The sequence below is a fragment of the Cibotium barometz genome, chromosome 26, assembly GCF_041138505.1.
Source record: "Cibotium barometz isolate CiBa-2024 chromosome 26, ASM4113850v1, whole genome shotgun sequence".
NCBI classification, from domain to species: domain Eukaryota; kingdom Viridiplantae; phylum Streptophyta; class Polypodiopsida; order Cyatheales; family Cibotiaceae; genus Cibotium; species Cibotium barometz.
The window spans coordinates 24,130,595-24,202,683 of NC_141071.1; the positions used below are offsets into that span (position 1 = coordinate 24,130,595).

General features: G+C 42.5%; 1 protein-coding gene across 2 annotated transcripts; it reads right to left on the bottom strand.

Moving 5' to 3' along the window:
* Positions 1-29,656: 29,656 nt before the first annotated feature.
* LOC147623799 (transcription factor TGA2.2-like) lies at positions 29,657-57,438 on the bottom strand. 2 transcript variants are annotated; one of them, XM_086820419.1, is made up of 4 exons: positions 56,860-57,438; positions 55,932-56,770; positions 55,271-55,524; positions 29,657-30,494 (listed from the first exon to the last, which is right to left on the bottom strand). In XM_086820419.1, exons 2-4 carry the CDS (start codon positions 56,119-56,121, stop codon positions 30,201-30,203), a joined length of 738 nt encoding a protein of 245 aa, XP_086676545.1. In that variant the 5' UTR covers positions 56,122-56,770; positions 56,860-57,438; the 3' UTR covers positions 29,657-30,200. The 2 variants fall into 2 exon arrangements, with proteins under 2 accessions (XP_086676545.1, XP_086676546.1); XM_086820420.1 differs by having other exon boundaries at positions 29,657-30,479; positions 56,860-57,426.
* Between the last annotated feature and the right edge of the window lie 14,651 nt (positions 57,439-72,089).

Sequence of the window (72,089 nt, forward strand, 5' to 3'; positions counted from 1 at the left end):
CGAAACAGTTGAGGAGCAGGTTGAGGAGCACGATGACGACGATGAATGAGAAGCTGGTGCCAACTTGCACAGAGAGCCACAGATGAAACTTGCACAAACATAGAGCCACATGTTAATTCAAAGAGATCTAGAGAGAGAGAGAGAGAGAGAGAGAGAGAGAGAGAGAGAGAGAGAGAGAGAGAGAGAGAGAGAGAGAGAAACCTATCAGCGAGCCGAAACGGGTGAGGAGCACGATAGCGACGATGAATGAGAAATGGTTGAGGAATAGGTTGGAGCACGAATGAAGAGAGCTGGAGAAGACGAAGGAGGAAACCTTCATTGCTGATGGCGGGCTGCGATTGCACGCAGGAGGATGACTCACCAACTTCGTCGCGCCTGCTGAAAACAAAATCCTTCATTATTGACGTCTTGCGTAGGAGGACAACTCACCAACTTTCCCACGCCTGCTGAAAACGAAATCCTTCATTGTTGACGCTCGATGCGGCAACTTGTGGTGTCTTTTGGCAGTTGCATAGGAGGGGTGTCTCTCAACACGTGGACGGAGGACACAAATTCTTTTGTGACACGTGCCACAGAGCAAATCCTGCCGTTATATTATATATAGAAGAGTTGGGTTATCTTTCCTACTGGTATATTTGAGGGGTTGAACTGCCGGGAGTTTGTGTGGTATACTAAGTTATATATATATATGTATGTATGTATGTATATATTCGAAAACAAAAGAATGTGTGTTCAAGGGATAATTAAAAGAAGTCCTACCTACGAATTTCTTTTAAAAAAAATTAAAAAAATGGGCGACTACTAGAAGGGAGCAACATACTCCGTGAGGATCCCTTATATCCTCTACAATGTAAAGGCAAAGTAACTATGGGGTGTCTAGTGGGGGTGGTACCTCCGAATTTCTGTAATCTAGATTTCAAGTTTGTAAGCATTGTTCATGAAAATTAAATGCAAGAATTGTAACGTTAAGCCTAGTTTCTCTAGTTAATTAAAACCCTAGTCAGAACCTGCAAGTCTTTTAGACGTTCAAGTACATTGATGATTGATTGAGTCCAACTGCGCGCAGGCAACGAAAAGCCCCCTATTAACTAATTAATAACGGCTCTGCATTTAATTCATTTTCAAAATTTGAAAAATAAATCATGGATCATGCAGAATTCAAAAAAATACACGAAATTTGAAAAATAAATCAATCATGGATCATGCAGAATTCAAAAAAATACACGAAATTGCGGTTCGTCGAGTTCGTCCGCCCTCCAGGGGGGCCCACACTGGAAAGCATCTCACGTAGCGACGTTTGGTTGGACAGAGAAAATCACCATATTTGGGAGTAATAGTGTGGGTGTGCACTGTGGGTGGGGTGTGTAAATAGGGGATGGCATTTACCAAAAAAAAAAGTAAATAGGGGATGGCCCTGTGGGCTTAGGGTATGGCCCTTGGAAGACCATTTTGCAAGGAATGTGGGTATCGGTGTGGAGTGTGGGCGCCCTTCAGACCATTTTCCAATGAATGTGGGTATGGTTTGTGGAGTGTGGGTGCGGAGAAAAGATGCTTTTTGACGGGTTGGGTCACCCTTCAAAATGACGGGATTAGTAGAAGCACTGCTCATTATTCTACATTTTATCTTATTTTTTGATGACCACTCAAAATAAATGACTATATTTTATAGCCAAAACTACCCAACCCAAAAAAAAAAGGCATGATGCTCATCAACCACCACCTTAGTGGGAGTGTGAGTACGGGATAGCCCTTGGGAGACCATTTTCCAAGGAACGGTGAATGGCGATCTCGACAGTCTTTTCCCAAAAATGCACATGCATGTGGAGATGCCCTGAAAAGCCATTTTCAAACCAATGGCAGCAGTCGGAAAGCCGTTCCTTTTGGAAATGGTAGACCAAAGGCCATTTCGAGATGTCATGGATGACATGTCACCAGCTAGAAAGCAACCAATTGCGGTATGCGAGCTAGTTCTAGCACGTGCAACTAGAAAAGTCAGATAGCGGTGATGGTAATATAGTTAACTATGGCATATGACGTCCATGACAGGCGGGGAAACTCCGTGAGAAGTTAAGAGGAGGTTGACATGGACATGGTGAGGATGAGGATGAGGGGAAAAGAGGGAGCAAAAAACATGGCAAAAAGGAGGTTGGCATGGCCATGGTGAGGGCCAGGGGGGAGGGGGAGCAAAAAACATGCCAAAAGTGGAGGATAAATGTGGAAGTGGAAGCGAAGCTTGATATTCCTTGTTTAAATTGAAGCCTTTTCATGATAAGGCTATAACATTTCTATCATTCATAATCCCAAAATTGTCAAATATTTTGTTCCCTAAACCAAACCTTCAAGTAAAAATCCTTTGCACATGTTGAACAAAAGATGCCACTCATTTTAAAATTGTAATGAGGCAAAGCTTATTTGTTAGTTATGATGCCTAATTCATGGGCTTTTAGTGCATTATTTGAATGTTTCTTTGCAAACTCCAATAATAGTGATATAGATTTCTTTTTACTAGGATTTTGATATTTCAAAACCTATGTCAAAATGTTTTCTCTTTCATTATGTTTGCAAATACAAGCATATATACTTGTTTTTGTTGCACTATTGATAAAGGGGTGGCATAAGGTGACTCGAAAATATTGACGTGGTTTTCCAAACACAAAAACGTAGATTTGGGAACCATGTATATAATGATGGGAAATGGTCATATTGCAACATTGAGTTTAGCTTGCTTTGTTTGATTCCTATGATGAGGCTCACAAACATGAGCATAAAAAAGCTTAGATGAATATATAGAGATGGCATTCAAGAGGTAAGAAAGGAATGTATTCTCTCTCTCTCTCTCTCTCTCTCTCTCTCTCTCTCTCTCTCTCTCTCTCTCTCTCTCTCTCTCTCTCTTTGATAATGTGAATTAAACATGATGGATTATGCCTCAAGGCAATCCATTCTAGGTAAACATAATTAGAGTGTGTACGTGCCTTTCGGTTCATTAACATGATCAATGGCAATTTGCGACTATATGCAATTAAAGAACATAAGCAAATATCATGCTCTTATAGAGACACTCTTTCTATCCATGAGTGAGATTAGCGTAAGGATTAGGTCAAGAAGTTGTAATAGTTGCTCACATTGATGTTTCACTCTTTTCTCATTTGTGGAAGAAAATAAGATGATAATGAGCAAAGTGATTGCATGTTCATATCTTTATAAAGGGTTAAGTTGTGATTATCTAGAGAACTAGAGATTATAGGCCCTCTATGCTTTCTAATGGCCGTTTGTGCTAGAGTGCTTCTTGGAAAGTGTTAAGGGAGCCTTATTACTTATAGTGGCACCACTAAATAGCCACAAATTTGATGAGTTTGAAAGGGTGTATTATCATTAACTAGTGTTTTATAATAGCAATGAATCCATGTTTTTTTTAAAGTATCTGCATTTTGATTTTTTGCCCTTTTATGTGAGCACTTTCCTTATGCATTTATAGATTTGACTCTTTTTATAATGTTGACATATAATACACAATGAGATACCATGAAAGTTATGAATATACCATTTGTCATTGTCTATTTGATAGCATGTCTTGCCATATACCCATGCATATTTGATTCCATAATAAGACATCTTGTCTTAGAAAATTGAGGCATAACAGAAGACATCTAGGTACATATGGGTTCCCATTCTTTATGACAATCAAAGAGATCTGATGAGTTTCTATTACAATCACTATTTGGTTCTTTGACACATCCTGCGAGGCCCTTTTCTTTATAGTAATGCAATGTACAAGTGATGTGATGCCCCTGCCCACTTCTACCCACTTCTCCTTTTTAATTTTGCACCCTAGCTTTATGCATTCATGATAATTAATGGTGGGGAAAATAAGGATTTTTTAATACACATGTGAAATGAAGTGGTTATTGTGTGATTTTACGTGTGTTTGAATAGGTATTCATCTTTCTTCTTACTGTTTACATTCACACACACACACACACACACACATTCTCTCTCTCTCTCTCTCTCTCTCTCTCTCTCTCTCTCTCTCTCTCTCTCTCTCTCTCTCTCTCTCTCTCTCTCTCTGTGCATGTATGTGTGTATGTATACATATCTACAAAATTCTTCATGGAACCATGTAGATCCAATAACATGTGGTGAGTGGGAAAATCTAGAGGCCTTTTCCATCAAAAGCCCTTAGAAACTCTATTTAGGCCATACATGAGCATGCTAGGATTGGTAAATCATGTATGATGATATTGGTTGCACCAAGAGTTCCAATGTAATCTTTTTAATGTCTACTCTAACCACTTTTTAAAAATGTTAACAAGAAAAATAAGTGATATGGAGTTGAGAGAGAGAGAGAGAGAGAGAGAGAGAGAGAGAGAAACCTAAAAAATCAAAGGAAGTTCAAGAATTTTGGAAGTACATTTATTTGAATAAAGCTCTCTTTATTTGATATGCGTGGGAAAAAAAATCAAGAATTTTGGAAGGATGTATATTTCGATAAAGCTCTCTCTAATTAAGATGTGTGAAGAAAAAGTGCATACTTACACTTTTTCAATAAATCTCTCTTTAAAAAGTGAATACTTGCACTTTTTGCATACTTTCACCATAATATTTTTTCATTTATTTATGACGAAGGATTGGTTCTAAATGTAAGGCATAAGTGATAGGATTGGCAACACATCTAATTCACATGGTTGTATCTATATATCGAAAAGTGCCTTATGAATGACCAAAGACCTTACTACTTGAGTACAATAGATACTAGCAACACCCTCCTAGTGTTAAGGTGAGGGGGGCCCACAAAAACAAAGGTAGTTAGAATGTAGTCCCATATACAATTTATGTTGATTACTTTCATATAGCAAACTTACTGTTGTCATGAGATTTCCCCAATGGGATATCTGAACTTCCCACCAGCTCAACCATATATCTAAAGAGGGCATGTTTTCCTTTGGCACGTTCCCTTCATCGGCGCCACAATTTTCTAATGCCTTGCTTAGTTGTATCCTCCTTGTTCTTGCATAATCTCCATTGCTCACACATGGCAATATGCTCATTCCTATGCTTGTGGGCCACAAGTTTCTTGGTGTGCTTCTGTAGGCTTTTCTCCCAATGGAAAAGACAAGAGCGTTCCTAGCCCACCAACACACTCACGCATACACGTCAATTTGACTAGGGTCACGACTACAGCTCAACCATGGCAAGATACTGTCACCACAAGAAAGGAATCCCTAGAACAATAAGCAAGGCATTCCACTCCAAGTAGTACACACACACCAACCCCTTTGTGGTTTTCCATACAAGGAGGAGCCTTAAGAAATCGATAGCTATAGCCCACAGGCATGTAGGCGAGTTGGTAGAACGGGTTCAATGCCATTGAGTTGTGTGACGGGGTATTGTGTTGTGAGCCGATGGATATAGTACACCTTCCCACAAACACAAAAATCGATAGCTAAAAACTTAATCACATGGCTCACACACACATAAGAACTCTCAAACTAGCATGTTTTCTAGAAAGCAATAAAAGAAAGAAGAAGCAACAAAGAAATGCTAGCAAGCCAACCCAAGTGCCTCTAACACACAAAATAAGCTCAAACTAAGCATGGCTCAAACACCCTAAACTATACACACACTCAAGACGCACACATGAGCTCACAAGACTAGATTCCACAGCTAGGTCTAGAGGGGAATGAGTCCTCCTCCCCCCACTATGTTATTATATAGCAAAGGGAGGCTATCCCCTATGCCATGTCAGATGTAGGAGATTGACACAATTTACAACCAATGAGAGGTGGCTAATGCCCATCATCCCTCTTTCCTAAGGTTAAACTGTTATGTCCACACTCTCGATACCTAACCTTGGGAGGGTGAATTCCAAGTTAGAGGGGTGCTTGGACGGTTCACACTAAGTGAAGGAAGGCTTTGGATAGGATGCATAGTTATTAAAAAAAACTATGGAAAAGCACTTATAATAAAAGTTTAGGGACGAGGCTCCTATAGAAGTGAACCCAATGCACAGTTCTAGGACAGCTAAGGCCCAATAGGATTGTTCACCGTAAGGACACCTGCAGGGTATGGCTTGGTGGTATGGGACGCTAGGTCTTATCGCTAGGCCTCCAGCTTAGGGGGTGAGTTTGGATGGACTCTATGGCTGGGAGGTGAGCGTAAAACCTTACTTCTAGGTGTGTCCCATGTTAGATGGTCCTTGGTGGGCTTATATATATGTGCATTTATTATGGGTAGGCTATTTTATTGTGCAGAATCAAAGGACATTTTGTATCACAGTGCCTATGCTTGTGTGGCCAAAACTATAAATGAAGAAGATAAAATTCGACAATCTCGTGGTTACATTAGTTGTTTAGCTATTAGGTCACCAATAATGAAATCATTTTAATATGCATTTTCTTTATCAAGAAATCAATCAAATTGCTAGTACCTCTTTTTTTAAGAGAAGGGATTTTGCAAGCAAAAATGGAGATATATTTGTACAACGTTTTAGAGTTAGCATTAAAACGTATTTCAATGAAGCATTGTAACTTGAATGCATTCTCACCTTCCACAAACGTGATTTTTACATAGTGCCAACATGATTTTTACACATAGCCAAGTGCTTAAAGGAATTGGTTCTTGGTGTTGGCAAAAATGCACGCTTGCAAGTCAACGAAAACTATTAAACACTTGTGTTTGTATGTAGATTCTAATGTGGTTGAGGCATAAATAATCATGTAGTTAAAGTGGAAATTTATAAATGAGTTCTTGGTATGGTGGGTAGAAGTGAGAGGTGAGATCACTAGTTTAAAATCTATTTGTGGTATTAGAAACTAAATTTCAATTTATCATGAGCAAATGGGAATAAAGAGTTGTATGGATATGGGATTTATGCGAGATAGGGAAGCGATGATGTGGAGTTGGAAGGGTGGTTCTTTTGACATGACATAATACAATGTGTTGTAAGGGTGTTTCTCTTGACATGACTACATGTGAGTACCCCAACTAATTGAACTTGTTAGATGGCGTGATTCATCAGTTCACATGATACGAAATGGTACTTATTTCAATGAACCATTGTAACTTGAATGCATTCACACCTTCCATTGTAACATGATATGAAATGGTACTTCATTAGTTTGCATGATATGAAAATGGTACTTATTTCAATGAACCATTGTAACTTGAATGCATTCACACCTTCCACAATGTGATTTTTAACACATAGCCAAGCACTTATATAGGTGCTTTCTTCTAAGGCTCTTCTTCTTCTCCTCCTCCTCCTCTAAGGAAGAAGAAGAGGAGGAGGAGGAGGAATTTCTTCTTAGTGTAGGTGAAAATGCACGCTTACAAATCAACTAAACTAGGTGGCATTAAGCAACTTGAGTTTCTATGTAGATTCTAATGTGGTGGAGATGCGTAGATAACCATGTAGGTATAATTTGTAAATGAGTTCTATGGTACGGTGGGTAGAAGTGAGTGGTGAGATTACTAGTTTAAACTCTATTTGTGGTATTTGATTTTAAAGTTCAATTCATTATGAGCGAGCGGGGACAAAGGGTTGTTGGAGAGATCGAAGATTTGTGTGAGTTAGGGAGAGGTGATGTGAAGTTGGAAGGGTGGTTCTCTTGACATGACCACATTTGGAGTTGGAAGAATGCTTCTCTTGACATGACCACATGTGAGTTGGAGAGGTGATGTGAAGTTGGAAGGGTGGTTCTCTTGACATGACCACATTTGGAGTTGGAAGAATGCTTCTCTTGACATGACCACATGTGAATTGGACATTTATGTGACTTTTTAAATGGTGTGATTCATTGGTTCACATGATATGAAATTGTACTACCATCCTAATGGATACAAAAAACATGATGTCTTGGTAGTCACTCACCCATGTGTAGATTCTTAAGGTTTATATCCCTTATCAAATGCAACTTTAGGATAGCCAATCATTCATAAAAAGGGGAATCGACTAAGTAATGTTCAAAAAAGCTTTTAAGTGTTAAAAATTAGGTGTGCATTGTGTTGGCATTTTTGTGTGTGCATTGTGTTAAAAATTAGGTGTGCATTATGTTGGCATTTTTGTGTGTGTGTGTGTGTGTGTGTGTGTGTGTGTGTGTGTGTGTGAGAGAGAGAGAGAGAGAGAGAGAGAGAGAGAGAGAGAGAAAGAGAGAGAGGAGGTGTGAGAGGGTGTATGCATACATGCGTGCGTGCATGCGCATGCACGTCGTACACATAGATGCACGCAAGCGCGCGCGCACACACACACACACACATGCATGCCCAAGTGTGCGCCTCAGGTCACCTTTGAGGTTTATGTCCTTCTTTATTGGGGGAGATGTGATTGGGTATTCTTTCACTCTAGGTCCTATGATAGGCTTCCCCTACAAATCTTGTGCTAGTACTCTTTTAGGTGGGGGAAGCTAATCCCATCCTGCCTAGTGGTAGAGGATTTTGGTTAGGATTACACTTTCTCCAAGATTTGCATGTGGGTTGGTTTATACTTCTACTAGTATGGGTGGAGATATAGTAATAACTGGAGACAAAGGGGTAGATAAGAACCCTATGTAGGTAGACCCAAATAGGTAGAGAGTGGTTAGCCCTCCTAGGGAGGCCAATGTGCTCCATGTGTGGTGAAGCATCTGCACTAGCCCTCCTAGGCCAAGGTGTTCCATCTATGGTAAAATTTTTGGCTTACGAGTCAAGTCATAACACTTCTCTATGTGGTAGGTGATCTTATTCACAACCATTGAGGCAATCTTCATCATCCTGGAGTGTGTCATGCTTCCTTGCACCTATTTGAAGAGGTTAGAACCAAATGGAGAGATATCTATATGTGTAAAATTGTATAATTAACATTCATGCCTTATTATGTTCCTTCCTCTTTTTGCTCAGTGAGGGTGTGGATAATGGTCTTGGGTCTTCCCTAATGTCTTTAGTCTCAGCTCTCTCTTCTTTTTAATTCTATTTCTTCTCCCTACACTCTCCCTTTGCTAACTTTCTCTCTCTTACCTCCTTTTTTTAATTTTCTTTCTCTTTTTTTCCTTGTTTTTCTTCTTTCTTACTCTTGTGCTCTCTTTTGGGTTTCTCTTTTTTTATTTCTAATTTTCTTCTTCTTTTTTCTTTCTTTTTTTTAATCTCCTCCCGGTTGTTTTCTCTTTTTTTTTGGTTTCTTTCTTTCTCCCTTCTCTCTTCTTCTACTTCTTCTTCTTTCACTCTCTCTTGTTTTTCTCTTCTGTCTTCTCTCTCTCCTCTCCCTCTTTCTTCACATTTCACACTTTCTCTCATGTCTTTCCTTCTCTAACTTTCTATCCTTTATTTGCCTCCCCTCTTTTACCTTATTCTCCTTCTTTCTCCTATTATGAACCTTTTGGCTTTCCACACTAGGGAACAACTGGCAATAATATACATATATATATATATATATATATATATATATATATATATATATATATATATATATATATATATAAATATGATGTATATGTATTTTGATAGGCGTTCCTTATATGAACACCTGACAATATACATATACATTATATATATATATTGTTTATGTATATTGCCAGGCATTCACTATGTGGTGTGGAAAGCAAAAAAGTTTAAAGGTTATACAACATAGGGGTGGGACTATATATATATATATATATATATACATATATACATATACATATATATACATATATACATATACATATATATACATATATATATATATACACACACACACACGTGTGTGTAGAGGAGAAGATAGATATGTATATATGTATGTGTGTGTGTGTGTGTGTGTGTGTGTGTGTGTATTTTGGGGGACGATAATGTGGCGTCTTGAGGGTGGTGAGACGGCGGTTAGGAGGGCACAATGATCACCGTGGTGGCGATGACCAAAGGGAGAAGAGAGAGGTAATCAACGCAATGGAGAATTTGGTTGACAAGGGTGGCAGCACGGCGACTAGTTGGGAGGTGTAGATAGGAAGCCCTTCAAATAAGGGGACATAAAATTTTACCCATAAAAAGAAAAGCTCAATTTTGTAAAATCCTTTTACAGGGATAACGCCCACCCTCCATGTGGTAGAAATTTTTGAGACTTCAATGGCCATGCAATCCCTCTATCACTCGTAGGTTGCAGAGCCGCCTCCTCCTTCAACCCCTCTCGCGCTCCTCTGTGAGTCGCAGGTTGCAGGGTGGGCACTACATGGAGCCACCTCCTCCTTCAATGTGGGGTATTTCAAATTGGTAATGGAGCTGTGTGATGCCCTGTTCGTGCTCCCATTTGGACGTTGCCTCCCCTCGGTTTGCACGCCCCCTCCGCGACGGTCTATGTCATCGACCTGCCCTAGCTTGCCTCTCCTCCTTTTTATCGAGGTAAGCCCGCCTCCCCTCCTCCTTGCATTATATTGCATGCAGCCGTCCCCATCCCCATTCTTCCCCTCCTTGACGGTTTTCTGTGCCTTGCGCTGTATTGTGTGCAGCAGTCATCCCCATCCCCGCCTCCCCTCCTTGCATTGTATTGCCTGCAGCCTTGGTCTTCGATTGCCTCCCCTCCTTGCACTATATTGCATGCAGGCATGTAGCCGATTGGTCTGTGCCCGCCTCCCCTCGATGGTGTCCTAGTCTTGGCCATCGCCTCCCATCCCCGTCACCTCCCTCCCCTCCTCGTCGATAGGTCATGCACTGTCTTGCAACATAGGGTTGTAGCCATGTTGGTCTATGCTCACCTCCCCTCCTTGCACTGTATTGCATGCAGTGCCGATTATTCTTGGCTATCGCCTCCTATCCCCGTAACCTTCCTCCCCTCCTCGACATGTCATGCACTGTCTTGCAATGGGGCTGTAACTGCATTAGTCCGCGCCCACCTCCCCTCCTTGCACTGTATTGCATGCAGCCGCGTTGGAGAGAGATTGTGTGTTTTATAAATATGTTGAAAGTTTTTTTTTAAAGTTTTGTCAATATTATTTCTCTTTTGTTTTAAGAGTGTGTGTGTGTGTGTGTGTGTTTGAGAGAGAGAGAGAGAGAGAGAGAGAGAGAGAGAGAGAGAGAGAGAGAGAGATCTATTTCACTTTGTGGGTGTGTGTGTGGGTTTTTAAATATGTTGAAAGTTTTTTTAAAAGTTTTATTAATTTTAATAGCAAGTGTGTGGGTGTTTGTGTGTGTGAGAGAGTGCAACCCTTTAATACCATTTCTCTTTTGTTTTAAAGTGTGTGTGTGTGTGTGTGTGTGTTTGAGAGAGAGAGAGAGAGAGAGATATTTATTTCACTTTGTGGGTGTGAAGATTTAGAGAGTTTTTCAAATATGTTGAAGGTTTTTTAAAAAGTTTTATTAATTTTAATAGCACGTGTGTGTGTGTGGGGGGGGGGGTTTGTGAGAGAGAGAGAGAGAGAGTGAGAGTGAGAGAGTGCAGAGTGCAACCCTTTAATATTATTTCTCTTTTGTTTTAAAGTGTGTGTGTGTGTGATTGAGAGAGAGAGAGAGAGAGAGAGAGAGAGAGAGAGAGAGAGAGAGAGAGAGAGAGAGAGATCGATTTCATTTTGTGTGTGTGTGTGTGTGTGAAGATTTAGAGAGTTTTTTAAATATGTTAAAAGTTTTTTTAATTTTAATAGCAAGTGTGTGTGTGTGTGTGTGTGTGTGTGTGTGAGAGAGAGAGAGAGAGAGAGAGAGTGAAACCCTTTGATATTATTTCTCTTTTGTTTTAAAGTGTGTGTGTGTGTGTGTGTGTGTGTGTGAAGATTTAGAGAGTTTTTTAAATATGTTGAAAGTTTTTTTACAAATTTTATTAATTTTAATAGCAAGTGTGTGTGTGGGTTGAGAGAGAGAGAGTGCAACCCTTTAATATCATCTCTTTAGTTTTAAAGTGTGTGTGTGTGTGTGTTTGAGAGAGAGAGAGAGAGAGAGAGAGAGAGAGAGAGAGAGAGAGAGAGAGAGAGAGAGAGAGAGAGAGATCACTTTGTGGGTGGGTGTGTGTTGTGTGTGTGAAGATTTAGAGAGTTTTTTTAAATATGTTGAAAGTTTTTTTAAAAGTTTTATTAATTTTAATAGCAAGTGTGTGTGTGTGTGTGTGTGGGTTTGTGTGTAAAGAGAGAGAGAGAGTGAGAAAGAGAGTGCAACCCTTCACTATTATTTCTCTTTTGTTTTAAAGTGTGTGTGTGTTTGAGAGAGAGAGAGAGAGAGAGAGAGAGAGAGAGAGAGAGAGAGAGAGATCGATTTCACTTTGTGTGTGTGTGTGTGTGTGTGTGAAGATTTAGAGATTTTTTTAAATATGTTAAAAGTTTTTTAATTTTTTCAATTAATTTTAATAGCAAGTGTGTGTGTGTGTGTGTGTGGGTTTGTGTGTGAGAGACAGTAAGAGAGAGAAAGAGTGCAACCCTTTTTTTATTTCTCTTTTGTTTTAAAGTGTGTGTATTTGAGAGGGAGAGAGAGATCGATTTCACTTTGTGGGGGGTGTGTGTGTGTGTGTGTGTGTGCGTGTGCGTGTGAAGATTTAGAGAGTTTTTTAAATATGTTGAAAGTTTTCTAAAAGTTTTATTAATTTTAATAGCAAGTGTGTGTGTGTGGGAGAAAGAGAGAGAATTATGTGCGTGTCTTAAGTGGCATGTGTTAGTTGAGAGCTTTGGAACAACATGTGTGTGTGCTTTGGACGGGTCATGCTTTGCAATGCCCCTTCCAAAAAGCACAAACAATGCGGTCTAATCTACAGATGAGATTGTGGCCATTTGCAAGCTACATGCTTACATGTTGGTTGAGAGATTTTTTTTAAAATGTTGAAAGTTTTTTGTGCCAAATTTTTTATTTGAATAGCACGTGTGTGTGTGGGTGTGCGTGCGTGTGTGTGTGTGTGTGGGATTTTTAAAAATGTTAAAAGTTTTTAAAAATATTTATTAATTTTGAAAAGCAAGTGTTTGTGTGTGTGTGTGTGTGGGTGTGTATGTGAGAGAGAAAGAGAGAATTATTTACATGTCTTAAGTTTTTGTGTTGAGAGGTTTTTTAAAAACGTGTTCTTTAAAAAATAAAAATAAATGTGTACTTTTTAAAAAAATGTTTTATTATTTTCAAATAGCATGTGTGTGTGTTTGCATGTGTATGTGTGTGTGGGATTTTTAAAAATGTTGATTATTTTTTAAAATTTTTATTAATTCGAAAAGCAAGTGTGTGTGTGTGTGTGTGTGTGGGTGTGGGTGTGTATGTGAGAGAATTATTTGTGTGTTAGTTGAGAGTTTTTTTTATGTGTACTTTTTTAAATTTTTCTTTAAATGTGTACTTTTTAAAAAAAATATTTTATTATTTTGAAACACCATGTGTGTGTGTGTGTGTGTGTGTGTGTGTGTGTTTGCATGTGTGTGTGTGTGTGGGGGGGGGGATTTTTAAAAATGAGAATTATTTGCGTGTCTTAAGTTTGTGTGTTAGTTGAGAGTTTTTTTAAATGCATATTTTTTTGAATTTTTCTTTAAATGTGTCCTTTTAAAAATTTTATTATTTTGAAACATGTGTGTGTGTGTGTGTGTGTGAGAGAGAGAGAGAGAGAGAGAGAGAGAGAGAGAGAGAGAGAAAGTGTGTGTGTGTGTGTGTGTGTGTGTGTGTGAGAGAGAGAGAGAGAGAGAGAGAGAGAGAGAGAGAAACATTTTAGTTTTCGGAATAGGAAATGTCTGTGTGGGGGGGGGTGTATGTGTGTGGTTGTGTGTGTGTGTGTGTGTGTGTGTGTGTGTGTGTGTGTGAGTGAGAGAGAGGTAGGGTTATTTTTCGAGTGTCTTAAGTTTTTGTGTTCATTGAGAGAATTTTTCAAAAAAGGTTATGTAGGGATGTGATTTGAATGGCATGTATTTTGTATGTGCGTTAACTTTGTAGAATATATTATGCCATATGTTTTGTATAGTAGGTTCATAAGAATCCAAGTTGCACTTACACTTAGGGGGAGTGAATTAGTAAGAGCAACTTCTTACACATACACGCGCGCGCGCGCACCGAGAAAAGTGTGTGTACTTATGTGTCTTTAATTAAACACACATGTACACACACAAAGAGTAAGCATGTAAATGTGCAATTCCAAACACCCATGTACACACGGAATGTAATTGCATTATTATTTTTGACACCCATACGATGCATATAATAGTAGTTACAATTATGATTAAAACACACACACACACTTAGTATTCATGCATCTACTTACTTATATAATTGTATGTATGATTGACATAGATGGAAGAGGTGACTTACATTTTTTTTAAAGCACATGAGGAGCACTCTTTCCTTTGAGAAAAGAATGAATTTGGTTGCAGAGTTTGAGGAACGTTTTTTTTCATAGTCCAAGTTGGTTTGGCGGTTTATGCTATCAATTGGAACGATGTTTATCAAATTACTATACGATTAGATGTAGAAAAATTAGATGAAAATATTACGCTCATTGATTATTCAAGAAAGCCTAGGCTTGATTGATCGTTATAAAATAGACTATAATGTCCATGGTGATAGAGATCAAGCACGACAAGTATTTGATGAGGTTATTAAATGTATCCCAAAGCATAAGCTCCTTCAAAAATAAATATGGTTATGTTCTTCTTCAGTGACCATTGGTGCTAGATTGCTTTTGGTATTTTTCATTCTTTCTTCTTGTCTCTAAATATAAAAAAGATCATGATTCTTATTAATTTATAGTTTGATTATGTGCAGAGACATGTCATTAAATATCTTGAAGTTGACCTATGATAATAATAAATTGTTGGGTACGATCTTCTTTGAGGAGATGCCACAATTGGGCTTTTTTGGATACCAGCATAGCCCAAAATGGGAAGTTCTTGGGCTTGATGGGTGGGATGATATTAATCCTCGATATATTTATATAGTCTTAGACTCTTATAAGCTCGATGACAATCTCAAGCTCCTCTTAATCAAAGAGGCATTGGTATTACTAGATGGCTTTTACATTATGGGTAGTAGATGTAGGAGCTCCGAGGAAAAGCACTTCATTTTTAGGGAAATATTGAAGTGCATTCCGTTAAGGAAGTTGGTAAAGATAATGTAACAAGCTTTAAGATTATTGATGGATGGCTCTTCTCTCTCTCTCTCTCTCTCTCTCTCTCTCTCTCTCTCTCTCTCACACACACACACACACACACACACATGAAATACACCAATAGTTATTCTTGCCCTTTATTTTGTATTTGGTGTGAAATGTAGCTAGCACTAGGTGACAAAAATAGAGAGATCATAAGTTTGTTATTTTTTTGGGCCTCTGTGTGTGATTGTGTAGAAGCAAGCACAAGGGCGATAGAATCAAAGTTGGTGCTTTCGAGTATAATTCTCTCTTCAACTTGAGGTTAGTTTTTTTAATGCCCTGTTTGTCTCTATCTATTTTTGTCTTTGTTTTGTCAATATGGGATGCATAGATAAAGAGAGAGAGAGAGAGAGAGAGAGAGAGAGAGAGAGAGAGGAGTGTCCATATCAAAATACTCTTTTTATCTCTTTCTATCTTATGAGTGTTGTATTATTGATAATTTGTATTCCAAATGTCAGTATAATATTGACATGCTTGGCTACCCAAGCTAGAAACATTTCATGTTTTAGACTATTTCCTTTGAGATTGTACAGAGTATATGGGTCTTAGAGAATATACAAACTATAGTAGCCTTGGAGAATATATGCATGTAGTAGTCTTATATTAACTGAGACACGTTCTTAAAAAAGAAAAAGCCCTTTTTATAGACAATTATATGTATCATTGTGTACTTTTCTTATCAAGGAGACAATTATATGTATCATTGTGTACTTTTCTTATCAAGGAGACAATTTCATGGATATAGTGTTGGTATATATGTAGATTACTAGGGTTAGTTATATGTTAGCAAAGATACATAGAGATATTTGTAGATCCTTAAGATATTAATTTTTGATTTCAACAAATGGAGATTCAAAATGATAACAACCGCTCCAAATCTCTAGTGGTTGTGAATGATTCTTCCAAATGAAGAAGTAGCTTTGTCTACCCCGCTTGAGTTCATGAATGTTCGAGCTGCAAAACACCTTGCTCGGTTAAGGTCTTCATCTGGATAACCAAGCTCTAAACATCTACAAACTGTTTCGGATATGTGTGAGTGCACCGAGAAAAATTCGGTTGCTTGCAAGGACTACTTAGATGCCCTTGTGGATGAGATCCATGAAAGTGGCAGCCAAAGGGGAGATACGTTAAGAGATGAGTTGATTCATCATCTCCATCGCGTCCTTGACAGTAGTGGTCGCATGGAGGCCAACCAACTAGACATGATTTTTTTCATGGAGAACATGCATATTGAAATTGGGGAACGTCTAGGTGGATGTAATGGGCCATGTAAAGAATAAGTCGATTCTCTAAAAGAGCAAGTACGTACATTAGGCTTGGAGGTATTGAGTCTAAAGATATCTGTAATTGACTCAATGCTACTATAAAAAAGATGAGCCGTATGTTGGAAGGCCAGGGTAGTTTCCTAGAGATTATGTGAAAGCAATGATGTTTTTGCTCAAGGTGAACAGTGGCATCTTCATTGACACTGTCAATGTTGGACCCTCATACATTGAGAGTGGGTTTGGAAATTAATGCTCCACCCTCATCACTCACATGCATGTGATGGGTTTCTCTATTTTGTAAGGCCCCTTATATGAGGAGTAGTCACTGGATGTTTGGCCATGTGTGGCTAGATGGTAACTTAGGAGATAGCTTATATAGACTTAGAACCATGCCAAGTAGGATGCATGCAAGTGTGGATCAACAAACCACACTCTTGGTTAGAATAAGATCTTCTTGTTGGGACACCTTGTCCTTGGGTTGTGGTTTTGGTCCATGTACCCATGTACACATCTACTCACGTACCCATATACCCATGTACTCCCGCGCTCTTTTTTTTTGTCCATGTACCCATGTACACATCTACTCACGTACCCATATACCCATATACCCATGTACCCAAGTACCCATATACCCAAGTACTCCCACGCTCTTTTTTTTTGGTCTCTGAACATGTTTTGTATTTTTGTTCTTTATCTCTTTTCATCTCTCTCTCTCTCTCTCTCTCTCTCTCTCTCTCTCTCTCTCTCTCTCTCTCTCTCTCTCTCTCTCTTACTATCTATTTATCTCTCTCTCCTTCTCTCTGCTCGCTCTTTGGAGACGGATTGTATATGTTATACTCACTTATCTATGTGAAGATGGATTGTATATGTTACACCCACTGATCTATTATAAACTTCTCTAAGAATTACATTGTTGTTATATGAGCTGAGTCTATCCAGAGTAGGGTCACATGTGATAATGGCTGTTGAAGTAGGATCACATGTGATAATGGCTGTTGAAGTAGGGTCACATGTGATAATGCGCTCTTTTTTTCTGTCTCTGAACATGTTTTGTATTTTTGTTTTTTATCTCTTTTCATCTCTCTCTCTCTCTCTCTCTCTCTCTCTCTCTCTCTCTCTCTCTCTTACTATCTGTTTCTCCTTCTCTCTACTCTCTCTTTGGAGACGGATTGTATATGTTATACTCACTTATCTATGTGAAGATGGATTGTATATGTTACACCCACTTATCTATTATAAACTTCTCTAAGAATTACATTGTTGTTATGAGCTGTCTATCCGGAGTAGGGTCACATGTGATAATGGCTGTTGAAGTAGGATCACATGTGATAATGCGCTCTTTTTTTTGTCTCTAAACATGTTTTGTATTTTTGTTCTTTATCTCTTTTCATTTCTCTCTCTCTCTCTCTCTCTCTCTCTCTCTCTCTCTCTCTCTCTCTCTCTCTCTCTCTCTCTCTCTCTCTCTCTATCTGTTTATCTCTATCATTATCTCTCTCTCCTTCTCTCTGCTCTCTCTTTGGAGAGGGATTGTATATGTTATACTCACTTATCTATGTGAAGATGGATTGTATATGTTACACCCACTTATCTATTATAAACTTCTCTAAGAATTACATTGTTATGAGAGCTGAGTCTATCCGGAGTAGAGTCACATGTGATAATGGCTGTTGAAGTAGAATAAATGTAATAAGGTAGTATTATGTTGTTGTTTGAAGTTAAGAAAAATAGTATTTGTTATTTTGTATTTCGAAGGAGATTGAAGATGGTTAGGAGCTATACATACTTGAGTTGTTCAAACCAAGTTCGTCGGCTTTGAATTTTGAATACAACACACGTGACTCGCCGTAATCGTTCACACGAACAAGGGCTTGCATTAGAAAACAAAACGTTGCTAATCTAACGGATTGCTTTAACATAAGTGGAATTGAAACATTTGGAAGGGTTGAAAATAAGGAGGAGCATAGAGAATTCCATGGCAGAATCCACTTAGATTCAAGTAACGGAGCAATCGCCAATGCTACGGTACTTCAAGAACCTATCAATGAACATCAGAATGCTCAAGCACATAGAGATATGACACGAAGCCCTTTTTCATTTGATTTAAATGAGCTGCCTATGGATGATAATTTTCATTCTATAAATGAGCTGCCTATGGATGATTTAAATGAGCTGCCTATGGATGATAATTTTCATTCTATAACTTGTGTCATTGGTGATGTGAAAGATATTAAATCTGAATGTCACTCTATAAGGTGGGTGTTTTCATCTCCTCGGATAGAAATATAAAAATTATGTAGATTAAGAAAAGCTAAACATGTACTTGGTTGTTGCAAATAATTTTTGCAATAGTCCAATTGAGAGCACCCTCTATATAAAGAGGAGTAAAGATTATTTTTTGGTCAATCATTTTTTATACATTGATGATAGCAACTCATAGGCCCTAAATGAGGAGAATCTTTCAATATTTAAGACTGACATATTTAGGCTCATTGCATTATTATTTGGGCATATAATTTATACAGCATGATGATGGTATTGTGATATTACAGTTAAAGTACATAAAGAGGTTGCTTACACAGTTTTTTCTTAAAGACTGTAAGTCTTTTGCTACACCAATAGAGATAGGTGCTACGCTTAGTCTTCAAAATGTAGGTAAACCAGTTGATACATCACTTTATCAGTAGATTGTTGGATACCTCATCTATATGAGGCTAGACATTCAGTTTGGGGTCTCCCGATTGAGCAAGGTTATGCACAGTCGCAGAAGAAACCATCGCCAGGCTGCCAAGTGGTTATTTGGATACTTACAGAGGGCACTCAGCCCCTTGGCTTATTCTATGCTAAGGGGGGTGATGTTCAACTACATGCTTTCAATGATTCCGACTGGTCTTGACACGCAAGTGTCGACTAGTGGCTTTTACTTTTACCTTGGTGATTCATGCATATCATGGCTCAACAAAGCAGCCAACAATGTCCACTTAGCTATGAAGCTAATTTGGTACAAGGTAGCTTTTAGCAGATCTTGGTGTGGACAATAGTCTCACCTCCATCTTCACTAATAGCTAGAGTGCATTAGCCATTTGCAAAGGAACCTAGTGTTTCATGCTCATACAAAGCACATTAAGTTGCATTATCATTATGTCAGGGAGAGGCTCATTTCATTAGCCTGGCTTATGTCTCTACAACACGACAATGTGTCAGATATGTTCACAAAGGTGCTCCCATGAGAGAAGTTCTAAGCTTTTGAACTTATTGCCATTTGGGGATTAATAAGCCACATGATCCTTGTATGTGTTCACATTATCACTACTGGGGGAATTTGTAGCCTTTATATGGTTGTGACGTGTGGACGTAGGCTAATAATGGGCCACGACACTTTTTCTCCCTAAGGGAGGTTTTTCCCTCGAGCATATATACACTCTTATGAGCATGTGAGTGACCTTATCATGTCGCTTTACTTCTATCTCATCAATCTACTTTGAAGATTGTGCTATCTCTCCTTGCTTGTTGCATCTATGTGTGTGTTGGTACATTGATCTCAACTCCAACAAAGTCTCCCTAGTAAATTACATTAATATCCATACACATGTAAGGACACTAATTTAACTAGATGAACCAAGGTAATTTTTCTAAGTTCTAGAACACTGGTGGAATCGACTTGTTCAAAGTTTTGACTAGAGAGTTGTGATGTCTCGTCGAGGTTTCAATGGTTTACTCTACTTCAACATGAAATTATGATGTATTTTGGTTATAATGGTGCTTATTTATTTGGAATACTATATTTATGTATTGCACATGTTTGTTTGTATGTAGCTTGTGAAGGTACTACACAGGTTTATGGATTTATGTGAAGGTACCACACAGGTTTATGTATTTATGTGAAGGTACCACACAGGTTTATGGATTATTATCATGTGGGTGACATCCAAGAGGTGTATCACACGAAGGCGGTCCATCTGAGACCTTGACTCCTCTTGGTTAAATGTGGGTGTGCTCCTGGCATGATTGGATTGAGGACAGGAAGCAACTCTAGAATGAAATGGGTAGGGTAGTGACTACTAGTTGAGTATGCATGTTGGTACTAGACATCGTAGGACTTTTGACCTCAGTACTTAGAGTGTTCATGCTTTAGGGGGGATAGGTGATGATTGATAAAAGCAACTCCTAGGACTTATTAACATTTGTGTTAAGGCAGATGTGAGGCATTATAGGGCTCCTCCACCAGTCATCACAGTGTTTCAAGAGTGATCGAGCTCATTCGTACATAATGTCTTGGTCTAAGGATCATGGTTGTGATGCGAGGAGATTTATTATGATGAGGTGACACTCATGTTACCTAGATATTTGTTATGTGATGTGGACATATGATATATACATGGTTTAAAAATAATTGTTTGATGGATGTTTACTTTTGAAAGGGCTGATTTTATAAAGGAGTGCGTGTGTGAACTCTTGCTTTTGTAAGTGTAGTATGCGAGTAAAGTGGAAATTTAAAATATAGCTGTGTGAGTTCATGCCACTCCAAAAGTCCAATGGAATGAAGAAGGCTAGACCCATGGGATTGGACAAGGTTGGGCTGAGCTTATGGAGGTTACATCCAAAGGGACTCAATGACAAATGTGTGGAACCAAACTACATCATGAAAGCTATTTGGGCCTTGTCTATAGTAGGGTAATTTATGCACATAGATGACACTAGGGTATGCTTGATAATGTGCCTTAGGCTTTACAACTTGTCCCTTCACTTGTGATAAATAAGGTATTGACTTCCTATGGATTACCATGAATTCATGCAATAAGAAGGCCACTACCTCATTTAGGAAGTGTGTGCCTCGATCATTGATAATCTCCAACTTACAACCAAATCTGCTGATGTTAAAAATGGGATCTCTCATGACTTCATTCTGGTACTACACTCAAGTGAAATAAACAGGCATCAGGTAGGTCATCTTCCACACTTGTGAGAGGTCCACTATTAGGAACTCGGGACAAATGGTCAGCCAAAACATGCTGAGAATCCCTCCTAACCATGAACATAAAGCCAAATTCCAATAAGATCAACAACCATCAAGTGACATGGCCAGTGGCGCAAGGTTTGATCACCAAATATAAGAAGGCTTGGTGATCCACAAAGAACGTAAATTGGTTGCGTAAATTGGTTGGTGAGAAGGTAGTGTCTGAATTTCTTCACTTTGCAGACCATAGCTAAACCTTCTCTTTCCATGGTCATGTAATTCTTCTCGGCATCATTGAGTTGTCTGCTGCATAGCATACAAGAGAATCCATATTACTCTCACCTATGGTGGTTGTGCTAGGATACAGCCAATGGCAAATGCACAGACGTCAATGTTTCATGAAAAATCACATCCCATCTTCATGGCCTGAGAATGGGAGCTAACGCTAATGCTTTCTTTAGTTTTTTAAATGATTCCTCGCATACGTGCATTTTGTTGATTCGCTGCTCCTTCACTTATCACATGTGAAGATTGAATTTTCTCTCTTTGGGAAAACGAGTGGGGCCTAGTAAATGAAAGGATATCGTGATTCCATGATTGCACTTGTAGTGAATGGCAAATTTATTCACCACATTGAGTCTCCATCTTCATCGCAAAAAAAAAGGCTTAGGAATCACTTTAAAACATTATTTGGGGCAAAAGCAAATCACTCCAAAATAATTACAATTTGGGCTAAAAATAACCCTTTAAGGAGTCAAATGATAGACACATAGGGACTTTTAAAAGCCCAAAACAACAACTTGATAGTATCGAAGCGCCAAAAGATCCTAATGATTCTATCACCATTCATCTACTCAAAAGTATGCCAAAGGAATTTGACACTTTTGCATCAACTTTAGAGAGCATGCCTAACCCCATACATGATGTGCACATATTGTGGAAAAATAGACCATTTATTAAAACATTGTTGGAAGGAAAGCATGAGAACATGATGCAAAACTTGCAATTAAAAAGACCTCTCTCCACCCATCACAACGAGAGCGAATACCATGTGTAGCATCTAACTTTGGTATAACATCTCTTCTAGCTACTACAGGAAACGAGAGTGAGCTTGGTCCAGCAAGGGTTTGGACGATGCATGTGGCTCCAAACCAAACTATCTTAAGCAAGCTATGCCCGAGAGAGAGGACCTTGGAGATAGTGAAGCTTAGGATGCATCCACAAAAGGGAGGTGTTGAAAAATTGGGCTTGCATCAATATTTTGTGAGTGGAGAGAGGCAAGTTCTTCCCAAATTTGTTGTTTAAAAAACAATATGTGTATGCACTTGGTGTGGTCTATTTGCTATTTGGTTAAAAATCTACTAGAGTTTAATAAATGGAAGTTGATGAAAGGTGGAAAAGGGTTAAAATCCTTGATGTAAGCAATTATGCAAAATTGATGAAGTAATACCCACGTGGTGTGTCACATGGGTTGGTCAAGAGCTTCTAGGGTTGATTGAGAGAACCAACGAGTAGATTAAGAATCAAGATTCATCCCCCCTAGAGAGCTGTATATTAATTTAATCTCTTGGTCTTATTTTGCATAATGTCCAATGACTTATTGAATGCAACAATCATGATACCATACGCTTGATTAATCTCAGTTTTACATTACCATGACATCTTTAAAATATTTTAGTAAGGCTGTAGTGCAAGGTTCACCGCGCTCGGCTTTGCTGTAGTGCATGTGTTCTTGCCCTTGCTCCACATCAAAGTTTGCAAGAGCTCTTCACACACACAGAGCTCCCCCCCTTCCCTCTCCTTCCCCCTTCCTTGCCACATCGGTGTTTGCAAGCCCTACTGGAGGAGCTCACTTTTGTAGCCTTCAGCACACACCTACATGCTCCGCCAACAAGCGTGCCTAGTTTCACACACCTCCTTTGAGAGGAGTAACTAAGGTTGAACACCCATTTTCTGGTTTGTTAATTGGTAGCCTATTTCCACAATGCTCACGAGGTATTAATTAAACAGCTAATCCACAACACCAAGGATGAAGCCTTACAAAGTTTGCATGATTCAAGTCATCTTCTTTACACATCTTCTTGAACAAGCCAAAGGATGTTCTCATCCCCTCATCCATGTCACATTTCCCACCATGCCATCTCTTTCTAGCCCAGTGTAGGCTCTATCTCTTCCACCACAAGAATGACCTCTCCCTTTCTCCCTCGCTCGTAACTGTCTACACATCAAGCTCCCAATTGAGAGATCTCAGGTTCAAGTTCGGTGCAATCATGTTGCCTGCCGGCTTGGCTATGACACTAAAACTGCTCCTGCTACTCTCTCTCTCTCTCTCTCTCTCTCTCTCTCTCTCTCTCTCTCTCTCTCTCTCTCTCTCTCTCTCTCTCTCTCTCTCTCTCTCTCTCTCTCTCTCTCTCTCTCTCTCGCCGCTCGCTGTTCGCTACTGTTCATAGACGTTCGCCTCGCTACTGTTGCCCGCTGTTCGCCACCCCTGTTCGCGTCGCTATTGTCGCTGCCTTCTGTTTGCTTCGCTACTGTTCGCCATCGTTCGCACCCCTGCTCGCTGCCGCCTTCTCTCCCACTATGCTATTCTGTTCGCCTCGCTGCCCTGCTCGCGCTATGCTAGCCCGTCTGCCCCTCCGCTAGCCCCTCTGCTTCTCCATTCTCACCTACCCTTCCTCAGGCCCCCAAGGCAACAACATAACTCTCTCTCTCTCTCTCTCTCTCCTCCCTGCCTGTGGGAAGGGCTGCAGAGTAATCTCGAGGAATGGTCCCAAGTCTCCAAGAGAAGCTCGAGGCCCTCGAGACGGCAATGAAGGCACTAATCAAGGAGAACAAGAAGACATCCGATTCCAACCTCAATGAGGTGGAGAACAAACTACACCACCACATCATGGCCCTCGAAGCACGGGTCACGGACCTTGAACAAGAGAACATAGCACTCAACGAGGAGGTGAGTGCATTGAAAGTGGAACTGGTAGCCATTAGGAACTCAATGGAGTCTTCTTGGGCCCTTTAATTTGCCATGAGGTTATGGAAACGTTTAACTTTTTGACAAATAGGAGCCCGCCATGTAAGCAAAAACCATTGGTTTGTAAGAGAGGTGTAAGAGTGGTCAAAGGGTGCACTTTTTTCCCCAAAAAGGGGGGGGGGGGGGGGGCAATTTTACAATTTTCGGACCTCCATAACTTCTACATACAAGCTCCGATCTGAGCGGAGATTACAAATCCGTGATCTACGCATCAAGAGCTTTCCATAGATATGTTACATGATATGGTTTTATCCGCTAGATTTTAAATTCCATTTTCCCCCCCAAATTCAAATTCGAATAAAGTAGCCGTTTTGAAGCTTCAAATTAGAAAACGTTTCTTCTTAAGAGAAAAGGTTTGACTCCCTTAAACTGCCAAATAAAAGGGCCCAAAAAGACTCCATTGAGTTCCTAATGCGTCAAGAACACCGGACATGGAGGGAAAACTCAAAGCCAAGTAGTCAGGATGGGTTGAGGTGGTGAAGAAGAACATCCGTAAAAAAGTGAGGGAGGAGACTCAAAGGGACGAACACCAAATCATTCACACCACCATTGAGGAGGAGAAGATGAGGCATGCTCGCTGCCTCAACATTCGAGTCACAGGTATAGCGGAGACACCCGACTCCACTCCCGAGAAATATGGACAGCTTCTATGCATGAAGCTCGGCTACAGGGGAAAGAGGACCCTCTCCCCTTCAACAAAGCATGGAGAGCCGGGAAAGACTCAACACGCAAGCGAGCCCTCATCCTACAATTTGCAGGAGAGAGACGGAGAGGGTCACCTTCATTGAGGAAGAGAGTGGTTCTACGAGGATTACAGGGAGATCCCATCTATTTGGATGACGACCTTACAAGGATGCAGATAGAACACGGGAAAACATGCGTGCCGAGTCCTACAAGCCCAGAAAGAGGGCAAGAGAGCATTCTATCGCGATGGCCGTGTCATCATCGATGGCAAGGCCACTGATTAGCGCCAGGCGGCGGCCTATGGGACATCGGCTATGGAGGATCCAGATTCACAGATACACATAGCAGTTTGGAACTGCAGTGGAGCACTTTGGACACATCCTGGGAGGATGGAGGAGGTCATGGAGGGACAGGACATCATACTACTTACAAAGACGCACCAGAGCCCAGAGAGGGGGCTACCCAAAGTAAAGGGCTATCAGTGGGAGTTTACATACAAGGGGACCACATGGCACAACACATCGAGAGGATTTGGAGGTATAGCGGTACTCTTCAAGCGAGAGCTACAGGAGCGCCTACAGGTGGTAGCACATGACCAGGAGGCTAGATACATGTGGATTAGACTACAACTCTCAGCAGACAGGGTGTTATACATTGCTCTATGCTACTTCTCTCCTAGAGGATCGAGATATGCCATAACAGCAGAGGATGAGAGTAGAGGCAAGGAGGAGGACACAGGGCCATTGGGAGAGTCACCATATGCAGTCCTTTCAGATGAGATCATACACTACTCCAACTTGGGGGAAGTCCTCCTTATGGGGGACTTCAATGCATGGACACAGAGCCGACAATGTGACATTTATGATTTCGAGCACCCCGAGGTGATGCACACACTAGAGGTGGAGGACACGGGAGCTTGCAGGGTGTCAAAGGACATGGGGCCGGATAACACCAGATATGGTCATCACTTACTTGAGCTGGGAGCGCGACACCATCTCATTATTTATAACGGGATGAGACAGTGGCAGGATTCAAGAGCACTGACATGCTTTCCACGATCGGGGGGGGGGGGGTAGCACAGTGGACTACATCATGGGGTCCATGGAGACCACACAGGCAATGACATCTTTCACCATCCCCCCCTTGTTCTATTGGTGCAGATCACATATACCTCTTACTGTCACTGGCGAGCTCCACACCAGCACCCACACAGCCCACACAGGCATCGCATACAACTTTCTACTTCACCCATGACTTGGCAGACATATATGAGCATCATGTATATGACGGGCTATTCCAGATGGATCTCCTGTCACCTCTAGACACACTCACCACCTAGCTGTCATCTCTACTACATACGGCCGCCACCTGCAGCTTTCCCCATCATACACACATTGCACACACAGATAGATCTGGGAGCATGTCCCAAAATCGATGGTATGATGATGAGTGCATAGAGCTATATAGACACCTCCGTGCCCAGAGAGCATTGGGAACCATTACACATAGACATGCGAGCCAACAGATGAGGATCCTCACAGGCCGTTAAGAGGCGTGCATATGAGGAGGCACAGTACTGGACCTACTCATGAGCAGAGATGCAGCCACTGCATGGCGCAGGATGAGAGAGCCTCGCCCTCGTACCCCGATTGAGGATCCACACACATGGCACACACATGCAAAGAGCCTCTACCATATCCCTCAGCAGCCGCCCATACCACAGCCACAGGAATCCCGCCCTACCACCTCTACTTTCTTTACCGCCTGGACGGTAGAGGGAGCTATTCGCCAGTTACGGAATGGGAGATCGGCTGACCACGCACGTATACAGAGTGAGCATCTTATTTATGCAACTGACACACTGAGACCCTTTGTTGCTCACCTCTTTAATAGGGCACTAGTGGAGGGCCAACCAGCTGAGTGGACTATGCACACCATCATGCCTCTCCACAAAGCGAGAGACATGCTAGACCCCAGCAATTACAGGACTATCATGATTGATCATACATTGGCCAAACTTTATGGCACAATGCTCGAGGCAGAGTTGAGCTCATATGCAGAGAAGGAGGGACTGCGAGCACCAAGGCAGGCTAGATTCCGACGAGCTTTTTCTCCACTATTGACCATATATTCACTCTGAGATGTCTGATTGACCAAAAAGATTATACTGCTGCTTTGTGGATTTCCGCAAAGCATTTGACACGGTGCCACGAGAGAGACTCTTCCAGCGCCTACAGTCATTGGGGATCCCATCAGAGATGGTTTGGGGCATCTATGCTTTATATGAGCAGGTCTTCGGGCGCATACGATGCCTCGGGGGGCTATCTAATGTTATTGCTAGCACCATAGGTGTGAAGCAAGGATGCCCAGTCTCTCCTACACTATTTACATCGATGAGGTGGCTGACTTCATTGGTCACGGTGGTGGGGACGGAGTAGACATCTCAAGTACCAAAGTCCACATTATGCTATATGCAGATGATATTATTCTGGTCTCTGAGTCACGGATGGGACTATAGCACCATCTCCATGCACTCTATGACTTCTGCACACAGAGGGGGCTTAAAATGAACCTTGGGAAAACCAAGGCCATGATTTTCCACACCTCAAGGCCGGTTCGACGACAGGCCATCTTCACACTAGCAGGAGGACAGGTAGAGGTGGTAGACTCATATTGTACCTGGGGATTACATTTAGGACTCCGCCAGGAAGATTTACTATGGCACAAGCAACCAAGGATAGACTCACACCAGGGTATGCAGCTCTGGCCATGCTAGAGAGACAATGTCACCAGGCACACTTCCAAGAGCCCCGCACGAAGGGGTGGTTGTTTGACACACTAGTCACCCCTGCTTTGATGTATGCTGCAGCAATATGGGCACCTGGGCTCGCCACCTCCACATGGTCTCAGATAGAGAGGCCTCAGATTCTCATGCTCTCACGGATGATCCGCAACAAACCCTCCGTTCAGGGCCTATCCTGACACAGGAGGTGGTTACACTTCAGCGCGCTGCAGACATCCGAGCCAGACGAAGACCGAGAGCACCAAGCTACCAGACTCCCAGACTACATTAGGAGGAGATCATAGATATACGGGCTCGACATCAACACCATATCCAAGACCGGCTAGCTCACTTACACACACCCAAAGATCATGCTCCAATGTATTTTTGCCTCGCCATCGCCTATGTATCACATATTACACCCCCGTTACGGTACTGGTTGGAGCTAGACAAATCTGCATTGCATTCTTGTATACCCTACGCATATAGGTTGCATACTGAGCCTCTAGTAGTGGTGCTCCATCCATCACACCCCGCCACTAGCTCAATACTTTCATAGTTTATTTCATATTCATTTTGTCCTCTTTTTTTCTGGACATCCAGAAGACATTGACAGTTGTACATTGATTTGTCTCATAGGTCGAGTTCGGCCTCTAGTAGACGTTAATACAACTTTCTTTCTTTCTTTCTTTCTCTCTCTGCAAAACTGAACAAACCCTACTTCCTATGTCCAATGGGAAGCCTGATCAAACCCTAGATAGCATCATATACCTTAATACTCATGTCAATGTGCCTTATTTTGAACTTACATGCAAGTAGTGCCAGTATCTTTCTCATCAAAACAGACGGCACAAACAGCACAGAATGGAAGGGCCCAATCCTCAAATTCAAGAGAATTTTTATTTTTTGAGAGGGTGTGTCAAAACTTATATCAATAGTTTGAGCTCTGAAGAGCGCACTTACACTCACGTAGGTTTTGTCTAATAGCATCCGCACAATGCTCTCAAATTTAGGGATGGATGTCCAACTCCACTACTTGACCAGTGTTAGCATTCTACTTTTGCATATGCTGGTAGTGGCTGTAATGTTCAACTTTTGATAGCCCTGTAGATTATTCACCAAACCCATAATGTAGTAAAACAAGCCTCTATCCACAGCTCATACAGCACCCATTTCTTTGCAGGATGTAAAAAGTTTCTGCCTAGTCACTGAGACAATTAAAAGGTTAAAGTATAACGACATCCAGAATAATGAGAATCTACTCACAAGCTTAGCTTCCGTCCATTGATTTGATTGTACATGGTATATAACATAGTAAGATATATGCCCTTTATTTCAACCTCTGCACTCCAGGCTCTTTTCTGAATTTCCAAACCTGCAGGTTGCAAACAGTCACATTTACTTGGAGACTGCAGCAAATAGGTTGTTTCAGCCCGAGAGGTGTCCAGCATGAGTGGCCAGCTAGCGAGAAGGGTCAACTTTCCCTTACCAAGATCCATTTCCCCTGTTCAACCGCCACGTGCCCACCTTAATAGACAAGTCGTTATCCATTCACCAGCAAGATAAACTAGTCAACATGCAGAGTTTCTACGTTTCTCCACAGATGATAAGCAGGCACATCAATAATGAAGCCTAGCACTTGAAACAGATTGGTCATCTTTTTTATTCAGTTGAATATGCAGTAGAACCCGTAAATCTATTTCAGCTTGTTCTCAAAACACACTAATAAAGGAAACCAGTGAAAGAATTCAGAAAGAAGGCTTTACTTCTTTTTTACATTTCTTAGTTGTTCCAACAAGCAAACTAATTTGAAGTGTGGTGGCCTTAACCCAACCACAGCTTTCCTGCAAGCTGATAGCACTGTAGTTAATTTAGGCACCTAAACTTTTAGCACTCAAAGTCAACTACAATGGAACCAAGTACAAATCCAATGAAGTTTATTTTGATTTAGAAACATCATGGAGATCACATAATCCAAGACCCTTTACATTTGAGGTTCCAATGCAAATTGTATGAGGACGAGCCCCATATTCAACTAGGAGTGTGCAAAAAAGGCATTCTACAGACCATATGCGTGTAAAGACAGTATAACATCGCCTGCTTTGACATTAGTTGGCTGTCATGAGAGCAGGCATGAAACAACCATGGTTTTACGTGCCATGTTACACTGCTAGACAAGCCCCAAATACTATCCAAGCAATCTACAGAAGTATATCGAAAGCATTAGTGCACCTAGCTCTTGATATGTACCAGAAAAGAGTGGGCTCCACCACTTGCAATGAAACCAAAAATTGGGCACAATCTGCATGTCCCGGCACATACAAAGACTTCCCACAAATGAAAAGTTCTCATATTTTATTAACCTCACACAGGCTTGAGAGGTTTTTGGCATCCTTTTTGTGAAAAACTCAAAACTCTAACAGGTAAAGCTTACAGAGTTTGCTCCTTAATGTTCGCCAATATCAGCCTCCAGGATTCCGAATGGTCTTGTTTAGAGATCGTATAGCAAACATAAGCTCACAAGCAGCAACAATGCAAGATGCAGCTTGAACTGGACTGAGGAGATCTAATAGCACACTCAGAGTATGCAGACGAAGATCATCCGCTTTGTGAAGAAGAGATTGCAGTTCTTGAAGTTTCGCATCTATTAGTTGCTGGAAATCCGACATATCACTTGGTTCACCACTACTTGTTTCTCCTAGTCGCAATGCTGTCACTGCATTTTGCTCAACCAGCAGCATCTGCACCAAAGAAGCCTGTCAAAATGAAAACTAAAACAGCAAAAACATACAGAATGACCTTCACCGCAAGCAACAGGATGAGGCATGGGCTTGATCAATTAGCAAAACAGTGACCTTTACATTGCTTGATCCATTAAAAGTTATAATGCACACACATGAAGTTTTATCCCATCGACAATAGAAATCTGACTGAAAGTTTGGTTACATATATGCCTAGATGTGTCACCATTTGATCCCTCACCCGTCTCGACCAGTGTTTTATACACTAGGTAGAACCAAGGTGTGAACGGGGATTTTTCCACAACCTTTCTAGCAAAGTAGGCTTGGCAGCAACACTTGGGAAGGAAAAGATCTTGGTAGAATCCGGGTTCGATAGCTTCTCTATCATGGACAAGTCAGCTTTGTTGAGTATTAATCCAGACAAGCTTCTTGAAAAGATGACTATTATACTTCATGAGACTCTTGACAAACAGCAACAATCCTTTTGTGAGCAATTGGATAAACTGTCGAAGCGATTGGCTGAAAAAGAAGCCTTATTTGTTAGCAATCATCTCCTATCTGTATATTTACACCAGGGCCTCTATTGTGGGTGTGCCCACCCGATTTATGTGGTTTCTCATTTTTCCCCACTCTCCATATTTTTTCCCTATTTTTACCAAGTGTGGGAGGCTGTCCTGTGGATCTCGGATTGATCTAGGTGATAGCCGACTGGTCCTGCTGCTCCCTGTCTCTCTCTCTTGTTGCTGGCCGACTTCACACGTGTGCTGGCCAACTAACAGGAACTAGCCGACTGGGATTTCTTTAGGTCGGGTGTCCTTCAAGTGCTGTCGGCTGTCCTTGCTACAGGCCGACTCGATCATAGGGGCCATTGTATTCGTCAATCAGAGGAAACTTTACAGGTAACCTATGCTCTGATGTCTCGTAGTATTCGGGACAAAGAAACTCCTGTAGATGAGAAAGTTCTTTCCACGGGGACCTATTGGAAAGCCAGGTAGGTGGCAGTTGATTACTTGCAGGTGGAGGTGGATGTTGCACATTCTCCAAGCTTTGTGGTTCCGGATTCAGCGGGGGTTGGTTACAGGTTTCCGAAGGCCTTGAGTGAGTGGTCTTCAGCAGGTTTCCAAGACTTGGCATCCCACCGTAATAGGTGTTGATCCTTGTGAGCAGTATGATGCCTCTTTGACTCAGAAGCAGAATGGTTCATTGATCTGGTTGCTGGATACCAGATTGGACGGGAGCTTTCTGATGAGGCTGTTGAGCTCATGTTTGCATAGGATTGTATATCTTGTGGTTTCTGCAATATCGAAGGTGTCACATGCACTCTACACTCAGTGCATGGTGACAAACTGGCTCATCATCAGCAATGCAACATTTGTTCATTATTAGAACCCAGTAGGATGATATTTGTCGTATGCCGTGACCCCATTGTACATCCTCAGTCCAAGGTAAGTCAGGCACGAGCTACGTAAGTCATTCCTCAGCCTTAGCAGGTCAGTCAGTCAGTCAAGTACCTTAACCCACTTGGAGAGAATCATTCATGCATGTAGAGTCAGTAGAAGCCTTAGGGAATGCATCAGAAAGCACTCTGCATTTTGCATAACATGCATTCATATGCCTGTGCATCATTTAGAACATCTTAGAAGCCTTGGGAAATTTACTAGGATTTATCTGGTATTTTTCCAATATTTTATGGTATTTATTTAGCATTTAATGTCATTTATAAACATAAAGTTTACTAGGAGCATTCCCCGCCTTCAGCCTAGACTGGTCCTGCCCTTCTGGAGCTTGCGTTTTGCTTTCAGCCTTCCCTGCAACCATTCAGTAGCCAGCAGCTCCACAGTCCCCAACGCAGCCATCTGTACCCTAAACGCAGCAGTTCAGTCCTTCAGCCCATAGGCACCTGCATACAGCATCCTGCCAGGCCCCAGTACAGCAGGTACCTCTGCGTTTGAGCATATATCACCACCCGCAGGTATTCAGGTCAGTTCAGTCCTGCGTTTGCAGATCTACAGCAGTTTCCAGCATTGTGTTTCAGTCCTACAGCAGTACCCCGCCTTCTGTGCATCATCCATACATGCAACAGTCATCTGGTGAAGGTAACATATCATTCATAAGCATTTACAGCATAGTTACATAGCTTAGAACAGTCCACCGCAGTCCTTTCTCAGCCTCAGGTGTGCAAAGCCCTTCCTCATGCCCTTGGGAAGAGTGCATAGGCTCGAGATCAGTTCATCGAGGTGTTTCTACAGCCGTGTACAGTTCAGCCAGGCTTCCGATCCTCCGAGATCTTGTGTTTGGCTTATCTACAGTCCACAGTCATTCTCTCTAAAGTAATAAAGCAAATACTATCTCGTTATCGGGATAGGGGGCCCTTCAGTGGGTAATTCGGGACCCAATCTGGTGTACAGTTCTCATATCTCTTTAAAGTTCGATGTATTAAAGTGGATTGCTAAACTCACGAAACTCAAGATACAGAAGACGGTGTGAGCATTTGTGTAACAGGATCCTCCAATTCAAAGACTTCCGCTGCATATCACAAAAGGATCTTGGACTCTTTTACACAGGAGGAGAATTGATGGATGGAGTCAAACTCCATGATCAGAGTGACTCAGATTGGGGAGGAGAGCCAGACACGAGGACCTTGACATCAGGCTACAGTTTTTCCCTTGGCTCAAGAGCGGTTTTATGGAGCAGTAAGAGGCAGTCATCTATTGCCTTGTCGACGACAAAGACAGAGTACCGGTCTGCTTGTGGTGCTACTTACGAGGTGGTGAGGTTGCACTGGTGGAACCCACGGTCATCCAGAGGCATTTTGCTTGTGGTGCTGCTTACGAGGTGGTGAGGTTGGGTTTCGACGACAGAGGTAGAGTACCGGGCTGCTTGTGGTGTTGCTTACGAGGTGGTGAGGTTGCAGAGGTTACTTGGCAAGATTGGGTTTCCACTGGTAGAACCCATAGTCATCGAGAGGCATTTTGTTCGTGAAAAGATCGTTGCTGATGACATCTTGCTAGAGTTTTGTTCAACGGAGGACAGTGCGGTTGACCTCTTCACGAAGTCTCTATCTCAGGCTTTGCTCCGGCGGCACTTGTAACTCGCGACGGGTGCCCGGGGGACTAGGGCCTTTGACACACTTGTCGATACCATCAAAGCATATTAAAACATTTAAACATGGCCACAACCTTAACATATATCCATCATCACTTTGCATAAAACATAAAGCTGGACAAAACATCCACAAATACTGAAAATGGAGCTTGCACGTGTGACACCGCATAGAGGCCGGAATGGGCCGACCCCCCCCCCCCTTGGAGTATTTTATTACTCAAGGAGAATAATATCATGTACAAGCTTTGAGGGCCTTACTCTCCCCACGGGAGATGCCGGATTATCCATATACAAATGTCATAACACAGCCCAACACGAGGCTACCAAGCCGGAACACAGTGCCGAGCCAACAATATAATCCATATACCTCCGTGTGGGTACTGATTCTTCCCCAAAAACCACGGGTCTTCATGCAATAGAGCTGGTGCAGCAAGTACAACTCTTCATTCAGCTAGTACAACAGGTACAGCTGGTACAGTGGCTGATACAATCGATACAGTGGCTGGTACAACAAGTACAACAGATACAAATGCTAGTACAGCATGTACAGTGACTAGTACAGTAGGTACAATGGCTAGTACAACAAGTACCGAAGCTGGTACAACCGGTACAATGGATGGTACAACAAGTACAAAGGCTGGTACAACAAGTACAATGGCTAGAAATCATAATAAATGATTAAATACCCTTGCCTTTAGTATTTCTTCGCGATGGAAGCCTCCAAAACAGTCCCCAACAGCCGGTATTCTTCATGGGCAGCCTTCAAGAGAGAGAAAGAGAGTAGCCATCCTTAAGGCAGCCTGTAACGGTGGCAGAGACTAGTGTGCAACAAGAGAGCCTCTATTAATGAAAAGAGAGGGCTCTAATTTACAGATTTGGGCCTCCCATGAGCTAAAATGGCAAGAGAAGGCTACAATGACAAGTGGAGAGCCACACAATAGCTGAAGTGACAAGTGTGAGGCCACTTGTCTCACTTTGATCCACTTTCTAACAAGTGTCAGGCCACTTGTCTCGGTTTGGTCCACTTTCTTGCCACATGTCCCAATCTAAGAGATGGGTCCTTCCATAAACTTTATCTCTAAAAATATCCCAACTGGTAGACATTCTGTCAAAGGCACTTTGCCAACTCTTGGTATCTGCTCAATTCTAGATGTAATGACGCGAACAGAATTTTCATCGAAGTCGGGCCAAAAATAGCAACTCTCCTAAATTTTAGGAGTGTGGTCCTTTGTATTCTAGGATAATCCCCCATTCCCAAAGCTTGTACTTTCCAAATATTTAGACATCCTGGAGTACACCAGACCCCTTTCATACTGGGAAATGTCCAGGCTGGTGACATCCTCCCCAGCTTCTTAAAAGTTGTCCGCAACTTTAAGCTTCAAGCCATATATTCAAGATATAATCATGTCCCATCGAGTGGGTGAGACGAGACAGTCTCAAAAATCCAATATAACTAAAGAATCCATGTCCCAAAGAAATGGGTGAGACTAAATAAGTCTCCATAATACCAACATCAAAATCATGTCCCAAAATAAATGGGCGAGAATTCCATGGAAGATATGCTAGACACAGGCACAAGAGCCAATTGTATCTCAATCACCAATATCAATGAGATAATCATATGCCAATGAAAATCACCAACCAGGTGCTAAGACACTTAAATAAGTGCCATGCACAAGAAACTAGTGCCTCGCACAGAAACATGTGCTATGCACACAAACTCGTGCCATTCAAGAGCACAAACCATGGTGACAGAAAAGCCGGTTCTCCATAGTTCTTGCAATCCTTTCTGCCAATCCCAACAGTTCCCATGTTCTCCCATACAATCCCAACTCTGATCAACAAGCATGGTGTGGAAACAATGAAACACTCACTCCACAGTCGCAATACGAATCCACGTGTATGGTGGAGTGTTCATTGAATTGCCCTCTCACAATCCCAACATGAATCCACATGCATGGTGAGATGAACAATGAACCTCTTGGCCTCTGTATGGGGAGATAGTGATTCTAATATGGCATAAAGATAAATAAATCCATGTCCCAAATAAATGGGCGACACAAAACAATCCAATAAGTCCAGATATCATAATCATGTCCCAAGTAAATGGGCGACACAAATCAATCCCGTAAGTCCAGATATCATAATCCATGTCCCAAGTAAATAGGCGAGACAAAATAAGTCTCCTACCAACAAGGCATCGGTCCACATGACCCTTGGCATAGACATAAATCTCGTGCCAACCAGGCGTCATGTCCACTTTACCACTTGCACTCCGTGTTGGTACCTTGACCACACACCTTGGATGAGAGGTGGGCTCAAGTAACAAGATAAAACAATCACTCATAGGCATAGATAGTCTGGTGTTCCATAAGCATTTCTGCTACACATAGTTTATAGGCATTTCGGCCACCAACTCACACTACCCTCTCAAGTGCCCATGTTCCCTTCCATCTGCTCTCTATTGTTCCACCCAGATATGGTAGAAACAATCTTCAAGAGAGCACGTAGGACAAGAGAAAACTACACACGGTATGTTGTGCTCGACACTACCCTCTAAAGTGCCCATGTTCACTTCCATCTGCTCTCTATTGTTCCACCCACACATGGTAGAAACAATCTTCAAGAGAGCACATAGGACAAGAGAACACTACACAAGGTATGTGAACGATGAGTTTCATAAGTCCAATGCATCCCAAATAAAGGGAGCCAAAAAGAATAATCCATCCTAGTAAAAGGGAGTCATAAACATAATCCATAAACCTGAGGATGGATCCAAATCCCTAGAACAAAAGTCCAGGAATCCATAGACCTATATACCATAATCCTTGTATACCATAACTCTTACCACATACTCCGTGCTAACCACACACCTTGCAATAGAGGTGGACTTTTATCCATAAAAGCATCATATCCATGAGATATCCAAATATTTCTTCTCTATAAACTGGGACAGATTCGTCCATAGAAATTGCTTGTGAAGCCCAATATCTATATAAATCTCGTCCAAGAAAGAAATCTCCATAGATATAATCCATTCCAATAAAGGGAGCCATAAACAATGTTTCCCTGAAACCATCTCAAGGCAAACAACACCACCTTTCTCCTTGCATAGCTACACAAGGATTAGTGAACATCAAAAACACTTCATAGCAAAAGCACTAACTTTGAAACTTAAAGTGTACTTAGCTTTTCTTTGCCATGTTGGTCATGAAGCCAAAAGAAATATCTCGTCACCATATCCTTAAGATATCCTGAGATATATCTCCATATAGCTTGCTTGTAAGCTTGATAATATAATCCACAATATCCATATGGAAAGAGTGCTAAAAGTGTGCACATAAAGCCAACTTCACACTTCCAAGATAAAATTTTGTGGATTCATAAATCCTTAGAGCCACCTACCCACACCACACCATGAAACTGGCCGCCCCCATGCAACCTTAGGGAGCCGGCCAGCTGTGGTCGTTTACTTCCCCTCCAACACCTACAAAGAGGCGACCACCCTTATGCTCACCCTCAGACGTATGTGCGCCTCCTTCTCCTCAAGCTGTGCTACCTCCATCTCCACAAGCAGACGGTTGCGTCTATTCTCCAGCTCTGCACTCTCCTCTACAGGCTGCGTGGGGCTGCCCTCTACATTGCAGGTGGCGCAGGCTGCAGCCAGGCGGTTTCAGCATCACAATAGGCGGCTGTGCTCCTGCAGCCAGGCGATTTCACCATCTCCTCAGGCGGCTGCAACTCCTTCAAGCGACTGCGCCTCTCTCCCACTCGCAGCCACAGGCGGCTGCGCCTGTCTACTGCGGGCGGTTGTGCCTCCTCCCCACAAGCGGCTGCAGCCGGGTATCTCTTGCTCCATACAGGCAGTTGCGCCACACTACAAGCGGCTGCAGTAAGCGACTTCTGCACTCTCCAGATGGCAGCGCCTCCCACAGCAGGCTGTCCTCCTCATCCTCCCCTTGCAGGCGGCTACGCCGCCGCCTCCTCCACAGCAGGCCGCTGTGCTCCTTTGCAGGCGGATGCGCCTCCCTTCCATAGGCGGCATCTCCCTTCTTCAGGTGGCTACACCTTCTCCACAAGCAGCTACTCCTCATCCTCCTCAACAGGCTGCTGTGTCCTGATGTCCACCTCTAGTAGCTGCACACAGACACCTCGTGAATGGGAGAATTAGGGTTTCATGTGGGAGACATACACAGAGAAGAAGGGAGAGAGAGAGAGAGAGAGAGAGAGACATATGTGGGGATAAGTCAACTCAAGAGAATGAGTGTGTGACTCCCCTATCACACATGTATATTTGCACTAGTACACATAGTGCACTTAGTACATTAAAAGTACTAAGTGTACTATGTACTATACCTTATGGGCTTGTACACACTACAAGGGTGGGCATAATGCCTTTACCCCAACAACCTCCCACTTAAAGGCAAAGTGCCCTTAAATGAAGGAAAAGAAAAATCAGCATGTACATGATAATATACAAGGCCATATCAAGGCTGAAACTGGCCTCATCCAATGCCCATCAAGTGTCTGCAAAGAGCAAACCGCTCCGGAGGCAAACTCTTTGTCAACAGATCAACCGGGTTGTCATCCGTATGAATCTTAACAAGCTGAATTTGCTTGTTCTCTATCACCTCTCTGATGAAGTGATACTTCACATCCACATGCTTCGTCTTTGCATGAAAGACAGGGTTCTTTGCCAACTGGATGGCACTCTGACTGTCACAATGCAACAATGGAATATCCCCTGTATAACCCAAATCAACCACTAACCGAGATAGCCATAATGCCTCCTTGCAAGCCTCTGTGGCTGCAATATACTCGGCCTCTGTAGTAGATAAGACAGTGCACTTCTGCATCCTGGATATCCATGACACAGCACCTCCTGTGAATGTAAACACATAACCGGTAGTAGACTTCCGGTTATCTGGATGACCGGCATAATCCGAATCCGTGTAACCATGCACTAATGTATCCTGTTTGCCAAAGCATATGCACATATCCTGTGTGCTCTTCAGGTATCTCATGACACCTTTCACTGCTTCCCAATGCTTCTTGCCAGGTCTGGCCATGTATCTAGAAACCACTCCCACTGCAAATGCAATGTCCGGCCTAGTAGCAACCATAGCATACATGAGACTGCCACAAGCTGAAGCATATGGAATCTTGGCCATATCAACCATGTCACTATCCGACTGTGGGCTGTCCATAGCACTGAGTTTCACATATGGAGGCAAAGGAGTACTAGTCTTCTTCCCCCCATCCATATTGAACCTCTGCAAAACTTTGCCAATGTATTCCTTCTGAGAGAAATACAACACATGCTGATTTCTGTCCCAAAGTATCCGCATACCCAAAATGTGATTTGCATCAAGTATCCGCATACCCAAAATGTAATTTGCATCACCCAAATCCTTCATATCAAAGGTCTGATGCAGCCTCTTCTTCAAGGCATCCATCTCTTTACGAGATTTCCCGGCAATCAACATATCATCAACATACAAGATGAGGATCAATAGACTGCCATCCAAAGCTTTCTTGGTGTATAAGCAGTGATCTATGTCACTTCTCCTGAAATCCTGGGATTTCATGAATGTATCAAATTTATGATACCATTCCCTTGGTGCCTGTTTGAGCCCATAAAGACTCTTTTTCAGCTTGCATACAAGCTTCTCCTTTCCATTCACTGCATAACCCTCTGGCTATTGCATATATATCTCCTCATGGAGATCACCGTGAAGAAAAGCAATCTTCACATCCATCTGAATCAAATCCAGATCATCATGAGCAACCAAAGCTAATACAGCTGTAAGTGTGGTCATTTTGACCACTGGAGAGAAGATCTCATCAAAGTCCACACCATATTCCTGCTTGAAGCCCTTAGCCACTAACCTGGCTTTGTATCTCAGCTTTACATCAGGTGCAACTTTGAGCCTGTAAACCCACTTGCATGGCAAAACCTTCTTGCCTGTAGGCAAATGCACCAACTTCCATGTTCCATTTTTGTGCAGAGAATCCATCTCTGACTTCATAGCACGCTCCCAAAGAGCCTTGTCTGCCCTCTGTAAAGCCTCCTTATAACATGAGGGCTCCCCACAGTCAGTGAGCATCAAGTAGTCAACCCCTAGAACAAACCTGTCAGGGGCTCTGGAGGGTCTTGTGGACCTCCGTACCCAATGACCATCATTTGCAGGTTGCTGTCCAGCCTGCATATCACCTATTGGTGGCTCCTATTCCATGCCATAAGGTTGAAATATCATGCCCGGTATCTCCTCTAACTGTGGGATATCCATAGGGATATCTTCTGCCATCTCTGGCTGTCCATTTGGACCATTTTCAGCACCATTTAAGGGCTGGTTTTGCTGCTGTAATGGCTGATTTACAGCCCTTGGTTGTTGTCCATGATGTCCATCATCATCAAAGATGACTCTGCCAGGCTCTTGTTGCCTTGCAGGCTCTTTATACATGCATGTTTCATAAAAAATGACATCATTGCTGCGTATAATCTTTTTATTCACTGGATCCCAAAGTCTATACCCCATTTCACCTCTGTCACCATATCCTAGGAATATGCATTTGTGAGACTTAGGATCAAGTTTGGTGCGCATTTCCCTGCGTATGTGCACGTCGCAACGCAACCAAACACTCTCAAGTGCTTGTAGGACGGAGGCTTCCCTGTCCATACTTCCTCTGGCACTTTCCCACCAAGCCTCGTGTTAGGTGACCTGTTTATAAGATGAACGGCTGTCATAACAGGTTCAGCCCAAAAACCATGAGGTAACGCAACATGTGACAACATAGAACGGACCTTCTCCTGAATGGTCCTGTTCATCCTCTCTGCTGTCCCGTTTTGTGGAGGATCATAAGGAGTAGAGAGCTCCCTCTTGATGCCTTTAGCATCACAAAAGTCCTGAAACTGTTTGGACATATACTCTCCACCATTGTCGGAACGCAAAGCCTTCAGTGTTTTGCCAGTTTGATTCTCAACAAGAGCAACAAACTTCTCAAACACTAAGAATGTATCACTCTTCAAACGAAGAGGATAAACCCACACCTTGCGTGTGGCATCATCAATAAAAGACACAAAGTATTTTGCCCCTCCCAAAGAAAGCTGAGACATCTCACATACATCTATATGCACAAGCTCTAACTGAGCATCTTTCTGTCCAAGAGCTTTCTTGTGGGGGCACTGGAGTTGCCTGCCATATATACAATGCTCACAAAACTGAAAACTTGAGAACTTTAGAGAAGGCAAGTAACCAAAACGAGACAATTGCTCCATTCCTTTGACACTCATGTGTCCCAACCGGCTTTCACATAGAGATTTCCGGCAGCTCGGTTGCATTTACATTAGCATGGTGACAAACACCTGCATGCATGAAGTAAAGAGTGTCCACCTTAGAGCCTCTGGCAACAACCAGTGAGCCCTTACTAATCTTCCACTTTCCACGACCAAATGTAGTAACATAATCAGCATCATCAAGCTGTCCAGTAGAAAGCAGGTTCTTCTTGATCTCAAGCACATGCCTGACATCAATGATCATGGAGCATAAGCTGTGAACCATCTGAAAACACAAGCCTCAGATCACCTCTGCCAAGAATCTTGCATGCATGGTTGTCACCCAAAGTGCTCACAGTTGTTCTCCCAAAGTTTATCTCCCACTGCGGAAGCACAAATGCAACTCTACTCCCACTGTATGTGATAAAATCACCAAAATCTGGTTGCTGCAGATTTAGGACAGCACCTTAAATGTGCTCTGTTCCCCTTCCAAAGTACTGTACAACAGTACTAAGTGCTCACCAATGATGTACCAAACCTGTACCGGGAGGTACAGCAGCTGAAAATGAACCTTTTCCTCACTCAAATCAGTGTACAGCCATGCCAAAACTTGCACAAAGTTGTACCAAATCTGTACCAACAAGTACAGCAGCAATAAATGCTCTCCTGGCTGTCCAAATGAGTGAAAATCAGACTTTTACAGTCCCCACCACTGCATACAACAGTCCCGAACAGAAATTGGGCAAAAGCCCCTTGACTGCAAGTGGATTTCTGAGGATTCAAGGCATAAAAGTCTTGCCTGCTGCTTTGCCAAGCTCAACAAGCATAAAATTTTGAAAAGCCCCTTGATTTAAGATCAATTTCTGATCATACATGGTACATTAACGCACATGAAGGCATCCAGAGTCTTCACAGTGCTTCCCCCTGGCCACATATACATCCAGTACATAAAAACCCCTTGATTTACAGGCACATTGAGTGCTTGACAGGCATCAACACATTGCCCAAAGCATCAAATGCCAGTGCCTGCATGCAAATCAACCCAATCGGCACAAAAGCCCTTTGATCTGCACTTCAATTTCCTGCAATTTTGCCCCAAATGTGAGATTACTCACATCATACAGCATGTATGAATGCCCAATGGCACAATTACATCAAAAACCCCAAATTTTCACATCCAATTTCCTGCAAATTGACTCTGAATGTGACCAATGTCACCCAATTTTGCCAATTTTGCTCAAAATTTGAGCAATTTGGCACCTGTACCTGCTCAATTGATATTTGTACCCGCTCAATTGCAAATCCCAAAAAAAAATTGAAGCATGTACCTCTGAAATTTCTGATTAATGTTGCAAAAAAGGAGCGTTGAATTTGCTGTTGCTGTATTGATGCTGCTACTGCTGAAAAACTGTGCAGATGGAGGGCTCTTCAGGCGTGCTGCAGAAGTCTGACTCGACTCAGGTCAGCAACAAGGCATGGAGTCAAATGACAGGCGAATGACAGGCGACGGGCAAGCGAGCCAGTCGTGATGCGTGGTCAAACTGACAGGCGTGGAGTGTGGCGAGACGGCCACGACAGAGTTTAAGCGACGACAGCGATCTCAGGCGTCGCACACGTGGAAGATCGTAGGCCCGTTTGTTGCCGCCGACTCAATGTTGCCGCCGCCTATGCCTAGTGGTGGCGGGTTGTGCTCGCCCAGCGATAACACGCCTGCGCACTTCAATGTTGCCGCCGCCTTCGCCTAGTGGCTTTACGCCTTGTGGCCAGGCGTCTAACGCCCAACGCTCACACAGACTGCGCCCAGCACACGCCTGCTAACGTTGACTCCTTGCACTTCTTCTCCAGGCTCACACGCACAGGCTATCGGCTCTGTAAACCAGCCCTCGACTGCAACTGGCTGACAGCAAAAGCTACTATCTCCACAGTCAGCTACATTGGTGAAACCGGTGGCCTTTGCAGTTGGCGTAAAAAAAAAAACCTGTGGACACGCATCCCTGCTTCCTCAAGCAAATGCTGCAGTTGCAATCGCCATGGCTCTGATACCAGTTGAATGGGAGAATTAGGGTTTCATGTGGGAGACATACACAGAGAAGAAGAGAGAGAAAGAGAGAGACATATGTGGGCATAAGTCAACTCAAGAGAATGAGTGTGTGACTCCCCTATCACACATGTATATTTGCACTAGTACACATAGTGCATTTAGTACATTAAAAGTACTAAGTGTACTATGTACTATAACTTATGGGCTTGTACACACTACAAGGGTGGGCATAATGCCTTTACCCCAACACCTCGGATATTTGTCTTCCATTTGCGAGCTACAAGTAAGTGAATTCAGATTTAAGTAAAGAACTTTGTTGTAAAATCTGATAAAGAATTCTCTCTACCGCTAACACCCGTTCGGTGCCGGGTAGTCCAAGCTGTTGGAGAACCACGGTCCATGGGTGCCGAGATTGGGAGAGCCAGGCGTTAGTACGGGAGCGCCTGTTTGTGCGTGGTCCTGGAACACCAGTGGGGCGCTCGAGTTTCTTGTGTGGTACTGTATTCATCTCAGTTGTACATGGACATCATCTGGTTCATTGAACCCATGGAGCATTGTATTTGTTAAATACTCCCAATAATATATCATATATTGAGGGGGGGGTCGGCCCGTTCCGGCCCCAGTGCTGGTGTCCATCTATCAACATTTCATTTCATTTCATTTTCAGTTGTTATTAAGTTGTCCATTTAAATTGTGATATTAAAGTTGTGCTATTACGCGTGTGGGTGTCCAACGGAGTCTATTCCCACTTGACGGGATCGGTTTCGTTGGTATCAGAGCACGGTTATTTCCTCTTCTTAGTGGGAAAACGAACCTGTGTATTAGACACCCCGCTTCTAGCACACTTAACACAATGGACAGCCAAGGCCACCCTTTGGAAGTGCCTAATTTGAGGGGCCCATCAAGTGCCTCACGTGGTTCTGATGCTCCACAAGGAAGGCACAAGCCCCTTGAAAGGGTAAATGATAGTGATTCAAAGGGACAACTGTCTCGAGGAAAGACAGTCATGCAAGAAGAAGAGCCTGATGCAATGAGGGCTGAAATGGAGCATATGAGAAAGCTTTTGCAGGCACAAGAGCAAGAGCTGAAATTTTTGCATAAAGATCCCCATGTGCAAAGTGCCATTGAAGCAAGGAAAGCCGATGCAATGGTAGATGTGACTTTTGAGTCCATGGCACGGGAAGTGGGCAAGAAGCTAAGGGAGTTGGCACTTTCCTATCTCCTCCGCAAAGGTGACATCAAAGAGGGGGAAGATGGAGAGCTGAAATTCAGAAATCCACCTCGCTTGAAGCATGGAGATCCCGCATCTCAAAGGTTGAGGTCATTTATGCAAAAGGAAGAGGTGACAGTCACCTCTCGTCATGCATCTTCTCCACAAGGCACAAAGCCTGACAGGTATATGTATGCTAGTGCTCATGGAGGGCATGATGGTCACATGCATTCAAGACATGTATCCAATGGTAGGGGTGACAGGTCTGCCACTAGAAGAGCTTTGCCTTCTGAGTTGTCTCATGGAGAGACATTGCCTTATGCAGGAAAGTCACATGCATCTGATTCTCAAGTTCGTGGAGCACATGCCACCGTGCCTCATGAAACTTCCAAGATGGCCCATGGAGCCCATGCAGATAGGGCTGCCCCGTTGGATAAGGGGAAAAGAAAAAGAGAGGACCATGAGCCTCATGCCAGAAAGCTCAAGGAATTTAAAGCAGGTGACAAGTCCGTTAAGTTTGATGTTAATGCTTCCAAAGTGTTAGCATTTGTGGCACAGTTTGACATTGCTTTTAGCGATAAGGACTTCACTGAGAATTCTAAAGTACGCCATGCTACATGTTTTTGAAAGGGACCGCTGCTCATTGGTGGATCACTGAAAAGATCACCAAGGACCCCATTTGCACCTGGAAGGAGTTTAAGGACAGATTCTATGCTCAGTTTTTGCCACCAAATGCAGAGCAAACTCTCACCCAAAAGTGGGATAGACTTGAGCAAAGAGATAATGAAAGTGTGCAGCACTATGTCAACAAGTTTTGGAAAGTGTTGTTGGAGGTAACTCCTTTTATGCAAATCACTGAGGATGAAAGAAAGAGGAAGTTTCGCTCCGGATTGCAACCAGCTTATCGTTCGGGCATTGAATTGCACCCGAAACATACTTTGCAACAACTTACAGCCTCTGCTCTTGCTACGGAGCAATTGGTACTCAAAATTAAGCAAGATCAAGGCGGTTCAAAAAGGAAAGACAAGGCTGTCCCAAATCTGCAAAAAGGTGGACAGCCACCTAAAAAGAACTTCCGAGAGACCCATTACGCGTGTAACGGAAACTATTCCCACTTGACAGGATCGGTTTCATATGGTAAGTGTGGTCCCCATTTGAGAAGTTTCTCTTCCTTATTGATAAAAGGAAGCCTGTGCTTCCAAGGAAGGCTCTTCTCTAATACCAATGTAACTCGCGAGACGGGTGCCCAAGAGACTAGGGCCTTTGACACACTTGTCGATACCATCAAAGCATATTAAAACATTTAAACATGGCCACAACGTTAACATATATCCATCATCACTTTGCATAAAACATAAAGCTGGACAAAACATCCACAAATGCTGAAAATGGAGCTTGCATGTGTGACACCGCATAGAGGCCGGAATGGACCGACCCCCCCCTCCTTGGAGTATTTTATTACCCAAGGAGAATAATATCATGTACAAGCTTTGAGGGCCTTACTCTCCCCAGCGGAGATGCCGGATTATCCATATACAAATGCCATAACACAGCCCAACACGAGGCTACCAAGCCGGAACACAGGCCCTAGAAATGCCGAGCCAACAATATAATCCATATACCTCCATGTGGGTATTGATTCTTCCCCAAAAACCACGGGTCTTCATGCAATAGAGCTAGTACAACAAGTACAACTCTCCATTCAGTCGGTACAACAAGTACAATGGCTGGTACAGCTGGTATAGTGGCTGGTACAACCGGTATAGTGGCTGGTACAGTCGATACAGTGGCTGGTACAACAGGTACAAATGTTGGTACAACATATACAGTGACTAGTACAGCAAGTAAAGTAGTCGGTATAGCAAGTACAGAAGCTGATACAGCCGGTACAATGGGTGGTACAACACGTATATAGGCTAGTACAACAAGTACAATGGCTAGAAATCATAATAAATGATTAAATACTCTTGCCTTCAGTATTTCTTCGCAATGGAAGCCTCCAAAACAGTCCCCAACAGCCGGTATTCTTCATGGGCAGCCTTCAAGAGAGAGAAAGAGAGTAGCCATCCTTAGGGCAGCCTGTAACGGTGGCAGAGGCTAGTGTGCAGCAAGAGAGCCTCTATTAATGAAGACAGAGGGCTCCAATTTATAGATTTGGGCCTCCCATGAGCTAAAATGGCAAGAGAAGGCTACAATGACAAGTGGACAGCCACACAATAGCTGAAGTGACAAGTGTGAGGCCACTTGTCTCACTTTGATCCACTTTCTAACAAGTGTCAGGCCACTTGTCTCGCTTTGGTCCACTTTCTTGCCACATGTCCCAAGCTAAGAGATGGGTCCTTCCATAAACTTTATCTCTAAAAATATCCCAACTGGTAGACATTCTGTCAAAGGCACTTTGCCAACTCTTGGTATCTACTCAATTCTAGATGTAATGACGCGAACAGAATTTTCATCGCAGTCAGGCAAAAAATAGCAACTCTCCTAAATTTTAGGAGTGTGGTCCTTTGTATTCTAGGATAATCCCCCATTCCCAAAGCTTGTACTTTCCAAATATTTAGACATCTTGGAGTCCACCAGACCCCTTTCATACTCGAAAATGTCCAGGCTGGTGACAGCACTCAAGCTCCCTGGGGTTGGTTTCACATCCAGGAGCTGAGAGGGGGTGTTAGCAATCATCTCCTGTCAGTATATTTACACCAAGGCCTCTGTTGTGGGTGTGCCCGCCCGATTTAGGTGTTCTCTCATTTTTCCCCACTCTCCATATTTTTTCCCTATTTTCACTAGGTGTGGGAGGTTGTCCTATGGATCTGGGATTGATCGAGGTGATAGCCGACTGGTCCTACTGCTCCCTGTCTCTCTCTGTTGTGCTGGCCGACTTCACACGTGTGCTGGCCGACTGGGATTTCTCTCGGTCGGGTGTCCTTCAGGTGCTGTCGGCGGCTGTCCTTGCTACAGGCCGACTGGATCATAGGGACCAAAAATGGCCCCTTGCCCCCACACATGTAGTATTCAGATTTCGGGATTTTCTTGTGTATATATAGCAGAGTTACACGCCTCTCTCTCTCCTTCTCTATTGCTGTATTTTTCTGCAGTGCACTTGCTCTTGAGTTTTCAGATTTTGTCTTCATTTCCGTTGCATATTCTGGCATGATTGACACTCTATAGAAGGGACCCCTATGTTAAAAGACTTATTCAGGGCAGAGTGGCTCGAGATTGAGGTGTTATGGACATCTTTGGGGATCTTGCTCAAGTATATGTAGAAAATCCCAGAGATCTAGCTTATACATATCTTTGGGAGAATGGGGATATCCAAGTCAATTCTGTTAACCAACATATCATTCCAGATCCTCCTCTACTGTACAGGAACCAACAACCATAGGATTTAGACCGAAACTGCTGCTACGAAAAGAAGAGAGCTAGATCTTCTTCAATGACTCCTTCGGATAGGCACAAGAATTTGGAGAGGACTCTTGATCTTCCTCCAGGCTTTGAGGAAGTTCCTTGAAAGAGAACAAAACCAAGGCGCAGAGTTAAAAACGGTGTTGGCTTCCAGCTTGATCAAATTCTCAGTCCCCACAGTTTACAGGAAGCCCAAAAGCCATTACCATTTTCCCCTACTTGTGGATATTGTGGCCTCCGTGGTGGCCATGAGTCACATCACTGTGCAAAATTGATCATTTTGAGTGATTCAGAGGACGAATATGCAGCCGAGTCTCAGGAGCTCTGAGATCATCTATTATCGAGGATTTTGTTTCTTTGTGGGCAACTTTTTGTACATGAGGATAGTTTTTGGCATAGTTTGAGCCATACTTTTTGGGATCCTCCGATGATCATGCTCCCTTTTTGGTTAAGTACTACTTTTTTGTAAGTTGTACTTCTTCTTTTCGATTCAAGCAATCTATGTATATACTTTGAATTTTTTTGGGTTTTTAAGCAAACTCACTCTCGCATGAAAGTGCAAGGAGCAAGTGTATTCTTCTGAGTGTGTTTCAGGAAAGCGGAGATTTTTTTTTAGACAACAACGTCTTGAGTTTTCTGGAATGCATCTCTACTTTTCTTATGCCCAAGCCACCTATTTATAGGTTGGACAAGAGCTGGTCGGCCAGTATAAAAACAATGGGCTAGCCGACTATGCAAAAAATACTAGAATAATGTCTAAAAAATAGACAAAAATAGCAGAAAAATATCTAAAATAAGATGAATGCATGGCCTCATAACTCTAGCCAGATACAGCATGAAATATCAACACCTCCTCTTCAGCGCCAGATGGGCAGACCGACTCCAGCACGCTGAAGAAAGACCGAGGGAGCGGTTTGGTGAAGAGGTCAGCAAGATTGTCCTAAGTGGAACAATACTCAAGTCGAAGAAGACCAAGCTCAATCCAATCCCGAACAAAATGATAGTGAACCTCAATGTGTTTGGAGCGGCCACCTTCTGAGATTTCCAAGAGACCAATCCTGTACCAAGCATGAAACAATATCCCGTAGTAGATCTCTGAGTATCAATGCAACCAGCCCAATCAGCATCCATAAAGCCCACCAAAGAAGAACCACCAGAATAAGTGATGTCATAATCTGATGTGCCACGAAGATACCGAAGCACTCTCAAAGCTGCCTGCCAATGAGATCTCCGAGCTGCTGAAGAGAACTGGCTGAGTACGCTCATAGCATAAGAGAGATCCGGTCAAGTGTTGACAAGATAAAGCAAGGAGCCAACTAACTGCCGGTATTCTGTGGAATCCACCAAAGGTGTATCATCCTCCTTAGACAATTTCGCATTGGGATCCATAGGACAAGAGAGAGGAGAGCAATCTGTCAAACCATAAGTTGCAAGCAACTTCTTCACATACTTCTCCTGGGAAATGAAGATGCAATCATTTCTCTGCCAAACCTCCAGACCAAGAAAATAATGAAGTAAGCCAAGGTCCGTCATCTCAAACGTGAGGGAAAGTTGAGACTGAACCTGAGTGACCAACTCAATCTGTGAGCCTGCAAGAATGAGGTCATCAACATAAAGCACAATGATGCATCTATCCCCATCAGAAGAAGCACATAGAGGTTTGGATCTGCATATGACCTCTCAAAACCAAGAGATAACAAGAAAGCATCAATCTTTTGATACCAAGCACGAGGTGCTTGTTTGAGACCATAAAGAGCTTTCTTCCTCAGACCGGATGAAGAAGTAGAGACCTGGTCATGCAACTGACTGTCAGAAAGGCCAGAATCTCAAAGTAATTGCTGGACCCAACGGGGTGGACCATGCCTCCTCACAAATGTGGAAGAGGAAGTATCCGCAGCTGTAATGGACGCACCCGGGGCAGCCGGGGATGAAGAAGGGACAGCCGAGCGTGTGGGAGATGATGTAGAGGCTGTCCCCACTGGCTGAGAAGTTCCGAAGACGGTCCAGCACTCTGTATGGGGCTGGAAACAGCAGAAACAGGGGCTGAAACAATAGCAACAGCAGGCTGAATCGCTGCTGAAGTCACTGGAGGCACAGGGGGTGATGAAGGGCCTGATGGGAGCAAAGAAAATTCACCGATATCGGGCGGAAATGGATCAATATCCTCAGAAAACTGCATGGGTGAAGAGGAATCAAATCCAAAGAGGGTCTCATCAAAGCGAGCATCACAAGATATGATGATGTCCTCCAACGCAGGATCCCAAAAGCGGTATCCTTTCGACTTCGAACTATATCCCGTAAAGATCATCCTCTTCGACTTCGGGGAAAGTGTAGTCCTCTTTTGACCTGGCACGTACAAACGCAACACAACCGAAAACTCGTAAGTGTGAGACGGAGGGCTTCTGTCCAGAAAACGCCTCCTCTGGTGTCTTCCCATCGACCGCCTTTGTGAGAGAGCGATTGATGAGATAAACTCAGGTAGCCACAGCTTCACCCCACAAAGAGGGAGGAAGACTCGCATGATGCAAGAGGGATCGAGCCATCTCCTTCACTGTTCGGTTCTTCCGCTCCACTACTCCATTTTGCAGAGGAGTATAAGGAACAATCGTCTGCCGCTGGATGCCTTTAGAAGTATTGTCAGTTCATAAGAATGAAACTTTGCTTTGAGATTAGTTTTCAACCTTTGGAAGCCAAGACCTGAAATTGGCAAATGCATCAGATTTGCGTGCCAAGAAACACACCCATACCTTCCGTGTGAAGTCATCCACCAAAAATATATAATAACGGGCCCCGCCAAGGGACTCAACCTCCATAGGGCCAGCCAAGTCTACATGGATCAACTCAAGTCTCCGAGTAGCTCTATGTGTAGCCTCTTCTGGAAAGGACTCCCTGTGATGTTTCCCCATCATGCAAGAGGAACAGATGTGTGGGAGAGCTCTCAACTCTAGAAGTCCACTAACAAGTTGCTTGGAATGAAGCTTTTGCAGAGCGGCAATAGGCACATGACCAAAATGTGAATGCCACAAAGAAGTATCTGCAATAGAAACTAAGGCATGGGAGGGAGAGAAAAGCTGATGAAGATGAGATTTCGAGGAAGAAATCTGAGAAGAGAAGTTGGTGAGCTTGTAGAGGCCTTCATCATGAACACCATTAGCCACAACCGTAAGAGTCCTCCGATCAATCACCTCAATCACCTCATCATCGAAATAAATACCAAGTCCCTTCCAAGCAGCCATGTTCACTGAAAACAAATTCTTCGAAATACGTGGCACATGTAAAACATCATGTAAAGTAGCAGAGGAACCAAAAGAAATGTTACCAACTCCGTGGACAGGTAAGGAGAAGTCATCTCCAATGCATACAGAAGAAGAGAGTGGCTTGTAATCCTCCATAATGTGGGAATGTTTGGTCATATGTACCGAAGCGCCGCTATCACCAATCCACTCAATTTCTTCATGTGTGGCACTCACCTCTGCATCAGAAGTGATCTTTGTGACCACAAGGAAGGAATCCTGTGAAGAAACAGGAGAATCTGTATCTACCATGTATGCCACTTTGGCATTGCCCTCCTCTGGAACCTTGTCCTTGCCTTTGTCCTTGGAATCTTTGTCAGCATCTTTGGAGGTGTCCTTGGCTTTGTACTTGGCTTTGGCGGCTTTGGAATCATTACGCTTTGCAAAACACCGAGTCTCCGTATGGCCAGGCTTGCCACAATAAGCACACTCCTCCTCTTTGGAACCTTTGGATTCCTTAGAATCCTTGCTTTTGTCCTTCTCGCTTTTGTTGTTGCTGCCTCCTTTGGACTTGCCCTTACTTTGGGCAACAAGGGTAGAATCTGTCTTTCCTTTGCCTCTCAATAAACATTTGTCATGTAAGTAAGTCACAACTTCCTCAAAAGAGGGTAGAGGCTCACGGAAGTAGATGTGATCTTTGAAAGAGTCAAAGGATGATAGCAGCTTACCAAGCAGTTTATGGATCGGGTTGTTGATCGAGCTCCCATATTCCTCAAGCTGCCTCTTGATCCTTGTGAATTCCCCAATCTTATCAATGATATTATCTGAGTCACTGATGGTAATCTTCTCAAGATCCGCCTCCAACTTAGCAATCTTCACGGAAGATACTCTCCCGAACCTCCTCTAAATCTCATTCCACATCTGACTGGCATCACTCCGGGAAGATATGAATTGTGCCTGGATAGATGGTGTCATACAATGGATGATGATGAGACCCGTGCATCCAGAACTCCACCAAACGCGGGATCCACCAAGTGAGGAGTGGTGACAAAGGGCCACACACCTGCTCCTTCAAGAAGCAATTGCGTATAAAACGACCAAGTATGGTAGTTGGTAGCAGTCAGCTTCATGGAATCACTCACTTGAAGGGGTGAATAGGATGGCACATGGGAAGGGGTTGGGATGAGTGTGGGAGGGGAGAAACAAGAGAAGTGGTGGTGGTGGGGAATATGGAAGGAAAAGAAGCAGGAATCTGGGAATAAGATAGAGAAACAGGAAGCTAGGAAGAAGAAGCCTGTGAAGTTGGGGCTTGGGATCGGGGAGAAGAAAAGAGAATCCCCGAGAGAGAAGAATGACTATGACCAGAAGCCATATCCTCCGATAATGCAGCAGAATCCTCCTCTTCAACAAAGCTGATCAGAAAATCAGCAAACTCCTCCTCGAAAGCTGAGTGCAGCCAAGAGAAAGGAAGGAGAAGAAGGGATGGGAGGGTGGGAAACCAAAAGGAGAGGTAAGAAATGACTCCCCTGGGTTAAAACCCTGTTGTAGCACCAAAATACGGGGCTGAGATCTGAAAATGCAGATCTCAGGCTGAAAACGCAGCACCTCTGTGGAAAATGCAGCACCTCTGTGGAAAACGCAGGTCCTCAACAGAAAACGCAGGTCCTCAACAGAAAACGCAGCTCCTCAATGGAAAACGCAGGTCCACAATAGAAAATGCAGCTCCTTTGGAGATGTAGATGCGGTGGATCTTTGCGTACAGCAGCAGTAGATGTAGAAAACGCAGGTCCCTTTGTAACACTGGGCTCAGATACCATGAAAGAATGGCTGTAAATCAGAAAAACCCGGTCATCCAGATAACCGGAAGTCTACTACCGGTTATGTGTTTACATTCACAGGAGGTGCTGTGTCATGGATATCCAGGATGCAGAAGTGCATTGCCTTATCTACTATAGAGGCCGAGTATATTGCAGCCACAGAGGCTTACAAGGAGGCATTATGGCTATCTCGGTTAGTGGTTGATTTGGGTTATACAGGGGATATTCCATTGTTGCATTGTGACAGTCAGAGTGCCATCCAGTTGGCAAAGAACCCTGTCTTTCATGCAAAGACGAAGCATGTGGATGTGAAGTGTCACTTCATCAGAGAAGTGATAGAGGACAAACTGATTCAGCTTGTCAAGATTCATACGGATGACAACCCGGCTGATCTGTTGACAAAGAGTTTGCCTCCGGAGCGGTTTGCTCATTGCAGACACTTGATGGGCATTGGATGAGGCCAGTTTCAGCCTTGATATGGCCTTGTATATTATCATGTACATGCTGATTTTTTTTTTTCCTTCACTTAAGGGCACATTGCCTTTAAGTGGGAGGTTGTTGGGGTAAAGGCATTATGCCCACCCTTATAGTGTGTACAAGCCCATAAGTTTTATAGTACATAGTACACTTAGTACATTAAAAGTACTAAGTGCACTATGTGCACTAGAGCAAATATATACGTGTGATTTGGGAGTCACACACTCATACTTTGTGAGTTGACTTATCCCCACATGTCTCTCTCTCTCTCTCTCTCCCTTCTTCTCTGTGTGTGTCTCCCACATGAAACCCTAACTGTTTCAGCTAAGCTTCTTTAGCTCCTTCACACACCTTTCATGACGATTAGTGAGGACGAGAAGAAAAGAAAATTTGAGTCAAGGCTGCAACAAATCATCCAGAAGAGCCTTCCAGTGTATCCCACAACACTTTACAAGAGCTGATATATTCCGCTACTACATGGCAAGGGAGCATCAAAAAGGCAAGAATTCAACTCATACAAGAGAAAATTCAAAGCTGGAAATGAGCAGAAAAAGGGTGGACAACCACCTAGGTTTATGACCAATGAGTCCAAGGATGCAAAAGGGGGCTCTGAAAAGAAGCCGAGGGTAAAAAGAATGATCCAAAGCTGTCCAAACAGCACATTTTTTATTGCATGAAAGAGAGAAAGTGCTTCTTATGTGGGAGGAAGGATCACATGAAATCTCAATGTCCCCAAAATGCCAACAAGAATAATGTGTAGGATGTAAAACCGAGTGTGAATGTTATATCCAATGTACAAGAAAATACTGCACATGAGCCAAAGAGCAAAATTTTATGCAAGGCTTGGGGCAAGTTAAAGGATCAAACAGCTTTATTCCTTTTTGATAATGCCTCCACATCATGGCCCTAAATCGGGTGGATGCAATTCTTGGTTCTTGTCTTAAAATGATACCCTCCATATAGATTATTAAACCCATGTAATCACTTTGATTCATGATGACTATCCGATTGTACTTAAGGATAACAGTTTTGCTTTACCCACTTTGGGACAAGGTATTCCCTTCTATTTCAATCTAGTTTCTATTTACATGAATGTCCATTCGATTGGATAGGTGGTCCCGTGCATGGTGCATATTGATATGCAAATGAGATCCTTATTGATTCTGACTAGGCACGAACTGTAAGAGATACTAGGCGTGAATTTGCGGATGTGTTTCCAACCAAGGGGATGACCTACAGAGAGGGGTATATTATGCTATCGAGCTTTTGCCCGATAGCTAACCTTACTCACTAAAACGGTTTATCAAACCAGAGAGGATAAGGTTCAAAGGCAACCACAAGATTGCCTCAAACAAGGGTTTGTACAACCTAGTAAGTCTCCACCCATTGGACTCCGATGGAGGCACATGTGCTTTTGACCAACAAGGACAGCACGAACCGCTTCTGTGTGGATTACAAGGTTTTCAACAAACTCACGGTTAAGAATGGGTAGCCATCACCTCGGATGGATTGTTCGGCTTCAAAGAGCTAAATACTTCACGAAGATCATCCGGTTATCGCCAAATAAAGATTAGATCTAAGGATGTGCCGACAAGGTATGGCCATTACAAGATTTTGGTTTTTCTGTTAGGGTTAACCATTGCTCAAGTAATTTTCAGCCGATAATGAATGACATGAGGCTAGGCCAACACCGCGACCATGACCAACACTTGACTAAGGCCTCCCACACTACTGCATCCTAAAGCCTCGCATCTATCCGGTCTCTTCATCAACAACCATTATTGCTTTGTATTTTGCTTTGTCTTCAACTGTTTTCAATTGCATTGCAGTTTGTCTGCTGCCTTACCTAGCGATACTTGAAAGGGTGGCACCCCGTGGTGTGCTTGGGTTTGAGAGTGTGCCTTTCCTCATATATAAAAGTCCACATCTAATTGCACAAAAGATGATTCAAAATTGAGACAAAATTAATAACATTTCAAAACTTGAATTGAAGGATGAACACTATAATCTATGGACTTCCGCTGAGAGAATGGGCTGAAAGCTCAGCACCATACCCAAGAGGTAATGAATTGGAACCCCAACAACTCCTGTAAAAAAATTAATGAAATATCGCTACAAGCTTAATGCTAAAAAGAAGTATTACAAATGAGAGTTATCATAAGCCTTCACTAGGAGGAAGTTCGACTGTGATGCCCTACTAACAACCTGGATATTGTTTGCAGTTACTTACCTGGAGCGTGGCCAATTGCTGCGATAAATCAGACTCCGCCTGAAAAGCATACTTTTGCAGGGCACTAAGCCCAAAGAGCTGTTTTTCATCGAGGGGATTCGAATTATCAAAGTCCTGGTCGACCATGTCCTCGGATTCCTTTGCTGCTCCCAATGAATCCACTCCCATTGTGGAGTACACAAGCACAACAGCTGAAGTCGGTCTCCACCTGCCCATCCACATGAATGCAATTTCTAGAGGAGAGCATCCAGAACCTGCATTGTTGAGGAATATATTTGAGAAGAAAGTTAGATGAGACTAATCTGTTTTGCAGCTCAAATTGACCGATTCATAATAAGGCTTGAATATGAGGCAGCTCACACATACAATCCACCTATTCCCACTGTTAAAAACACTATCTACAGGAGGGGGAGTACTACTCAAGGACAGGCAATCGAGCCCTTCTAAAACCTGCTTGACAGACATGAAATGTACGTGTGACGGGACAAGGCAAGAGCTGCTAACTTCTTCTTTGCAATACTACCTATACAGATCTATGGCTGGCATTCTACAAGATAGTGCTATACCTCCTTATCAAAATACAGAGTACTAGATTCTGCAGCATAATGCTGCACAACCTCTTGTAAAATAATTCAAGATAAAGTGTACACAGAGTACATGCCTGAAACCACCGCAAGAGCTTCGTCGATGGACGACACATAAAGGTGATTTTTGTAGGCTCTGATACAGTCTGTGAGAAACCTGGGAAGATCTGTTTCAGCACTGTTTGATTTAATTGCCATGCGTAACTTGTTAACATAAGACTCCCACACAGCCCACCAACTAATAGTGGAAGGCTCTGAGCTTGCCATTACAGGTACGTATAGCTGCTGCTCATGGCTGATTATGTAATATAAGCATGGTTGTTGTAAGGCTTTGTGTATGCCATTACAAGTAAGGACAGCAGCACATGATTAATGACTGTCAACAAGGAGCAACACAGACCCCTCTCTCTCCCCCTTCCTCTCTCTCACACACAGGAGAAGTCGGTCAGATTTGGTCTCCTTAGCTAAAGTGGGTGTTCATAGCTGTCTTCTATTGTGCCTTAAACTATTAGAACATTCTGGGGTCTCCATAGCTCTCTTTTGCTACAATTTGGGGTCTCCATAGCTATCGTCTGTTGATCATTGAAAGCTTATCGGAACATTCTGGGCACTAACTCTTACACGGAACATTCTGGACTGCATTCGTCGGCAAGTAAAAGTCATGTCTCGTTCATAGGGACCCAGTACACTTTAGCTGCTTCTGTGAGAACCTGCAGCCATAGCCATTCCATGCAGACCTTTAATGGCAGGAGAGCAGCCTTCCGAAGCCACGTGAGGGGCAAGTATCGTCAATAAGTGCAGGCAAGATCAGAAAACACCCTATTTCCGTCGATAGAGCTTTTCATTGGCATCTTCACCGGGCGAGGAAAGGACAAAAATCGAAGAGAGAGGTGAAGCATAGGGTTCGCCAGAGGGCCTGCGGGAAGGGAAAACTTGATGGGTTGTTTTCTTTTCAGATCGAAAAAAAGGAGGAGTGGGGATTCCTGGTCCGGGAAGAAAACCTACCTCAAAGGCGGCCTGCCCTTCATCTTTTGCTCTCATGCGTCCCGGCGATTTGGAGTCCCCACCTGAACAACCCCATTATTATTATGGAGCCGTGCCAAGTTGCCGATGCAACGCAAGAAATCAAGAGCAGGGGAGGATGGCTGGGGCCACTGGGCTGGCCCCTTGCTCCTTTGTGTAGCGCACTCGCAGGCTCCAAGACAACCTGCATTTTTTTATAAATTCTGTAACCTAGTAACCTGCAAGTGCAAATTGCAACTTGCATCTCTCTCTCTCTCTCTCTCTCTCTCTCTCTCTCCAAGTCCAAGATTCCATAACCGTCGCTACTTTAGCGGTCTCACTAAACCAGCGGTGTCGCCCGGGAATGAGCGCCTGACCGCCAGGCTACAGGTAACAGCAGCATCGCCCACTAATTCTTAGCCCAGCCCGCCAATTTTTTGACACAACCCACCATTTTCCTAAGACAACCCAGAGGACCCATCATTGTCGCCCACGCTCCAAATTCCTCGCACAATAAATCCTCTAGCTTGGGCGGCTAACTCTGAAGTGAATCTCTCTTCTTTGGCATCTTTTATCTTTAATTACACCCACTAATTTCAAGCCCTGCGGTGAACCTTCAACCCACCAGATTTTTCCCACCACATTTTCTCGCCCACTGTTTGTCCACGGTCAATACCGTGTGTGCGACTTTACTTTTTGCTCTTAGAGCAAGTGGGTCTCTTTCTGCATTTTATCCTTAAATCCCCGGGCACAGTTAGAGTGCATTACATGCTCATTTATCTTCTAGGTTTAGTGAGTTGCTTTTTTTCATTAAATGCTCTTTTTTTCCAAATAAAAGGCAGTTTATATTAAGAAATTAGAAAACGTTACATCAGATAGAGACAAAAGCAAAGGTGAGAGGTGGACCAAATTCAGGAAATGATGTTGTTGAGAAAAACATTAATCACCCAAGATATTACGCTTGTGAAAGCATTAAATGCTCTTTTATTTCTCTTTCCTTGAGAGGACCCTTCAACCTTCTAAAGATCAGTCACCATAGGGCGTCCCTCATGACTAAGTCACACGGGGTTGGAGTGTTGGGATCAATGGCTGAAAACGTTGGTGATCACATCTAGCATCGTGCGCCGTCGGATCTCCACCGCCGTCACCAAAGTAAACTCGGACCACAAGTAAACTCGGACTAGGAACATCGGTCACTGGGCAGTGAGCAGCGGGAACATAGTCACCACGAACTAAAGTAATCTCGGACCAACATAATTGTCATAATGGCGCACGCACGAGTAAAATCTATGGTCTTTAATGGGGGATATACTGACAGTGAACTCGGACCAGAAGTAAACTCAGGCTATCAAAGTAAACGCGGTCCATTACCTTCTATCAAGTTTTAACACAGTCCATAGAATGCATTTTTCTTTACATTTTTTCCATCACTTCTCCATCCATATTGAGATTTCTTCTATCTTTCTCTGAAATTTGTAAGTATATTCTTCAATTATGTATGTTATCATTTACAATAGATAGGAAGTGATAATGTCGGATATGTATTGTGTTCTTGAAATGAAGCTATATACAATCTTAATCAGTTTATGTTCTTGGAAGGATGGAGTCTTTGAACCAAGACCAGAGCAACTTCAATATTGAAGAGTGCTCCAATGGTGATAGTAGTCACTCCGCTTCCTAAAACAATAAAGCATTAAATTGAATAGTAAAATATTAAATTCATTAGTAAAATTAGCAGACACCAGCCAACCACAACTCAACAAAATAGAGTGTATACGTGATCACTAATGTTGAGCTTGCCGCCAGAATATGAAGCCCATAAACACCAACAAATCATCCAAAACTTGGGTAGATGAAACTTAAATGTTGATTCGTATGAGATAGATGTGGTTGAGTTTACTTTACAATCCGACTTTACTTTGGGGGATAAATTTTTACAATAGGACAAAGTAAACTTGGACCGGTCCGAGTTTACTTTACTTTGGGAGAGACATTTCTACGACCAGACTGAGTGTAAAAGTAAACTCAGACTGGTCCGAGTTTACTTTACAGTCCGAGTTTACTTTGGGAGATATATTTTAACAGAATGGCTGTGCAAGTAAACTCGGACTCGTCCGGTTTACTTCAGTTTGGAAGAGACATTTCTACAATAGGACTGAGTGAAAAAGTAAACTCAGACTGGTCCGAGTTTACTTTGGGAGATATATTTTAATAGAATGGCTGTGCAAGTAAACTCGAACCGGTCCAAGTTTACTTCACAGTCCGAGTTCACTTGGTGAATTAGATATATGGACTGCTCTGAGTTTACTTTACTCAAAACAAGAAGACATTTCTTTAAGCACCATGGGAGATAAGAAAAAAATTCAACCCTGGATGTTGGCTTCATGCGCTCTTGGAGCCTCTCTCTCTCTCTCTCTCTCTCTCTCTCTCTCTCTCTCTCTCTCTCTCTCTCTCTCTCTCTCTCTCTCTCTCTCTCTCTCTCTCTCTCTCTCTCTCTCTCTCTCTCTCTCTCTCGGCATGGCCATATCTAACTCACTATGGCCATAGTGAGTTATATATGGACTGCTCTGAGTTTACCTTAGCTTAGTTGACTGCAATTTACTCAAAACATGAAGACAATTTCTTTAAGCACAATGGAAGATAAGAAATCTATCAGTGAAAACAATGAGAGATAAGAAATCTCTCTCTCTCTCTCTCTCTCTCTCTCTCTCTCTCTCTCTCTCTCTCTCTCTCTCTCTCTTGGCATGGCCATAGTCTAGATTAGGTAAAACAATAAAACATTAAATTGAACAGTAAAACATTAAATTCATTAGTAAAATATTGTGACACCAGCCAGCCAACAGCTGAACAAAATAGAGAGTATAGTCACTACTGTTGAGCTTGCAGGGCAAAAAGGCTGCTAGAATGTGAAGCCCATAAACACCAACAAATCATCCAAAACATGGGTACATGAAACTTAAAATGTATATTCTTAGGAGATAGATGTGGCTGCCAATTGAACTCTTAAATAGCATGCCTAATGGATCCACACATTGAGTTAGCGTGCTAACTATTTACTTATGATTTGGTCTGATGTCAGAAAAAAAGGCATCCTTTAGTGCAAATTTCAAGGCTCAATTTGATAAAATGAGTGGCAATTTTACATAAGCCTTACCTTAGTTCTGGACCAAGCAGCTGGTACTATGGTTCTAACCCACTTGATATGTGCACGCGCGTGTGTGTGTGTGTGTGTATGTGTGTGTGTGTGTGTGTGTGTGTGTGTGTGTGTGTGTGTGTGTGGCATGATACATATATCAAAACATCACTAATACCCCTATACGAGTTGGAAATTCATTCAAATTTTGAAACTTTAGTTATAAAACCGATTAACCTATGCATGTTTTCAATACAAACCAGTTGAGCTTGAAGGTTATTCTTTTTTTAATTGGTCCCTACCAAAAAATCCTATACTTTATATCATTACACGTTGTGCTTTATCCTAGTAGAACACTACGTTTCCCATACGAACTTAATGTTCAGAATGGTAGAACACTATGTTTCCCATACAAACTTAATGTTCTGAATGGTAGAACACTACCTTTCCGAATGGTTGATGCAAACTTTAAGACCGTTGTGCTTACCTTCATTCGATTTCATTCCTATTAGCTAGCTAACTGTCTACTTATGATTTGGTCCAATGTCAGAAAAAAAGCATCCTTTAGTGCAAATTTCAAGGCTCAATCTAATAAAACAAGTGGTAAGATTCAAAATTTTGAAATTTTAGTTATAAAACCGATTAACCTATGCATTTTTTCAATAGAAACCAATTGAGCTTGAAGATTCTCCTTTTTCCATGGGTTCGAACAAAAGTGTATTCTTGACACTGATTTGGTCCCTGTTAGAATATCTCTACTTTATATCATTGCACGTTGTGCTTTATCTGTGCAACGTGGTATTGCAAATCTAGATCCTCTCTACAAGCTTCCGAGAACGGTAGAACACTACCACCACCACCTCACCAAACAAGAGCTAAACCGGGCAATTTCACAAGGACCATTTATTACATACTGCTATTTATGGTTCCATTAAGAGAAATTTCATGTAATGCAGTCCCTCACATAGTTTGAGTTAAATGTTATGAGGATCCAAAGTCACAAAGTGCTCGCAGCAGCAAGTGGAGCACTATCATCTTTTAGATGCCTTCTCTACTTGATCAAAAAGGCCTTTGTCAGAGATCATTGATTACCTCGATGAGGAATGCATCGACCCATTTCTCCTCCAGTGAGATGATCTCCTTCAATTGAAGCAGTTCCAATGACTTCTAGATGAGAAATGGGCCAATGAGGAATGCATTGGCCCATTTCTCCTGAATCTAGAGTTCTCCTTCAAGTGAAGCAATTCCAGTGACTTCTAAACGAGACCACTCCATCAACCATAGTAACAAGGGCGGGAGCTGTGGGGAGCCCAAACAGACACCCATGTGCCTGGCCAGATGCCCATGAGAGGGATCTGTTAGGGACTAATGAGCATAACTGGTCCTAGACGAGGTCCACCAGCCCTATAGAAGAGGGGGCTGGGCCTCACTCATTCCATCTTATTATAGTGAAAGCACATCACTTCAAGGTATGAAGGCAAACTCGAGTAGCTAGAGTTTCCTTACCGCTTGTATGTACGACTCCCACACTGCCACAAATCTGGGTGAGATCATGTTGTACAAGTCTTTCCACATTGCAAGTCACTGGGTATGATAAGAACACCCATTTCGATAGCTACCTGTTAAACCAGTTAATAACCTGCAAGGGAGCCACATTTGGCATACATGTCAATCGACACATTTCCAACAAGCTCTATTTTTCCTGCAAATCCCAAGATGTATCTAGTTTAGCGGCCCTTATTTGGGGTTCCTATGCTGCCACAAGCTCTCAAACAGCAAGCAAAAGTGAAAGTATATGGATAGACACCCTACAGTTGCATATGGACAAACACACTGTAGTCACATATGTTCAAAACAAATCAGTGCTTCCTAGAAGTGCATTCCATGAGACTGCATCTGCATCTTGACTGGACACTTCTTGTGCTTTTGCAAGAAAGCAGCATTTGGCATACCTATACCAATATGTTGCCAACAAGGTCTCTCTCCAAGCCTTCCTTAGAAATATTGGCATGTATTTCTTGGCCCTAGCCTGTGGCTCCTATGTGGTAGCACAAGCTTTCAAGCTACAAACAAAGGTGACAACATCTAGTGAGACACCCTCAACTTGAGTCCATTCAAGACAGTTCAAGGCCTCCTTATTACCACACCTGTATTGGTCATATCTTGCAGTTCAAGTATTACACAAGACCGCATCTTGAACTCAAAGATCGTCAAACAAAGTCTACTTTTGCAAGTGAGGCTTGAGCCACATTTGGTTTACATATGAAGCAGCAGTGCCAACATCCAGATCTTTTTCAATCCAGTTCCACCACTCCAGTCCATCATGTGCAGCATTATCTTAATCACATGCTGTGCGTGCCACTCAGCATTTAGAGAACTATTGTCATCACCCCAAGTGCATAACATTCTCTCTCTCTCTCTCTCTCTCTCTCTCTCTCTCTCTCTCTCTCTCTCTCTCTCTCTCTCTCTCTCTCAAATTACAAGGCAATAGTAACAAAAGAAATGGAGAAATTATGTCTGCTATATTAATATTGATGCCTCACATTGGCTTTTTAATTACAAGATTTTGGAAGAGCAATGTGCTCAATTGTTGTTGGAATATCTTTCAAAGGGAGCTCTGGTGCCCCACATTATCAATTCAGTGGGTTGGCTCTGCCATCTCCAAACGGTGATTCCCCCAGCACTGCCACCCAAGAAGAGCAAGCCCGCAGATCCCGTGTCCATCACACGGATGGGATCAGCAATGAACAAGACAACCCTCTCTGTGAATGAAGGACAATTCCAAGATGCGGACTGTGCTGTCACTATAGGCACATAAGAGTATGGGTTTGTCATCTTGATCGACAACCCCCCAGAGAGCCAGCACAGAGGAGCATCCTTCTTTTGCAGCTTTGGGCGGATAGGTGTACTGGAGCTGCAAGACTAGTGTGATGAGTGGGTGGAAGAGGATGTGTGGAGGCCCCACACCTTAAGGATGCCTTCCAGGGAGGTAGAGAACAAATATTGCTCCCAAGCCAGGAGTTTGGTGACAGGCCTCGTGTGGCTTTGAAGCGCTTGTAAACATTGGCCCGTATTGAGGTCCCACACTCTGATTATGCCATTCGTAGAGCCAGAGTAGAAGAGTTTGGTGCCTCGCAGGAAGGCTCCAAGGTTACGACGACGGAAGCACTGTGACACCGGAGAGGGAGGTAGCGGGAAGGAAAGAGGCCGCAAACCTCCAGATCAAGATGGCGCCCTTCTCCATGCCTGCCAAAATAACATCACCGCAACAAGAAGCCAGGGAGAGGACTTGGCCACCATCAACAGCTTGGAGGCTCTGATGGGTACTGCTACGGAGGTTCCAGGCCCTCACCTCGTCCTGGAGACCTAGGAAAATCCAATCGGGGTCACGGTAACTGTTGAAGAGGCAACCCACGATGCCACTCATGGGAAGCACCTTTGTGCATTGGCCTGTGGAGCAATCCCATGCACGCACCATGGCATCTTGCCCCGTCGTGTAGAGCCTTGTGGAGCCCCGCGAGAGGGCAATCCCCGTCACTCACGAGGGTCTTCTACTGCTGGTGGCAGGCGAGGAAAACTGTCTTTCGTGGTGCTACTGAAATCCAGGGTCTTCTGCTGCTACTACTTCCCGGAGTCAACCTCTTTTGCTGCTAGTGAGGGCATGCACCAGACTCAAGGGCCGAGCTGTTGTTGCTGAAGCTGTGATGTAGTAGCCTCCTCTGTTGTTGTTGCTGCTGCTACCTGGTGCTAGTGCGGGAGGAGAGGAACCGGCAGGCAGTGCGTGGGCAAACTTGCAAGGCGACCTAGTGCAGCGACCTTGCAACTAGAAAGTGCAGACAGGAACCTCGCGTGGGCGGTGCCTTCTGGGTGCTACTAGTGCGGATGGTGGAGCAAAGGGATGAGGATGCTGCTGGTGGTGGTAAACTTGGCCTAGATTTGGGAAATCAAACCCTGACAAATTAAATTCCACCTTCCAACATTAACTAAACATTAATGCCACAATTATTCCCTTCCACACCCATCAATGGCACTTCCCGACGATGGTGTTCACACTGGGCACCTAGCCGAGTTTACTTCTAGGCCGCATTTACTTTATCTAATCCAACGGCGTGCAATCATCGTATCTAGCAGGCGGCACCTACAGCCATTGATCCCAACACTCCCTCCCCGTGTGACTTAGTGCCGATGATAGGGCGTCCTCCCAGATAGTAAGGCCTTATATTTGAAGCCCATTTTGGGCCTCACGGAAAGCACTAAACTTGGCCACTTATATATGAACACACCATGCTTGCCATACATATCCACGAAAGGAGCTCCTCAAGTACTAACTTTTCTTTGAAGAAAGCACCAACTTTCCTCCGTCCTCCCAAATAGGCCTTATATTTGAAGCCCATTTTGGGCCTCATGGAAGGCACTAAACTTGGTTACTTATATATGAACACACCATGCTTGCCATATATATCCACGAAAGGATCTCGTCAAGCAACTACTTTTCTTTTTGACATTTTTATGTGTCATTCTTGGGGCATGTCAATGTCAAAAAGAACCATCATCGTTGACATGCACATAAATTGGCTTGGAAGTTAACAGAAACCACACAATTTACTTATCTTTATCTCGCTTATAGAATTGATGTGGCAAATATTTTAAACAATCTTTGGACAACTGGATTATCTCTCCTTGGAAGCCTATACTCCTCGCATCCATCAATCCAAAAAATATGTATAAGATAATAACATTGGCTATTGAATGAAATATTTTTTAAGAAAATAAATGCTACAAAGATAAAACGTTACAAAGAAAATAAAATATGTATAAGATAATAACATTGGCTATTGAATGAAATATTTTTAAAGAAAATAAATGCTACAAAGATAAAACGTTACAAAACTCATTTGGTGGATCAATTTTTGACAAGAAAACCAGCTTGTAACTAATAAAACAAAAAATTATGTATTGTTCGGCGCCTATGCACATAAAATCTAACTTATTGAGCTTTTCATACATAGTCTACCAACATTACATGTACATGAAGCTGATCAACACTCATTCACAATCTTAGATTGTAATTCCAAGGAGCCCAAAGCTTTCACTGTAAATATCTAGACCATACAAACCTAACAATAATCTAGGTTCAAAAAAATAAAATATTTCCTATTAAAAAAATTATATCAATAAAAATTAATTTTACAATTAAATGCAATAAATACATAAAAAGCAAGTTTTTATACCATAACACACATGGTACTCTAACAGTTTGATCTGCGGTTGATTGTTCTTCCCAAGACACAGGGTCTACAATTGAGCCATAAAGATTAAATAGATTATGGTAAACAATGATAACCATATTATAGCAAACATTGAGACAAATACCCTCGATATCTTATCCATCGCCATAAATAAATGAAAATGATCTCCATGCCATAGACATCCTAAGCAATGTTATCCGTTATATCAAATACAATACTACACTTCTCTCATCAATTACGTAATATTTTGAGCTCTCTCTCTCTCTCTCTCTCTCTCTCTCTCTCTCTCTCTCTCTCTCTCTCTCTCTCTCTCTCTCGTATTTTGAAATAAAAACAATATAATAATGACACTCTAAATGAAATCAAGTCAAAAGTAAAACATTTGCTTATCCTAAAATCATTAAATTTACATTTCCTTCGAAGAATAAATATCACCGCACATAACCAACACTAAACCCATCAAAGATCATTTAGTTGTTGCCATATATATAGGCAGTGATGTGTGTGAACACACTTAGGACCGCCGGGGCACTTTTTCCCTCCTTAGGAGGTTTTTTCCCTCGGCTTGTATATACGCCCATCCTTCTAGGGCTAACTTATCTTTGTACATTGACACAATCTAATACACTGTGTGTTGTGTGCATTCTTGTTTCTTCTTCTCCAAGCTTTGTGTGCTTTCCTGCAACCCTAATTCCAACAATTGGTATCAGAGCAGGCATCGGCTCCCAGAGCTACGCCGCTAGCACCCTCCGACTCACGTTCTCTGATTGAGGTGAGCTTTCACGAGCGCTTGCACGTCCCTATACTCTGTAGATAAGCCCATGGGGCTTAACGTTCTCAGAAATTGCATCTGAGGTCGTTTCGGGCTCCGTTTTTTGCATTACAAGTTTTGTACAGGTGTTTTCGTCGTCATTTTGTGTAGAAATTTTGACAGTGCAGTTTTCTGCAAAACAAGCATACATATTCTATTGTGGACCGTGCTACATAGCACGAGTTGTTTTCTGTTCAGTCTTTACTTCATTACAGGTAGCTTTTGCATCAGTTTTAGTCAGTGGCCATGGCTGAAAACAGTAATGATGTATTTCGCATGTTGTCTGCTGATGACAAATTGGATGGAGACAGCAACTACCCACTTTGGGCATACATGATGCAGCATGTTTTGGTTGCAAAAGGAGTGTGGAACATTGTGCAGGGTATGGATGTACGTCCAGGTTCTGTGGATATAAGATCTGTTGAGGATGTTACAAGTTCTAGCAACTCTACTGTTGCTGCTGTTTTACCCAATGCTGAACAAGCTCATTGGGATGGTAAAGATGCGCAGGCTCATGCCTTGATTGCATTTTCTGTCAAACGTAACATCACTCCACATATTCATTCAGCTAAAACAGCAAAACAGGCTTGGGATATTCTAGCTAGTTTGTATGCAGGTCAACAAGGTAAAAATCTCTTACCTGCGTAAAGAGATAGAATCGAAGATCGTGCAGGAAGATGATAACATGAATGTTTTTCTTGCTGAGATTAAAGATCTCAAGGAACAGTTGATTTTTGCAAGTGAGATTATTCCTGATCATTCTCTTGTGCAGAATGTTCTTGATGCTTTACACAAGTCATATCAGACTTTTGCTTCCACGTGGAGACTTGTTACTGAGGACAGACCTGATGTTGTCAAGTATGATACTTTAGTCAACAAGCTCTTGTAAGAAGCACAGTCCATGCAAAATAGGGCTAGGCAGCGTGCAGTTGATCATACATTTGTTGCCAGCAGAGAAGAAGTGGTAAGGCAGCCCCTTCCACTGTTTCTTCTCCTATTAGTAGGTCTGCAGCAGCGTCTTCTCCTTCCACAGGTAGCAACAATAGGTCTGAGAAGGCTCTTAAGATAAAGGCAAAAAAAAAATCAGGTGCAACTATTGTAAGGCAACTGATCATGTCATTAAGAATTGCCCTAAGCTAAAGGCTAAAGAGGCAAAGAAGAAAGAGTCAAATGCAGCCACAATAGCAGATGCTTCTACAAATGCAGATTCTGCAAATGTTGTGCAGGATACAGAATGGGCGTTTAGCGTGTATTGCCAGTTTGACCCATCTGTACATGATGCATGTTTGGCAGTTCCTGTTGACTCTGATGTATGGTATTTTGACAGTGGTGCTACAAAGCACATTACCTCGCATCGTGATATGTTCACTATCTTGAGGCTGTCCCTAACGGGAATACTGTCACATGTGCCAATAATGCTTCTTACCCAGTGAAGGGCATTGGTAAAATTATGCTTACTGCTGCAAATGGCAGCGCTTTCAGATGCTTTGTATGTGCCAGGGATAAAGAAGAATCTATTGTCTGTCTCTGCACTTGCTAGACTTGGACTTGTAGTCAAATTTGTGGATGACAGATGTACTGTTCATGATTTGACTTCTGGTGATACAATTATTGCATCTGACACCTTGTTTCGTGGGCTATATAGGCTCAATTCTTATGCCAAGTGTGGAAGATTCAGAAAATGCAGTTTCTGATGAAAAGGCAGTTTCAGATACAAAACTATGGCATGCTCGTTTTGGTCATCTGAACTTTGCTAGTTTGCTGCGTTTGTAGAAATTTGATATGGTTGCTTCATTGCCCCCTCTTGAGGCACCATTAAAACATGTTTGTGAAGGCTGTATTTTGGGCAAAATGCAGTAGCGTTATGCGTTTCCAAAGGATGGTTCTGTGCGGGCCACTCGCAAATTGCAACTTGTACATAGTGATGTATGTGGGCCTATGCAAACTCCGTCATTTGGTAAACACTTGTACTTTGTGACTTTCATTGATGATTACTCAAGGCATGCATGGGTATATCCACTGAAGGCAAAGTCCGAAGTGTTTTTGTGCTTCAAACAGTTTTTCCTTATGGTTGAAAATGTATCCAATTGTACTGTGGGCACCCTCCGTTTTGATCGAGGGGGGGGAGTACATGTCTAAAGAGTTTGATGCATTTCTTGCTGGTCGTGGGATAAAACACCAATGTACAATGCCGTATACCCCTCAACAAAACGGTGTTGCTGAGAGGAAAAACAGGTCACTTATGGAGATGGCAGGATGTATGGTCAAGAGCCAAGCTTTGCCACATGCGTTTTGGCTTGAGGCTGTCATGTGTGCTGCATATGTACTCTCAACAGGTGTCCCACTAAGGCCTTGCAGTCTGTTACTCCATACGAATCTTGGCATGGCAGGAAGCCTTCTATTGGTCACTTGCGTGTCTTTGGTTGCTTGGCCTATGCTTTAGTGCCTGTGCAACAACGTAGAAAATTGGATGATAAGACTGTCAAATGCATTTTTGTTGGTTACAGTGCTGAGAGCAAGGGTTACAGATTGTATCATCCGCAGTCAAAGCGTATCTTGATTAGTCGAGATGTTGTTTTTGTGGAAGATGCTGTGCAGCCTTTGTTATCATGTACCAAAGAGACAGGTGTGAGCTCACGGGATGTATTTGATACGTTGTTGCCTCTGTTTACAGGTGGGAATTCAAATGTAAGTCCTAATGAGGCAAATATTCAGCCTATGTAGATTTCAAATGACATCATAGATCAGCATATTTCTGATGCAGATTTAAAGGATGTAATTTATGAGGATAGGGCTAAAAATGAGTAGGCTAGAGTTATGCCTAAATGGCTGGTGCAAACCTTGCGTGATAGTAAAATTGATGCACCTATTTCTAGTCGTACTCGTTCAAGTTTTCAACATGCCTCTTATGCATCAGATTGTTATGCTTTCGCTGTGTCTAGTATGTGTGAAGAGGAAGAACCTCTTTCATTTGATGAGGCACAAAAATCAAAAAATTGGTTGGCTGCAATGCAAAGTGAATATGATGCTATAATGAAGAATGGTACATGGTCTTTGTGTGATTTGCCTATTGGTAAAAAGGTCATTGAATGTAAGTGGGTTTTTAAGTTGAAACGAAAGCCAGATGGCAGTGTTGATCGCTATAAGGCTAGACTTGTTGCAAAGGGTTATGCTCAAGAAAAGGGCATTGATTTTGATGAGACCTTTGCTCCCACTTGTCGTATGACTACCATTCGTAGCATTTGTGCATTGGTAGCTCATAATGGTTGGGAATGTACATCAGTTGGACATAAAGACTGCGTTCTTGAATGGAGATTTGCATGAGGAGGTGTATGTATCGCAGCCTCGTGGTTTTGTTCAAAGAGGGCAGGAAAACAAAGTGTACAAGTTGAAAAAGGCTTTGTATGGTTTAAAGCAAGCTCCACGAGCTTGGTATGAAAAGATACATGCATATTTGACTACACATGGTTTTCAGAATAGTCCAACAGAAAGCACTTTGTATGTTAAACGTGTGGATGATGTACATCTAATCATTGCTCTCTATGTTGATGACATACTGCTCACAGGTTGAATGCCTCTTTTGAGATGTCAGATTTGGGGCATTTTCATCATTATTTGGGGATACAATTTAAACAGTGTGATGGAGGTATTGCTTTGTGTCAGACAAAGTATATTGAGACATTGTTGCGGAGATTTGGCCTTGAAGACTGCAAGCCTATTGCTACTCCAATGGAAACAGGTTTGAAGTTGAGTCTTCATGATGCTGGAGATCACTTTGATGTCACACTCTATCAGATAGCTGTTGGTTGCCTCATTTATGTATGCATTACGAGGCCGGACATTCAGTTTGCAGTCTCACAGGTGAGCAGGTTTATGCATAGCCCAGGGTCTTAGCATTGGAAAAGCTTTGGGCTTGCTCCCCTTTGTGGATTGATCTACTTTGGGCATGGCACTTTCCTATACATGAGTGCCAGCTCTCGTTCACACCATCACTCCCAGGGGGGATTAGTTGCCATATATATAGGCAGTGATGTGTGTGAACACACTTAGGACCGCCGGGACACTTTTTCCCTCCTTAGGAGGTTTTTTCCCGCGGCTTGTATATACGCCCATCCTTCTAGGGCTAACTTATCTTTGTACATTGACACAATCTAATACACTGTGTGTTGTGTGCATTCTTGCTTGTTCTTCTCCAAGCTTTGTGTGCTTTCCTGCAACCCTAATTCCAACATTAGCTTTAGACATAGTATTGCTCCTTGAGGTGTTTACTGGAACACCAAATAGTCTGTATGCGCATGATATCTTCCTGCCAACTCTTTTTATCAAACTACATTGATACTTGAGACTTATCATACCATTCAAAAAAAGCATATCATGAGGTAAATGAAACAATAAAGCTTTATAATAGCTTCGGTTTTATGACAAAAAAGCTAATGTGTCATTTCATTTTTTGACCTTGCTTCTTGACGGCAATGGCCTTGTAGTTGTATACTCATAAACTCCACGGCCCCCCACTTGTCAGCCACAAAAAGGACAAATACCTAAGTATGTCACACGAAAATAAAATTTGTTGTCTATGAATCTTCACATCATTAATCAAGTAATACCCAAGGCAATTAAGTAGCCGCTCGTCAACGATTCTAAGCTTAAAGAGAACCATAGCAAAAGCTTGTATATTTGGTATATTTCTGCAAACAACTAACTTCAATATATTCCATGACAAAACTAAAGAATTATTATAATGTTATAAAGACAACGTTAAACTCACCGTGCCCCTCCAACCATCTCGAGAATTTGAACCACTCTTTGAGAAGGACTTGGGGCACTTCATACCTGTGGATCTATAGGGTCACTTTACCTCTATGCCATCCATATTATTTGCACATTGTAAGTACATATATATATATATATCAATTCAATATTATCGACAATGGTAGCGCCAGTGTGGGAGATAAATTGAAAGAATTTTACCATCTGACTCTTCATCTCTTCACATCACAATAACATAATTGTCATCTTGAAAGAAACATCAATTAACTTGAAAGCATGCGCACTTACTCAAAGACCACATAGATTGCACATGTCACATTTTTACAAACATTCTCCTTCCAAATGCTTACTTAATTAATACAAAGATATCTATGAATGTAGTCTCTTGTATTTGTAGGGTGCTGTATCAATAGCTTGTTCTCTTGTATTTGTAGGGTGCTGTATCAATAGCTTGTTCTCTACCTTTTGGCATAGATTATATTTACATTCATCTAGATGCCATTTGCAATACCTCTTTGTAGACAACATTGGCTGTGTGGACTTTGTTTGTACTTTCAATGCTACTTTCGTGGTCCACAATATCTTTTACACACACTTTTGTTGTATCTAATGATCTAGCCCGTGACATAGTAACATACAATTGTCCATGTGTGAATACGTGTGGCCAAATAAAGTCCCAACATACTCAATGTTTGTCCTTGGGGCTTATTTATTAACATACCAAAAGCTAACCTCACAAGAAATTGTTGCCTTCTCATGTCAAAAGACAGTTGAAGCATAGATGGTATGAATGTTATCCTCGGAATAAAGTCCATGTCTCCAATGTTTGTACTTTGTAATAATTTTTGCTTATATCTTTTTGGAGTGAAATTGCTTGCATATCAGTTTAGTACCATTACAAAGTCCCCACCAAGGGTCCAAACTACGAAGCAAAATGATAGAAGTATTCATCTTTAGAAGCAAGCATGAGGAGGGTAACCACCACCTAAGTTCAAATTATTCAAGTACTCAATTGTATATAATAGAACTCAAATTATAATAGTACTCAATTGCATATAATAATACTCAAATTATTCAAGTACTCAATTGCATATAATAGTCATGTACAGAAGAAACAACCGAATCCGCAAAAATGAGGTTTCTTTTTTAATATTAGGTAATGCACCGAAGGCTAATTCATTGATCTCATCGACCTCTTGATTTCATGGTGTGAGAATAGCACGGTCTTTGAAGAAGCATACTTAGTCCTCTACTCTTTGTACACCCATTC

Coding starts and splice junctions, on each gene's coding strand:
- LOC147623799 (XM_086820419.1), bottom strand. CDS start 56,121: ATGGCAAGCTCAGAGCCTTCCACTATTAGTTGGTGGGCTGTGTGGGAG. Junction 55,525..55,931: donor AGCTCTTGCGGTGGTTTCAG/GCATGTACTCTG, acceptor TCAACAATGCAG/GTTCTGGATGCTCTCCTCTA. Junction 30,495..55,270: donor AGCAATTGGCCACGCTCCAG/GTAAGTAACTGC, acceptor TCATTTTGACAG/GCTTCTTTGGTGCAGATGCT.